Source organism: Alligator mississippiensis, chromosome 4 (assembly GCF_030867095.1).
Source record: "Alligator mississippiensis isolate rAllMis1 chromosome 4, rAllMis1, whole genome shotgun sequence".
Classification (NCBI taxonomy): Eukaryota; Metazoa; Chordata; order Crocodylia; family Alligatoridae; genus Alligator; species Alligator mississippiensis.
In genome coordinates this window covers 55,067,950-55,140,038 of record NC_081827.1, presented here as the reverse complement: position 1 = coordinate 55,140,038, position 72,089 = coordinate 55,067,950, and positions in this window count along the sequence as shown.

The following is a 72,089-nucleotide window of genomic DNA, read 5'->3' as shown; positions in this document are numbered from 1 at the left end:
ATATATGTTACTCATGGGGTATGATGCCTTATATTGTATTTTTATGTTTATATGTTTATTATTTTAAAAAACCAGAATGGTTAGAGAAATATATCTTTGGAAGCTTTGGGGTTGAAAAACATTTTGTCAGGTTGAGGAAGCACCTGTAATTGATGTGTCTGCTGGTCCTGGATGGAAGGAATAGTAAAGAAGCCAGACACTGGCCTGGCATGCAATGCAGGCAAGAAAGCCAGTCAGTGAAAATGGAAATGGAGGCATCAGGGGGTGAGGAACAGGCTGGGGTGAGAGGGGAGGGGGATGTAGCAAAAAAGGTAAAAGTGGAGAGGTACCTGGGGAGTCAGATGTCCAGCAGGTTGCAGAGTGTTAGAATTCCATTGTCTATACTGAGTCCATGAGTTTCTGTACCTACTACCTAGGAGGCTGATGAAGTGAAGTTCATAAGCCTGGCTCTGAAAAGTGGTTTGTAAATTCAAACAAGCACCTAACTTCATCACCAGAACTCAAGCCAACTTCCTACAGCTCAAAACACAAAACCTGCCAACTATCTCCAGTACCCCCACAAATTGCACAGCAGAATCTATCAAAGACAACAATACCCAACTACCTGTGGTGGCACATTCCTCACCAAAAAAACACTCTGCCTCCAGTCTCTCAGGCCTGATCCTGAGAGGGAACAATTTATAAACCACTTTTCATAGCCAGGCCTATGGACTGCACTTAATCAACCTCCTAGGTACAGAAACTCATGGACTCAATATAAACAATGGAATTCTGACACACTGCAACCTGCCAGACATCTGACTCCCCAGGTACCTCTGCATTTTTACCTGCACTACTACATCCCCCTTCTCCTCTACCCCAGCCTGTCTCTCACCCCCTGATGCTGCCTTTTCCATTTTCATTGACTGGCTTTCTTGCCTGCATTGCATGCCAGCCTCTGGCTTCTTCACTATTCCTTCCATCCAGGAACAGCAGACATCAACTGCAGGTGCTTCCTCAGACTAAAAAAAGGTTTTTCAACCTGAAACCTGGCATTCTAGGCAGCTAATCTGACCTCACCTGGAGCCTCACAACTCCACTGCAACCAGCAAATCTCAGGCTTGTCAAAGACATGACAGGTCTAGGCTTTCCCAAGAGTGCAGTTTTAGTGGTCATGCACAGGACCTGGGGCCTTCTCCTTTCCCATAGCCCTAGCCCATACCTCCAAATTCATCCTGACACAGAAGCTCAGCAGGGACATATTCTTTCCCTGCTAGCTGATGATGCAATGAGTGCCCCCTCCAGCTCTGAGAGTGGGGAATTAACTGGTTTTTAAAAAATGAAAAATAGAAATAGGTGCAGATGGAGAGAGGAGGATGGCATTCAGTCTGTTTGCAGCTGGAGCTTGGGGAACCCCAGCAGTGGGAGGTTCACCTTCAGGAACACCAGCTCCTCCACCAAACCAGGATCCAAGGAGGTGCACTGGGGTGTCACAACATCACCAGCAATGCTGAACACCCTCTCACTTGGAACACTGGTCGGTGGACAGGACAGGTGCTCATGGGTAACCGTGGCCAGATCCGACCACATCTGGCTGCAGCTTGCCTAGTAGGCCAAGGGGTCACAAAGCAGTGGCTCCATGTCCTCAGAAAGATAGGCAGCCACCAAGGCGTGATCACTACCTGCCAGATGGTGGGGTCTGGTGGCTCTGGACCCCACCATAGAAGCCATGCCCACATTGGCAGCACCTGTTGTGGAGGAGGAGACTGGCTGGTGGATGGCCTGGTAGCATGGAACAGTGGATCCCCCTGTTCCATGTGCTCCCAACTCCACCGTTCTGCCTCCCTGACTTCCTTTACCAGCACCTCGGTTCACTGATTCAGGGTTTGGCTGCTGTATAAGGTGCCCTTCATCCTCAGGTCACACATAGCAGCCAGCACATGGACCGTACTGGACTGCAAAGGATCAAGCCATTTCCTGATGCCCTCCTTCAGCCACCTCAGCAGTTCCTGCATGTCTGGTAACAGCAGCTTGCCCCAGCCAGGAACATTGATCCCTGGAAGCTCTCCATTTGGCTCAGAAGTTTCCTCACTATGGGGACCACCTGGATAAGGAGGGCACTGGCAGTGCTGAGGCTCTTGGTGGCTTTGAGGAAGGGCTTGAAGACCACCAGGATCTGGGAGATGGTTTCCCACTCAGCTCTGTTCATGGGACCGATGATCCAGATCTCCCTAAGCAAGGCTATTTCATGGATGGCCTTCTGTTGCTCTACCAGCCTCTCAAGAATCAGGTATGTGGAATTCTACTGAATCTTCACATCCTGCATGATTTTGTGCTGTGGGATTTTCAGCTCTGCCTATTTCTCCTGCAGCATTTTTCCTCCCGTGATGCTCCAGAGGAAGTAGTCTGTCACTTTCCTGAATTTGGAAATGAGCTTGCTGGTGGTGCTGGTACTGTCACTGGCAGCCCTGCCCCACTCCAAGGTGTCCCTGACAATGAGGTGGAAGTTGTGTGCCAAACAGCAGATGCAATCAAAGTTGGCATCATGGACTGCCTCCACCATATTGGCCCCGCTGCCAGTGACCATGAACCCATGGATGAGCCACCCCTGCACCAAGTGGCTCATAGCCCCATTATCTCTGTTGCCATTTGGGACTCATTGATCACCTTGGCTTGATGGAGAGCCCACCGATGGCCTAACTGGTCACACCAGTGCCCTGTGAGGGACAGGTAGGTGTGATCGCCACCCCAGCTCCTCCAAATATCTGAGGTGAAGTGTAAGGCCACCTACAGACCTGCCTTGTGCAACTCCTCCCTCAAGAACTCCCTGCATGCCTCATACAGGGCGGGCACCACTGTCCTACTGAAGGTGCTGTGTGTGGGCCCTTGGTATGATGAGGCCACGAGCACCATGAGCTGCTTGAACCCTGGCTGCTCAACTAGGGAGAATGGCTGGCCATTGACATCAAGCATCTCCCCAGTGCTCTGGATGATTTTGCTTGCCCTTGCAACATGCCCTGCTTTCTGTCCACCTTCCCCCCACTGTTCCAGAGTGGCCTGCCTCTGCTTCAGGGGGAGGGGGACTTTGGAGTGAGATGGGGACTTCCCTTTAGGCATACTCCCACTAGTGCTATGCTGAGGAGGAGCAACGGCAAGGGGGTGGATTCTGCGGAGATGCATCAGCATCCCTGTGGTGCTCATGTGTTTTGTTCCCTTTCCCCAGCTAGTTTTGGCTTGGCAGTGCAGGCAGAAAGTGTACATAGGATCATCTGCCAACTTAAAATGATCCCAGACCACACTTCCCACTCACTTCTGGGGTGCAGGTGCACATGTGGATGCTGCAGTTTCCCCCTTCTCAGCAGGCAGAGGCACAGCAAGAGGAAGAGGACTCAGCTGAGCTGTTTGTGTCCACCCCTACATCAACCTCCTCCAAGGTTCCTTCTGGGGAAGGAGACCTGGATCTGGAGGAAACTCGAGGGTTGTAGAGTGCTAACAGCTGATTCCCCCTCCTTTCCCAGAATTTCCCTTGCTAGGGCACTGAGATCCAGATCCAGTGCCAGCTCTTCCTTTGGCACTGGAAGGCTCAGCATAGGAAGTGAAGTGGGGGTGTAGTAGGCTGTCATGCTGGTGCTGCTGCTGATGCTTGTGGTTATTGTAATGCTGGTGGTGGGGGAGGGGTTATGGCTGGTGCTCATGGGGGAGATGCAGTCTCGGGCACAGGCAGTGGCACTGGCACTGCTCCCCTTTCCTTGCTGTTTGTAGCAGCCTTATCCCTTTTAGCTGGAGCAAAGAGGCTGTGTCTCAGTTTGGTCGGTGCAGGGGAATTTAGAGCTCTCCCCCTACCCCCTCTTCCTCTCCTCCCTGAAGGCTGGCCAGTGTGGCCACCGGCCTTTCCACCATGCTTTATGCTATGTTTCATGTCTTCCTTTTCTGCAAATATATACATGTATTCGCATTCCTCTATAAATTAAAAAATGTAGGTGTGTGGTGCAATGAAGAAATGTATAAAAGCAAATACAAATATGGCTTTGTCTCTGTATAAATTCAAGACCATAGGTGCAAGAGCGTAGGTGTTTTCCCTATATAAAGTCAAGACCATAGGTGCAAACTGTAGGTGTTTGGTGCAAATATGAAATGTATAAAAACAAATAGAAATATGGCTTTGTCCCTATATAATGTCTATAATGTATGATGCATGCTGCAAACCTTTAAATGTATAGAAATAAATATAAATGTATTTCCCTTCCTATACAAATTAAATTCTATAGTAATCCTATCCAATAAAATTACAGAATTCAAAAGAATAAATCAATGAATATAATAATATAATGAAAGAGCCTAGAAAAAAAGGATATTCTGAATCTGAAATCCCTCTTGCTAGCAAGTAGGGAATCCTTTAGAAAATCAGTACTGCTAGCTGTAGTTGTCTAACACTGAACTGCTGGAACACACAGCTCAGTGACACCAAGACAGAAAGCAATTTGGGGCAGTTCAAAAAATGCTGCCTGTTATGCTGTTTTTGCATCTCCCCCTCCCCACAGAGCACTGGGATTGGAAGGGACTTCAAGGAAGGATGACAGTCACTGGCCAGCTACACGGTTCCTCTCATTCCTTCTCCCCTCTTCCCCTCTCTTCCCCCTCCCTCTCCTTACTTTCTGTTTCTCTGCAGGCAAGTTCAGCTTCAGGTTCGAAACTCAAAATGTTTAGAAAGTTTCAAAACATTTCGACTAGCCTCATTTCATTTTGAGGCTGTTTCAAAGCCCTCTGTTTAATTTCGATTTTGCTGTTTCAAGCTCAAAACGAGTTGAAACAGCATTGAAATGAAACTGCTGACAAAATTTCACACAGCCCTCATAAAGACCCAGCAGTACAACACAGCATTGATGCATGAACAGAAACACGGTTCCTGCTTTCAAGAGTTAACAATCAGAGGGCACCTACATGAAACATTACTGTAGTTGACTAACTGTGCAGTAAATGTCTCGGCATCTACACATGTGCCTGTGTTAGGTCACACCAAACTAATAAATTCCAACTGCTGCAGAATTTTATCACTGAGCCAGCTGACTGTGGAACAAGGGTGCTTCAGTGCAGGGGCTGCCTGCTGGCTAGTCCTACACTGAAGCACCCCTGTGCCCCAGCCAGCCCCTCTGGGGAGAGCATCAGGGGCTAGGCAAACAATTATTCACCAAAGTGCCCCAGGGGAAAGCCAGGAGCAATGACCATAAACTCCTAGAAGGAGGTTTCAGACTGGATATAAGGAAAAACTTCTTTATGGTTCGTGTGACCAGACTCTGGAATAGACTCCCAGTGGGGGTGGTGCAGGCACCTACCCTGGAGTTCTTCAAAAGGAGTTGGGATGTATGCCTTGCTGGTGACATTTGACCCCAGCAGTCCTTCCTGCCTAGAGCAGGGGGGCTGCATCCAATGATTTTGCAAGGTCCCTTCCAGCCCTAAACTTCTGTTAATCTGTGAATCTGCAGCACATTGAGCTGAACTGGAGTAGCCCAGGCTGGAAGGCTGACCCCTGGTCCCCCTGCTAGCTGGGGCTGCTGCAACTTGGCTTAGTGTGCTGCAATCCAGGCGCATATGTAAACCATGTGCCTGGGAGCTTCCTGGGAGCAATAAACTGGGGAGCAATAAGCTCTGCAGTTTATTGATGTACCCAGAATGTAGCAAACCTTTACTCAAAAGTGATAATTCAAGCTGCTTTTTGGTGTTTTTCAACAGTCACCATAAAGATTTTAACTGGGAATTATAAATATAATTTTCAAGTTTGCCTTGTTTACTTTTTTCTGAGTTCTTCAGTATATTAGAAAAAATGGTGGTGTATTAGGGTATGAACAAACATACATTTACATTGCTTTAAAAGGTGGAGGAACTGCTGCTTGGGAGCATGAAACAGCTATTAAGACTGGCATTACATATGCATGATGTGGTGGTGATAAAAGTTAGCAAACTCCTAGCCTTGACCTCAAAGCTGGATTAATGTTGAAGCAGTTTTGTTACATTTGCATCACTAGAGAAACATGCAGATGTAGCAGCTGGAAAGTAACATATTATATCACTGCCCTTTGGTATCACTATGATTGTTATATTTGTCTCCACCCTCAGAAAGCCGACTTGTTTGATAACTTGACTTTCTAATGTGTTACACTAAAAAGTATGAAGCAGATGTTACATTCCAGTAACAATTTATTTGGCATTCTGGAAAAAAACAGTCTAAGGAATTTTCTTATAGAATTTGTAAAAGTATGTGTGGTATCAGGCTAAGAAAAGAGAGTTAATGTTCTTGCAGATGTGTTACTTAACTTCCTATAATTTATGAGAGGCGTGCTTTTCTGTGATAGCTTTTATTAAGTCAACGCTTTAGTTGGGAGAGCTGTTGCACAAGCTTTTGGGCATCAAATGGAGGGATCCATTTTTGGTGTAGAAATTTTTGGTGTGAAAGCTGATGTATATACTTCATATATAAAAATGATATTATGTTAGGATGCTAAAAATAAATATTTACGCAAAAATTGCCCAGGGTCAAATTATGTTCTATCATATATGCAAAGTTTGGGCCTTTAGATGCTGTCACACATACACACAAACACAAAAGTATATTCCATAGAAAATTAGTTCGGTTCTTTGTGTTTGTTACTTTGGCTTTCTTATATTGTTAGTACATTAAAAAACACACATTTATTTTAATTGGGTAGGTGAGGGGTCATTTTGAATTTTGCTTGGACTGGAACATCAGAGTCAACAACAAAAGCAGGTTGCATCTAGGTTCTGATACAAATAATGAATTCTGTCATGCTTGACAGCATTTCTACCTTTTAACCTTGTTCTAGTCTTATTATAAAATGTGTAATACTTTGTGAATATATTTTCTAACAAAAGCCATTGCAAAGTAGAAGTGTCTGTTTGATAGATAAGATTTTACCATTTTGGACAAACAGATGGAACCTGCTGATTAAAATGGAGTAACTTTTTCAATGTTAATTGGATTGAGATCACACTGTATAATAGGCTTCAGCTTTGAAAAAGCTTCATAGTGAAGTGGTTTTTGGACACTGCATTTTTCATTAGTGTATAATTAAATCTATAAATTCCTGCCTCAAAATGCACAACAGCTTCCAAAATAACATCATAAAGTGACTTATTTTCAAAACTTTGGAAGGTAAAGGAGGCTTTTACAGCTGCTTATCACCTTTTTCTAAAACTTTGTTGGAATTTTCTTTTTACATCTTCCCATGCTTCATATGGACTTCCGGGAAAGGATATTCAGTTAATAAGAATTTCTCTACTCCCCACTGTGTCTGAGTTTATCCTTCATTTTTACTCCCATCTCCCTCAAAACTTGCTTCTGAACCACTTTTGCTGCAAATATTGATTGCAGGAATACTGAACCATGAAACCAAGGTTATGGAAAGCTGTATGTACATTGCCATAATTTAAAATGTCAAAGGCCTGTGGAGCTGAGAACAGGAATTTTCAAAGCCCAGTGGGAGCTACAGAATTCTAGCTGCTGCCTTGGCTTTGTTTCTTATGAGAATGGAATCCTCAATTCTGACTCTGTAATTTCTAAAAGTTTATTTATTTACTTTTAGAAGAAGTAATGCATATGGGAATTTGAAGGATCTGAGTTGATTTCCTGATTTTGCATCAAACCTCTAAGGTGTGAATCTTCTGTGCAATCGGTAGCCAAGTCCATATAAAATAGAGTAGTCATTATACTGTCCTTCTTCTCTAGCAATCCTTTGTGAATGAAGATGTGACTCCAGCAGAAGGCCCAATAGTAGATTCAGGGTTACTAAAAAGTACTACCTACTACAAACTTAAGAGCCTTTTTTTTGTCTTCATTCTATCTTTTCTGCCTCCATTAATACCAAGAAGAAAGAGGCCATAATATCTACCCTCTACATGACCAACCTTGGACACCGATGAAAATACATGTGCATCTACCTGTAAAGTTTGTAATCTAAGAAGCACTCCCAAATATAGATATTAATCTATAAAAAACTCACTGAGCTCTCTTATATGGGTGCAAGGGATGTATATCAAGAGAATGCTAGAAAAATAAAGCAGAGATTTTTTGTTTTTTTGTTTTTTGGCAACATTATATGAGCCAGATCCTCATATTCTTCCATAAACTCATTGAAGCTATGCCTATTTATTCTGGCTGAAAGAACAAAGTCAGGTTTAGTCAGCTAACCAAGGCCTAAGCCTGGATAAGTTAGATAAAAACACTCAGCAACATCTAAAATATGCCAAATACTGGAAAGGAAAATGCCATGAAATGGGAATGTTTCAAAGAAGTTACAGCCCTAAAGCTCTCAAAATTTTTCTTAAAAGAAACCCTATATTAACCAGTTTTTAACAGTATTCTGAAAGTCAATCTGTGAATCCTGAGTAGCTCAGCAAAAATAAAATCCTTTCACTTTACTGCATGGGGTGTCTCAACATCCTAATTACTATCAAATTGTAATCAGTTATCTTAATGAATCAATATGAATTATCGATATGAATGTTTTCTCTCTTTAGGCTTAATTGCAAACAACTGGCAATAGCAATTAAAAAAAAAAAAGATTTAAAATGACATTTCCATTACCTGCAATACTGAGTTTCATATATTGAAAGATTTTAAACTATATTTCACTAAAGGGATTATGAGAAATGAAAAAAAAAAAAATAGGAAGGGAATTACCATAGTAATCTTGAATAATTTTAAACAGAGAACTTTAGTGCATCTTATCTGAAAAAAGAATATCATCTAGTGAGCAACTTAGCCAGGAGAACTGCAGAGCTGAATGGTTCCCATGCCTGAACTGAAAATGAGATGAGGTCCTTATCAGATAAGTGGCACCTGAATGTCTGCTTGCAAATGGATTACACATCATTTCAAGTTCAAGTTTATAAAATGCTCTGATCCTGAAACATACTGAGAGCCTCTTTATACACATTCTAGACCCAGCAGGAATAAGCCTGAATTTATTTATTTATATATTTATGACAACAGCTATAGTTTCCCCACTGTGACAGCTCCCAACATTTCTCAAACAAAAACCTTTGTTTTTTTTCTAGTGGATGGGGGGACTTCAGAGAGAAATACTCATCATGGCATAGTCTCTCAGGTGCATTCATCTGGGATGCGAAAGAAACATAATTAAATCCCTGATCCAATGGAAGTTTGCTTGCACCAAGAAGAAAAGTTCCAAATGGTGAAAGTCCCAGAAAAGAGTAGTTAATGTCCTGGTGATTAAGCCTGATGGGCACCAGACCAGGAGACAGCTGCCCCTCCAGCAGGCAGAGCTCTCCTGACCCCATGCCTAATGGGATACACAGCTGCCGGCTTGCCTTCTGCTGCATGTGGTTCTGCCCAGGAGGGGTTTTCCTGGGAGCTGTCCTGGGCGTGGGGCAGCTGCTGGCAAGCCGCCTGCTGGGTGGTTGTGGGAGTATGGAGCTCACCAGGAGGTGCCCTGCTTGCTGTCACAACCCAAAGTTGTGGTTTTTGTTTGTGTGCGCTTCGGCACCGCTAAATTATTGTTCCCGCCTAAATTGTAGCTTTCTTTGCACGATAGAGTTCTCTGCTGCGGGAGAGAACTCTGGTGCAATGGGGGATTTCCTGCCAATTTGCAGCTTCTTTGCATGGTACATTTCTTTTGCATCTCAGAGATGTACGGTGCAAAGGAGTTCCCGCCATTTGTATTCAGATTCGCGCCACATTATTAGCCGGTTCTGAATGTAGGCACACATGGCGGTTAGCTATTGGCTTGCTAGCCATACAAAAGGCTTGAGTGGTTTCCGCCCAAGTTGGAGGACTCCACAAACACCAGGAGGAGGAGACTTCACCCAGTGTGAAGATCTCTAAGCGCTGCGGATCCCCACGGACCCAACGCGTCTCAAGCAGGCAATAGAGGCTTAATAATCGAACCCACAGAGCTCTAACTACTCCGGAGGGAAAAAGGAAAAAGAACGAACCGCCTCTAGCCTCTCCCCATCACCGATCGCAATCCCAGATGTATCCCTTTCCTGTAAACCCAATTTTCGAACCCACGGAGCCTTAACAACTCCGGGGGACCAGGGAACCGAACCGAGCCCATGGAGCTTCAACAACTCCGTGGGAAAGAATTGCCGAACCTGCGAAGCCTAAACAACTCTGTGGGAAGGAATTTGTTGTAGTCCTCCAGCGAGGATTTAAGCAGAGCTGCACCTGGAAAGCTGTCCAGCCTACACCACTACCATCTTTGGGTGTAAGTAAATAACCTTTTCAATCAACCACTACGCGTTTGTGACTGATTCTAGCTCGCCACCGGTTTTCTCCGACCCCACGTGCCCGGGCTGCTGGCCACAGCCCGCGTGCGCAAAAGCCGGGCCACGGATCGCCCATCCCGACTTGCACTTGGCGGTGGGATCGGGGCCTGGCCCGCACACTTGCCACAGAGCTGGCTGCTCCAGGGACTGGAGAACTTAGGCCCCTCCTACCCCATGAAGCAGCACTTCACAGCATGGAGCTGGCTGCTCCTGGGGGAGCTCTGTGTAGACCCACTTGCAGGAGCAGCCAACTCCACACCATGCAGAGCTGCTCTGGGGGGCAGGTGGGGGCTGGGTTCCCAGCCCCACTTGTCCTCCACAGCTGCCAGCTCTGCACTGGGAGCCAGGGGCTAGGACAGGGGACAGAATGCTCCCCAGTCCTAGCACTGATCAGGTCCCGGCTCCCAGAGGGAGCCAGGAGCTGAGCAATGCCAGGACCAGGGACAGAGACCTAATTTACTGCACAGTAAATGCACTGCATGTGTGGACAGTGATGCTTTACTACACAGTAGATTAATGCAGTGCACAGTAAAGCATCTTGTGTAGATATACCCACTGCATCATCACTGGTTTTACATGTAGGAGCAAATTTAAGTTATTGTTATGTAGAAAAAAGAGAGTAGACTGGCCTACACAAGGAAATTACTTTAGATACTTTACTGATGTATGGGCATAGGAGATACTTTTTAAAAGTAATTATAGTCTGTCATCATCATTCCTTTAAGATGTATCTGCTAATCTTCTTTTTTTCTTTTATACGGCTTTAGAAGCAAGAGCTATCATCACAATTTTAATTCCAAATTCCCCAGTCAGACTAATCCCCTGCTGGAAAGCAAACGTAACTCCAGAATGTTGCCCTCAAATTTATATCTGGGGCAGGATGTTGTTATGTGCTCCATGGTTTGGTCAGGGTTTACAAAGTCACAGCCAGGTGACTTTTTAAAGCACCACTTGTATTCAGGTGGCTGCACTGGCCATGTCCAGTGCATAACCTATTAAGGGTTGTCCACTTGCTCTGTAGAAGGTTGAAGCCTGGTTGTTGCATTGTTGGGTTGAAGAGAAGGTGTTAATTTGGGAAAGTGTTTTCTGCCCAAGCTTTCCTCCAAAATTCTTCAGTGTTGTGGTATAAGAAGTGTTTGGTCCGTGTCCTAAAAGGTTTTAGTTAAATCATGTGATGAGTTGGGAGATCTTGAAGGTCTCTGTGGATGGGAAGGTCTGGATTACTATTGATATGAATTATTTCTCTATATGTTGCTGCATCCTATCGAATAGAGGAAGGAGTAATGTTTGAAAGTACCAGTAGCCACTGCACTGCAGTTGATATCAAAGTTCAAGAGACAGCTTTCATTACCCAGTAGAGTTGTGTGTCAATGAATTTGGTATGTTGACTTGAGGCCTGGACAGGTGAACACTACTCAGCTGTTGAGAAGATCAGGGCTGTGGCAGAAGTGTGGAGTATGGAAGCTTTTACACCCCAGCTTGTGTTGGCAAACTTTTGGGTGATGTTCAGTCATGCCTTTCTTTTCATGGCAGTCTTTCAGAGGTGATAATGGTAGGTTAGAGAGCAATCAACGGTCACTCCAAGGTAGGTAGAAGTTGAGTTATGACACACTTTTTCTCCACAAAAGGTGATGTTGAGTGTGTTATGTGCCTTGCAATTGTCAAGATGGAATGTGGAGATGATGTACTTAGTTGGATTTGGTCGTAGTCTCCACTTACGGAAATATTCAGCCACTATTGATAAATCAGAGTTCAGTGTGGCTTCAATATCCTGAAAAGATTTGGCTTGTTTGGTCAAAGTGATCTCATTGTCATAGATAAATTTCTGCGATGATGTGTAAGGTATATTACATATGTAAATGCTAAAAAGTGTCGGTGCCAGAGCACTACCTTGTGAGAGTCTGTTGATTATTCTTGGAGTTCTGACCTTGTCTTATAAGTAGACCTTCATCCTTCTGTTGCTCATCAAAGTCCACAGCAGCTGGAGTAGTTTGGCACATGGCAGCAACAGAGACAGTTAAAGCATCAGTCTGTGTTTCCACATAGTAGGCTGAGGGAAGATTTATGAAGGCTCCCCTGGTGTTTAGCTTGCAGTGAAAACCAGTCTTGATGTTTGTAGTGATGGCAAGGACTTGTGCTCAGCAGCTATGATGGGGTCTAAAGCCAGCCTTTTCTTGGGAGAGTAATAGGTTGATGATAGGGCTGATTCTGAGCCCTATCTGCCAATTATTTTTGTGAAATAGTATGTTCAAAGTGCTGTTGAATTTTTCTCTAAAGAATTATGCTGTATCTTGCTTACATCTATTGTCTAGCAAATATTTTAAATTGTAAACTCTTCAAGGCAGGAAAATTGAAATTGATGCTGAAATAAAACGAAAAGAGAACATAGGTTACTATGAAGCCAGACTTAAAGAAAAGCATGATATGGATGAAATCTTTGAGTAAAATGTGGTGCTAAATGCAGTGCTTGCTGGATGCAGCAGCCAGGCAATGAGAAGCCCTAGTCTGCACTTATTTGCTTGTCATTTCACATTTCTGCTTATCTTCTCACACCTCACAGCACCCTTCACAGGATCTTGCAGCACCCTGGTTAAGAATCACTGGATTCAAGTCTCTATACATTTCCCTCAATTATTTGAATAAAGTATTCACAAAATATTTATCATTTACGGTGGTTATATATCATTTCTGTAAAGTTTTAGAATAAAGTATTTGTGAATAATTTTTCCATTATTCATATAGCTTTATTGGTATAGCTTGGAGTTTATCATACTGACTGCATAAAGTACTTCTGAATAACTCATCTGACTTCAAGCTTTAGTAATTGAATGATTTGTAGCTCTTGGGAAAGAAAGAATACTGGCATATACTGGATTCTGTGCTTCTAAAAGGAGAAAAATTAAATGGTATAGTATTTTTCATGAATGAAAATGACAACCATTGGGAAACTAATATTTTACAAAAGAACGACATTGAAGAGTCAAATTGCGTCTGTTTTCAAAGAAAAATTATATAGAAAAAACTTCCAAACTTAGACATAACATCATTTTAATATATTAAGATGTGGGTAGGCCATTGCTATTATATCTAAATTATAGGCCAGTATCCAGTAATAGCTTTCTTTCGTAGAAACTGGATTTGGTTCTGTTAAATTATAGGAAGTAAAATCTTGAACGTGAACAGCTGTTTGTAAATGCTGCACATGATAATAAACTGACTAGTGAAGTAGGAATTTGGTTCACTACAAAGTATTTTTCATCATTACTTCAAAGTTGTTTAGCACATTTCATAGTTTGCAGTTTAAGGCTAATGTAGCAGAAAAGCTAAAATGACTGAGAAGTTAGGATCATAGAAAAATCAGCAGCAACAAGTGTAGTATGCCATAAAACAGATCCATTAGTTAAAGTGCAGATTACATAGGCTGGAAACAGACATCACCTGACATCTCATTTTTCCGCTGTAAAATTTTATATGGCAACACAAATGCTGAGCAAATAGATGTCCATACTCTTTGTTATGCCACATGAAAGGAAAATCAGTGGCATAACAAAAGGTGGTAATAGACTTTGCTGCTTTATTACTATTTTAGTGCCTATTACCTTTGTGGCACTTCCCCACTCAGCCAGACCTAGGGCACAGGTCAGGCCAGGCAGGGAAATCCCCATTTTTCCATGACACATTGAGGCACAGTTGATCCACTTCATTTGACAACATCTATTTCTAGATGTTCACTGTAGACCAGGATAATGAATTGTTTCAGTAACCTAAACACAAACCAGAAATGGTGTTCACATCACTAGAAACAGAACAGTGGCCATGTCTACACAAGATGCTGACTGTGTAGTTGTTACTGCACAGTCATTTAGTACTTGTGTATGCATCACCGAACAGTTTTTAGGTGATACTGACTGCACAGTAGCTCATTACTGCTGCGAGCAGCATCACACCATGTTTCATGCCACATAACACTATTGAGCAGTAGTAATGAGCTACTGCACAATCAGCATCTTGTGTATATGTAGCCAGTGTTCCAGAAGTTAGTAATAGATTTTTTTTTAAATCAAGTAACAAGATCATGCAATATTCACTTAGGTCAGGTCTGTCCAGCTGTGGGATAGTTGGGGGAGTTCATGCCCTGCAGGCTGCAGACTCCCAGACTGCATGTAGCAGGAGCCACATACACTGAGGGCAGCCCTCCTGGAGTACCCTCACTGTCCAATCAGTTGGTCCTCCCTTTCACCACTCACACATCCTGAACAACCCAGCTCCTCCCTCTTCTGGCCATGCATGCAGTGCAGGCAGCCCGTCTCCTCTTCTGGTTGTGCACGCAGCCCTGTTTCCCCCTTTTCTGACTACACACAGGCTAAATACAGAGGTTCAAAAAGCCTGAGGGTGAAGTGCTCTAAATTTTGCAGTTTACTGTAAGTGCCCTAGGTTAGATTGGGAAGAAACAAAACAGACATTTGTCCTTCCTTACAGAGTGGAAGCAGGGTGCCTGCACTGGTTGAGGACAGCAGGATGAGGGCACTGGAGCACACCTTCCAGGAGTTGGACCACCCCTGATTGGCAAGCCCAGCCCCCTCCTGACCCCACTCAACCAGCAGCCACCTATTAACTGCATCTGTGTAGGGGACAAGCCCCCCTAGTTGTGCTGGGTGGCTCATAGGTGGTGGGGGGGGGCTTGAGGCTCCCTCAAGGTGGGGCCCGTGTGGTGGGGGCATCTGCTCCTCCACCAGTGCACCATGCCAATGAGAACTCCCAAGCCCTAGGAATCATGGTTTCCCTAATCTGTAGGACTCAGGGATACATGAAACCCCCAGACCCTGGGGATCATGACTGCAGCAATCCCCAGGGCTCAGGGGTGTGGGAAACCCCTAGGCCATTCCACCACTCTGGGGGGAAGGGGAGGGGTGCTGCAGCCACAATCCCCGGGTCTGGGGGTTTCATAAATTCCTGAGCCTTGGGGATTGCTGCAGCTATGATCCCCAGGGTCCATTAGATTTCAAGCATCCCTGAGCCCTGGGAATAGTGGCAGACCCCAGTTCATGTGGGCAGGGCTTGAGGGGGGGGGTATGATTCCCCCCTCCCCTTGCATCACAGGCAGCAACTTACAGTGGACAGGGCTGGGCAGCCTGGCCTGGCTGGGTGGGGAGAAATCCTTGCAGCATGCCCACCCCCAGCTGGGGGGAGCCAGGGCAGGGAGCTCTGCTCCCAACCCCTCCCCCCCTGCCCTGCTGGGCTGACAGGTGCAGGAAGGATGCAGGCTAGGTAGCACAGGTTTTCCTGCCTGAGCTGTATGACAGTCCAGAGCTTGGAAGGAACAGACAGAATGGCTAAGGCTAACCTGCTCACCCTGCAATGGGAAGCTAGCAGGGGGGCACAAAACATCCTGGGATACTGGGGGACTCCAAGGTAACTTAATTTAGGAGGGGATCTGTGACAGAAGTTCAATAGACTAGTCTAACCTAAACTGATTAAGTCTGACTACACTTCTTTTCAACTCTGGTTTCTCATATTGGGTGAATACCCTTCGTGGTTTTGTCTCTGCCTTAGTTTTGTGCCAACGGGAAAAGAAATCCACAACCACATGCCTCTTCCCTGGTTGATGCTCTACTGCAAAACAAAAGGGTTCCAAGGCTAATGACCATAGCATGATTTGGGGATGGCCTTCTTAGCCTTTTGCAATTACTTTAAAGGGGCACGATCTGTCACTAATGTAAACTGTCAGCCCAGCAGATAGTACCAGAAAAGTTCGATGCCCTACTTTATAGCTAGCCATTCTCTTTCTATGGTGGAATATTTCCTTTCAGCTTCCTTAAGTTTCATAGAATGTTAGGGTTGGAAGGGACCTCAGGAGGTCATCTAGTCCAACCGCCTGCTGAAAGCCACCATCCCCAACTAGATTATCTCAGCCAAAGCTTTGTCTAGCCAGATTTTTAAGACCTCCAGTGATGGAGCTTCCACCACCTTCCTGGGTAACCTGTTCTATGTTTTATTACCCTCCTAGTGATAAAATTCTTCCTAATAGTTAACCTAAGCTTCTCTTGCTGCAACTCATTGCTCCTTGTTCTGTCATCTGCCATTACTGAGGACAGTCTAGCTACATCTGCTTTCAAACCCCAATTCAGGTAGTTGAAAGCTGCTATCAAGTCCCCTCTGTCTCCTCTACTCTAGACTAAATACGCCCAGTTCCCTTAGTCTTTTCTCATAAGTGATGTCCCCCAGCTCCCTCACCATTTTTGTTGCCATCTGCTGGACTCTCCCCAATTTGTCCACATACTTGCTCTAGCAGGGGGCCCAAAGCTGAAAACAGTATTCCAGATGTGGCCTCACCAGTGCTGAATAGAGGGGAATTATCACTTCCCTTTACCTACTGGCAACACGGCTATGAATGTAGCCCAGTATGCCGTTAGCCTTCTTTGGAACAAGGGCACACTGCTGGCTTGTATTAAGCTAATTGTCCACTGTATGCAATTGGAACTTTTTCTCCACCCTGGTTTTGGGTGACTACTGACACAAGAGTTATCTCTAAGGCAGCAATTCATAATGTAAAAGGGATCTCAAAATCTGGGGTGAACAATATTGGTTTGTGACACAATGCTTCTTTTACCTCCTCAAAGGCTTACATAGCGACCTTGGTCCATTGGACTGATCCCAATGACCTGCCTTTTCCTCTGGATTGTTTTGTCTTACAGCCTGCAGCAGCATCCCCTCCTCGCTCCCCAGTCACCCCCTCCAAGTAAGTTCCTGTCCTTCTACAATTCCTATCACAATGATGTGGTAGGGCACAGTTGGTGCCTGCCACTTTAAGATCAGAGCCAAGCAGCCAGCAGGTGCTTGATTGCGGCAGCCATTTTAGATCCCTGGTTGCCTATATAAATAAATCAGTTCCCTGCTGGCAGGCCAGGCAGCAACATTGCGTGGCTGCAAGGCTGCTAGTATCATCCTGGAGGTAAGGGAGGAGCTGTAGAGGATGGCTAGGAGGCTCCTGATCCTGGGCATGACATAAAACTGCACCCTGCCAGGAGTGGGTGGCCTGGTGGGGCTCTCAGTCACACAGGAGCCCCCAGGAAATGCCAGGCCAGTTACAACCCCAGTGAAAGGTGGGTTGGGGTGCCTTAACCCCAGATCCCACAACTGGGTGGGTCATCTGCTAGTAGGGCCCAGAGGGCAGACCCCAGGAGACAGAGTGGGGCTAGAGACTCAGAGACCTGGGGTTTCTGACTGGCCTTAGCAGTCAGGCCAGGGCCTGTATGGCCAAAGGTCTTGGGGGACCATACCTGAGAGGGGAAAATAGTTTCAGGGAGCTAGATAGCCTGAATGAAGGTAGGGTAGGCCACCAGAATGGAGGGATCTTAGAGGGGTCCTGATCAGAGAAGTCTGGGGCCCAGCGTGGGGCCAGTGACTGTAAGAACTATGGATGCCATAAGGCATGGGCTGCAGTGTAGGGAAGCCATGGATAGCACCCCCTGGCATCGGAGCAAGAAAATAGGCCTCCTGCCTATTTAAGATCATTCATTAATTAATAACAAGGCATGGCAGGCGGGAAGGCAGGCAGTTGACCTAGAAACAGGTGGGTAGGCCAAAGGCAAATCGGCCCCAAGAAGGCCCCCTGTTACAAATGACTTCAAACTGCAGCAGAGAAAATTTAGGTTGGAGATTAAGAAACATTTTCTGATCATGAGAGTAGTTATGTTGTGGCATCTCCTTTCCTAGGTATTTTCAAGAGGTGATTAGGAAGACGTGTGACTGGAATGACTTAGGCAGGGATAATCCACACATGCAAGCATTGCAGCAGCTCAAATAGAAGTGGTGCAAATTTGAGCCAGGGCTTTTTGCCACAGTGCACATGCTCAGACATGCACTTTGGTGTGGAGCAAATTGTTCCAAAATCCATGTTCTTCCACATTCAAAACAAAGAAAAACAGTCTCCACACACACACACACACACACACACACACACACACACACACACACATATCTAGAGAGAGAGAGAGAGAAAGACAGTGATAAGTTGGGTAATGCTTTGTTGGTATTTTTACAATGTTAAAGCAATTTGGAAGCCTACCAGTATCTCTACCATCATGAAAAAATAAATTCTAAATACCTATATGTATTGATCTGTGCTTTTGGTTTTCTTCACACGTGATGGGTGTGTGATGGAGGGATGTGGTGTTTGTAGAAAGCGGGTGATAAGGGGTGTGGGGGAAGGTGGGTGGGTGGATGTGGAGGGATGTGGGTTGGTCTGTGGGTAGGAGTGTGGCAATTGCTGGGGGCACTGTGGGTGTGGGGGACCTTGTGTGGGGGCTGCTCAGGAGGGGTGGGTCCCCTGGCCTAACGAGCCACATGCGACTGGGCCAGGTCCTCAGCTCCCTGCAGGCACAGGTGGCAGATGCAGGAGCCAGCCCTGGGGCCCGACCCATGCTGACAGGAGCTGGTGCAGCATGCGGTTCCCACGTGGAGCCAAGCCAGGTCCTCTGACCCTGAGGCTGCTTGTGCCACCTGGCTGCACGGTCCCTGGGGACCATGTGGAGCCGAGCTGCATCCCGCTGGCCCCGGAAGCTCTTGTTCCCTGGCCTGGTCCACCGTGCGGAGCCAAGCCGGGTCCTGCTGGCCTTGGGGCTGCTTGTGCTGCCCGGCTGCTAGGTGGCATGAGCAGCCCCAGGGCCAGCAGGACCCAGCTCAGCTCTGCGTGGGCCCTGTGTGCCAGGCCAGGTCCTGCAGCTATAGGAAGGGCCTGGCCATGGCAGGACCCGGTGCGGCACGCAGGAACCACATGCCGTGCCGGCTACTGTCAGCATGGGCTGGGCCCCAGAGCCGGCTCCCACCTCTGCCCCCTGTGCCTGCGGGGGGGTGAGGACCTGACCCAGCCCCACATGGCTCGCTAGTCCAGCCTTGCACCGGAGTGGGTCACAGGGCTCCGGGAGGCGCAGCTCCTGTTTGTGCCTCCTGGAGCTGTGTGACCCGCTCTGGTGCAAAGCCAGACTAGCGAGCCTCAGGGATCTGGTCCAGGTCCCCACCCACCCATAGCCCCAGTGACATCTCCACCCTGCCACTCTCCAACCCCCCCCCATATCCGCCTGCCACCTCTCACCCCCAGACAACCATGAACCCCCCCCCCCCACCTACCTTGCACAGTGCTGGGGGCAGCAGGAACACAAAAGATATGCTCTGGCTAAAACCAGAGCATGTCTTTTGGAGGACTGGCTCCAGGCATAGTCTTGAACCATGCCTTGCTCCGCTGTATTGCAGAGCAGTTTTTTTAGACCCCTGGATATCAAGTTTGCAGCACGGGGAACACTTTTTCATTTCCACACATGCCTGTTGCCCTTCCTCAAAGGGGTTTGAGGTGGAGCAACAGGCATGTGCACACTCATCTGGACACGCCCACAAGGTCTCTTCTAGCCCTACTTTCCTATGAGCCTATTTATGCTGAGGAATCTCCAGGATGAATAACCATACTGTTCTTAAGAATGAAAGCATAACATAGGAAGAGAGGCAATTTTTCAGACAAGCAAATTCCTATTATCCTACAAGATAGGATTTCTGTGAATTTTGCCCTTGGACTTACAAATCTAAATTCATTTGTGATCTTCTCCTTAGTCTTCCTGGGCACATGTACATGAGATGCTAAATGTACAGCACACTAATTTTACTGCACATTACTGCATCATGGCAAAAGCCATGCTAATGTGCTAATATGCAATAGAATTACTCCACTGAACATTAGTGTCACTAAAAGACCATGTGCTGGCACTAATGCACAGTAGTACCAGTTATTGTGTATTGAGTTAGTTTGTTTTTACAGGTACTAAATTTAATGCACAGTAACAACACACATTAGTGCACATATAGACATGCCCCCTGTGCTTCAGATCCTATCCATAAACCAGAGGTAATAGCATTTCTGTACTTGCAGACATGTGGGGACAGTACATGCATTTTTAGAAAAAGATTGTGAGATGTTCATATCCTGTGGTAACACAGAAGGGCTTATGTTAGGTAGGGTAGCATACTCCCACTACAAATTATGCCAAAAAAAATGTTTGAGGTAGGTGTGGTGTCACAAGACCAGAAATATTTTATGTTGAGTGAGGTATGTGTGTGTATGCAGCTTCATCATTTAATTCTAGATGATTAGTTGATCAGCTTGTTAGGCAGTGTGATGAAGTTATTTAATTGGGTTTCTTTTTTATGAATGAATTTTAATGGGTACATTTTAATTGCATGCAGACACCTTGAGAATATTTTCCAGAATATTTTCTATTTTCTTAGGCCAAAAAAAAAAGGTGTTTATTGGCATTTTTTGGTTGAGATACAAATATGACCATGGATAGAATGTGCATAAAGAATGAACTCACTTCTCTTTCAAGGCTTTGACTATACTCAGAATGTTTGAAAAATGTCACACCATTCCACTGGGTGCCAAGAATGTGAGATTGCTGGCATATACTGTCTGCCAGCTTTGTTTCACCGTGTTATTCTAAGATATCTTTTGAACAGGGTTGGATGACAAAGAGGCAAGGATGGTAGCAGCTAGCCCTCACAAACATCAATAGAAGAGAATAACTATAGAGAAATATTCAATATTCAAATATTATTTTGCATCTGTAGGGTTAGTTAACATTGAGGTATACTTATGGAACACTGAGGAGAGACACATACTTCTATTGATTTATGTGTGTGTGTATATATATATATATATATATATATATATATATATATATAAACTAAAATATAATCCTATATTTCTCTACCCATAGTATGGAGAAATATAGGATTATATTTTAGATTGTTTTCATATTTTATAGTATATAATGTTTACATAAGTATTAAAGTCACTGTAAGAGTAAGTTTTCAGAATCATGAGTAGAAGGATATATTTTAAAACTTCAATATATACTACATCTTCCATTATTTTCCATCTGTTTGCTGAAAACTTTGGTGCAAAATGATTTATCTCCCAGTGTGCAGCATACCTATTTGAAAAACAGGATCATTGGTTTGAGGAATAATTTATTACACATGTGTAATGTCTTTTGTGGGTTAACAGCAAAATGAGAATATAAGTTAGAGCCATACTGAAGTACTAGAATATAATTATATCCCATAATTTCTAGAAAGAGCTGTATTTTGAAAAATCTTGAACTGAATTTTTCCTCTTCTATAAAATCAGAAGGGAAAGTCATGCATAGCCCAGTCTGGTACTATGTCAGATTACTACTATATTTCTACTCTGAAACCTCAAGGCAAATAAACTGCTAGCTAAAAAGCTTAGCATTATTCAAAGAGACACTTAGGGCATGGTTACTCAAAATGTTAAAGCCTCTGTCAGGAAAGGCACCATCAGTTGCCACCTGATCTAATTATTTCTGACAACAGATGTGAGCTACCTACAAAAAACTCAACGTTTTTAATAGGCCAATCAAATTTCATTAAACAAAGCATGAATACTAACAAGATTATAAAATATAGTTCAGTTTAATGCTTTAGTCTATAAGTGAAAGTGTGGTTACATTTAATAGGTGAAAGGGCATATTAATTAAAGTTTAAAGAGGATTGTTGCTCATCAATGTATTTAAAGGTTAATTGCAATGAGTACGCTACATGACCAAATTATTAACAGTTCGTATTAAAATACTAAGCACTACAGTAATGTTACAAAAATAAAGCATTTATTGTGAGTATAAGCCAAATCCACCAGCCTTTTATTTCTGCACGTTTGGGTTCAAATTTAAATTAATAGAAGTAAAATGGGCTTTACTATATACTCCTTCAGAATATTTATCCATGGTATAAAACCAGTCTGGCTAAATTGGCAGTCCCTACTCGGCTACCAAGGGCAATAATAACAGGGAAGAGATGCACTGACATTACTATGCAGGAATGTTTATACAGTACCTATTCAAATATGCCTGGCTCCACTCTGTTCCATCAATCCTTCACTTTTGCAAGCACTAAAATACATTACATTCTCTTCAATTTAAAAAATAAATAAATAAGGCACCTTTCCTTGTAAATCCTTAAAATTACAACCCTGAGAAAGTGTTTCTGCTGTACAGATATTTGATATATAGTCAAGGCAAAATATTTATTGACTTCACCAGCAATGTGATAAAATCTAAAATATGTTCCTAGTTCTAGGCAAAATTCTAATAGAAATCTAACATTATACACATCCTCCCAAATAAATGTTGAGGATTAGGCAAGGCAACTTTATTTTCAAAGTGTTTGACTGTATAATTTCCAGTGCTAAAGGATAAAGAACTCCTTAAGCTTCTGAGAAATGTCCAATACTTTAGAACACTTACAGTGGCAGAACTTTTACTGCATCCTTTGCATGCAATTAAAAGATAAAATAAAGATTCAATATATTGGTAGATAATTCATGCCTTTCTACAATATATGCATTCCTTATATATTTACTTTTGAGTTTAATTATATTTGTAAGCATCTATACACATACGTTTTTATTTGCATGCTGCATAACTATTAGCACCATAATAAGAACGTAAAATTGATGTTCATAGGTTAACTGGGAAGGGTTATGTGTCAACATCTGCTAGTTTCTCAAAATTATATCAACTGTTTATGTCATGAAACTGGCCTAAACTTGATAGATGTACTAGATCAATGAATTCAGAAAAAATAACTCACTGAGAATGTACTAGAGCTGGATGAAGTTCTGAACCAAAACTCATCAAAGCAAATTAGATTATTTTCATTATGCTTTTGGATCAGACCCTAACACAGGTTTCCTCTTATAGTAACAGAGATGTTATTACACCTACGGTTTTGGCATAGACCAAGTGACTAGTTCCTCAGTTTTTAAAAACAAACAAACCTTAAGAAATATATTTTCAGAAAGTGTTGAGTGTCCATATTATGGAAATCTAGATTTAAAGAATCTTAAATTGATTAGCCAAAAGCACTAGTTATTCTTGAAAATATTGGCTGTAAGTCTTCTAGTATTAAAATGAAATTGTCAGGATTTATACCCTGATGAATGAGTAGTAGGGTGTGATTAGCCAATTTTCCTGTGAGTGTGCATTTAGTATTTTGGGATAAAAAATGCTACAGTATTAAAAGCAAGATCATGCAAATACTAATCCATAATGCATTAGTGAAAATTAGTTATTTTTGTATACATACATGGCTAGTCAGGCACCCTGATGTGAGTTATGCAGGTAGAGTAGGTAATTGCATACGTAAATTGGGTCAAGCAAATTCATGTGTAAAATTGTGCATATATAACATTAAAAAATCTGACCCTAAATTTTCTTTAGCATTAGTGCAGATTCCTTATAACTTTCTAGTAAGTGAAGTAAAAGCAGGCAAGTTGCAACAAAATGTAAAGACTTTTGACAGCTGCAGAAACGTGTTCTGTATCAGTACTGCCTCTGGCAAACTTCCAGTTAAATTCAAAATATTTTATCACTGTTTTGGTTGAACTGATTTAGAGGAGTAATTTTTTTTTAATTCTGTGACATCACTGATGAATACAGTGATAATTTGTTTCTGAGAAATATCAGTTAAAAGTGATAATTTAAATCTCTTGGATTTTGTGAAATCATAACAAACAACAGATGACTCGTAACATTTCCAAATAAAGCTGGAAGGATAGGATAAAAAAGTAAATTACAATGCACTTCTAAATGAGTTGTAAGTGAAGGGCAAACAATATGGGTGTTTTTACATGTGGTCTGGGGGTGGGCAGGGGTGCTTTAATTAGAGTGGCTCCGAGAGCTGCTCTAATTAAAGTGCCCGCAGCATCCTGTGTATCAGCATTACTACTCTTTAAAATGGTGGCAGGGGCACTTTAACTAAAGCTTACTGAATGAGCTTCAGTGAAAGTGCCCCCACCACCATTTTGAAGCATGGGGATGCTAATACATGACACATGAGGGCTGCTGGAGGTGCATTAATTATTATGAATTGAGTCTGCTCCAATGTGCTGTAATTACAGTGCATCAGAGCAGCCTCCCAGCACATGTACAGGCACCCTGTGTCTAAGTGGCTCATTCCAACAGCAGTGCAGGTTCAGCTGATTGCTTTTGGAAAAAGACTTTCCTAGCCTTGGTAAGTGATGTACTACAACTGGTAGACAATTACTGCCTTTAAAGTCGGGTTTTCCACAGGTATATTTTTCAGCCAAGGTATTACATTGTTTATTGACAATGTGAATTATTAGTAAATGAGGTTTCTATACTACTGAACTTTAATATATTTGGAAGCTACAAGAAAACAGTCTTCTCTTAGGATATCCTTTGAAAGTGGAATATTGATACCAAGGAGGACAATCCCAGTCTCATTCAGCCAAATACTGTTGGTATTGGATGCTAACACTATTTAAGGTTCATCCTTAGAACTTACTCTAAGTGGGCGCATCTACGTGAGAGTTTTACTGCAATTGCCTAATTAGCTATGCAGGAAAGTCTCAGCATCTACACATGTGGCCCTATTATGCAGCATGGAACTAATGTCACCATAGGTTAGTACTTGAGTAAACATAAGTACTATCCTGTGGCAGCATTATTTAGTGCACCACATTCAATGTGTAAACCCTGACAAGGCTGGCTGGGACATGAGGGTGCTTCAATGCAAGTGCTGCCTGCCAGCTAGCCCCATACTTGAGCACTGTCGTGCCCCAGCCAGCACCTGTAAAGCATGTTGAGCTGAGATGGAGCAGCCCTGGGCTGGCAGGCTGACCCCAGGGGCCCCCTGCTACTGGGGCTGCTCCGACCTGGCTCACTGCGCTGTGGTCCCAGTCACATGTGAAGATGCCATGCCCAGGAGCAATAAGCTGCAGCATGAACTGTGCCAGACTAATTTCACATATAGATGCACCCAGTATGCATCAGTCAAAGTCCATAAGCCATTTTTCCAATAGAAATGGAGTTTTAACATGACATCCATAGAAAACCCCTATAGGTTAGAACATGTAATCTGATTTGTTTTATTTTAACTTTCATGGTACTGGAGATAAGCAGTTTTTCTTTCTATTACTATTGTAATTTACTGAGTGCAATTAATTTCTATTTCCTGTATGTTGACTTTCTTACTTGTTTTAAACTTACTGGGTACATCAATACATACACTTTACTGTAGAGTAGACTAATTAGCTCAGCAGTAAAGTGTCACAGTCTACACGTGTGCCTGTATTAGTGTGCAGTAAATTAATTAACTCTGCCATAAGATAGTACTATTGGAAGTACTTAACTGCACTTGTGTTGCATTAATTGTACGTATAGATGCACCCACTATTTCCTGTTCTGTGTGCTCTCCTTCTAGTCCTGCAATACCTTGCCTGGTATAAACATAGAACCCACTTCTCCTGCCCCAGACCACTAACTGTCTCAGCCAATCTCGCTTCTCTCAGCCTCCCTTACCTATCCCATTTCACCTCCATTTATATTCATACCAAACCTTTTCCACCCTCAGAAATGTCATGCTTGCCAACTCATCTCTTTCAGTTGATTTCGACTTGATGGAGCGAGAAACTGTAGTGAGAAACAGAGCTAGGGCAGAGAATACTCCAGGCTCGATATCAGTGAGAATTTCAACAAGGAAGAAGCATAGAAGGAATTGCTGTTTCCTTCTTTCTATTTACTGACTTATAAGGCCTTCATTATCATCTTGAGAGCAGTTATGAATTCTTCATAGCCACCCAAACTGGGGCCTATTGCATGATATATTAAAACCCTAGAAAAAGGCTATAATCTATGTGTTATCTTCCTGGAAAATAAATTGCTGAGGATTGACAAGAATTTGACTAGTACCAGAAGATTTTCTGGAAATGCTTCTCCAACAGCATATCATTCTTCAGATAATTTTAAATAGATACTAAAAATGGTTCAGTAGCAAACAACGTACAGACTGAAATTCAACTCACTTCAAATTGTAGACAGTGGTAATGTAAGCCAAAGGCCAGTGACTGCAGGCAGTCAAATACCAGTCAAATAAAAGAGGAAATGCCCTTTTTTTTTCAAATTAAAATATAAAATTCAGTTTGCTATGATTTGTGATGCCATATTTGTACTTTGAAAAAATGTAGATAAATGGTAGGTAGTGATGAAAGTGTTCACAATCTAAAATGTGTTTTAGCATGACATGACTGAGAATTTTTTTGTTGGAAATGGTGCTGTGTGAGAGCTGGAAATTATTATTAATTTATATCACAACCTCATGGACTGCTGTCACTCTCTGTCGGCAATTTTTCTCCAGAACTTTAGTAATCTATTTTGAGTCTGGAAGCTAGGGTCCACTTCTGCCAGTCTTCTAGAAAATTCTTGAAATAATCTCCTTGGCATTGAAGAGTGTTTTGTCTCTTAATTTTGCTATCATAATTTATTTTTTGTAAAATAGCAATGTTATCCTGTCTTATTTTATCCATGACTAAGTTTTCTGTATTGCTTACATTTCTTGAACATTTCCTCCTTTTTTCTGACATTATTTTCCTCATTAATAACCTTACAATGAGATGTGGCAAGATTAAAAAAATGGACTTCAGTGTGGACTACTGATCACTATGTGCCAAGATCCCAAAGTGGGAGTCACAAACCTAAATTCTTTATATTTAGAATAGTAGATTTGGGTGCCTAGGACTGGATGAACAACATTCAGCATGCTGAGTGACAAGATGCTTAGCCAGCCACCATGAAATGTTAGAGAGAGGGTGTGTCTAGTATCCTGCATTTCTTTCAGACTCACAATGCAGTTTGGTGTCTGGGGCCTTGCATTACATGTCTGTGTGAAACGGGTTTACAGCCTGAAACCCCTGCCTATGCTTAATCCATGTCAACTTCATGTCACTTAGAGGTGTGCAATAGGATACACCCTGAGGGGTACCAAGACATCCACTTTTAACCACCCTACTCCTGCCCCTATTCCCAGTTCTCTGTATAACCCCGCTTTCTTTCTCACCTGTGATACCTTGATGTTCCCTTTTTATGGAGTCAGAGGCTGCCCCTGCATCCTGGAGTGGGGTCCTTGGTGCCTAGCAGACCTACTCATTCTTTTCTTTATGGGCCCCTTGTCCACCAGCAGAAGCTTGTTTGCTTTTCTGCAGGTGGCTCACATACCCGGTCAAAACTATTCATGCCCAGAAGACACAACTCAACCTCAGCAGCCATACCTTCTGGCCAAAGGCTACTTGCAAACATTAAAAAAACAGAACAAAATGATACTTTAAACATGGCGTACTCTTGTACCAAACCCAGTACATGTACAGAAGAGGCATCATGATAGTTGGACCCAGCTCATCCAATGTCTGTATAGGTTGTGATGTCATACTAAGACTTGCTTACCTACATCTTGCTATTGGGAATACATTAAATATAATAGCTGACTTTCAGAGAATAGATTTCTGAAATATGATAGGGCTATTGATGATAATTACTGAATATCAGGGATGTCATTGATATATATTTGGAGTAGAGGTATATTAAATTCCATAGGTTTTTTGTGGTGGTGATTTTTACTTTTTTATTTGTTGGACACTGTTATTTTGGTTAAAATATCAAGAATGACCAAGACTGCGCCACATAATATGACAAACATCAAACTACTGAAGATAAGTGTTTAGGTTAAGTTGAGTAACCCGAATTATAAAAGATTCTTTTAAGGTATTTAGCAAATAATTCTAATTAATAAATGCGTATGCAGTCAGTCAATCCTCACATGAAGGAAGAAGGCCATATTATAGACAGAACGAGACATGCCAGAACTAAGAAATCAACATGGGTAAGAGGGAAAATCCCTCACCTTACTGGAGCTCATTATTGGGAAGCTTTTCATGACACTCATACTAAATTTTTGCTTTCTTGAATTCATCCAATTTCCCTTAGTTATACCAGCCTGTGCTAGCTTGAATAATTCATCCTGTGCATAGTATTTACAGCCTCCATATACCAGATTCTCAAGGCACAAAACATCCATAAAACTGGCATAAAGATGAATACCCCTTCCTAGGATCAATGAATTTTCAGATGGCAAAGGGCCTTTGAAGAAATTCCAACATAAAACCTCTAATAGACAGTGAGAGTGGGAAATGTAGGTTAGGTGGCCTTATACTATAGCAATCCCCAACTATTAAAATGGTCTGTATAGGATATTTGTGATCAGTGTAGTGAGGCCCAAGTTTCAATGGTCTTTAAGTCATATTTTCATGCATGTATGTGCACATGCAGATACTCATGGGGTGCATTCACACAAGCACGCATGTGCCTCTTGCAGCATCTCAAAGCAGTTTGAGATGCTGCAAGAGGTATACTGGGAACAAAAAAAATGTTCTCCATGCTGCATATCTAAATTTGAAACAAAGAAATCCAGGTATCAAAAAAACAAACAAACCCCAAAAACCATGGAAAAAAGTGGGGCAAAGCATGCTTCTGTAGCATGCCCTGAAGTAACTGGAGGCTGGGGTCCTCCAAAGAGATGCTCTGGTAGCTGGCCAAAGTGTCTCTATGGCTGTTCCTTGCCCTGGTGTTTCAGCACGCTGCCTCCCCATGCAGGGCAAAAAGCAGTGCAGGCTGCAGTGCCCTGGACTCGGGCTCCGTGCCAGGTAAGTAGGGACGGGGGGTAGGAGGGTTTGGAGAAGGGGGCTGTGTGGGTGTGGGGGATGGGGGAGGGCTGCTTGGGAGGGTTGGGTCCCCACCTGCCTTCTGCACAGCCTATAGCTCCTTCACAGCAGCAGCCACCATTAGGGCACTCAGGGCCCTCCTGGCGCAGCCCCCCACACAGCGCAGGGCAGCATGGTGTGGCCCCAGCCACCTGGCACCCAGCGCCACCTGTGCCACATCATGCAGGACCAACCTGGCTGTTACCAGATTTGCCCATCACTTTGGGGTATGCTCATTTATTAGGGATACATTTCTATGATCTTTGTAATTCTATCAATGTGCTGCTTGTGTTACTTGTATTTCTATACGGAGCTGTATCTTTCCCTTCTGCAAGTCCTCACCCCCAATGGAGCTTTCTTGCAGGACTCAGTTTCAATGGGGCTGGGTTCCTTCAGCCACCAAATGAGTCAAATACACACACACAGATTAATGTGGCATGCCTGACCCGGCTGGGTTGATCAGCATGGACAGACTGACAACCTCTTATGCCAGGAATTAGTTCATTAAGGTAACAATAAGATGCAGTTAGACACAAGTGCACAGATAAACAGAATACCTCTGAATCCAGCTGGGTGTCTAGCTGACACCCTCATGGGCCAGCATTCAGTTCATTAGTGCATGGCTGAGCCAAACTGGGTCAATCAGCCTGTACAAGCTGATCCCCTTATGTTTCTCAAACTCAGCACATCCCAATCTTTTGCCTTAGCTGTCCTACCAGTGGTAGCCTCTTGATGAGTGGACCCCTCAGTATTTCTGGGCTTCACAAGGATTTTTGGCGTAGGTAAAACAAGTGTTGCTGCAGACCAACTGGGGAAGGAGAAGTAGAGAAGGAAAAGTATACCCGGTTACCACCAGTTTGACTGTAAAAGTTATTTATTGCTAAGTATATGAAATATATATAATAGTACTAGTAATAATAGACATGCAAGGAAAAACAAACAAAACAATTACAATATTACCCTGGTTTCATTGAGTATTTGGGGAAACCTAGCTCAAGCTTAACTAATACAATTCAGGTCCAGAAAGCTATGCCTAGAGAGAAAAAGAAAAAGAGAGAAAGAGAGTGAGAGCTGGGATTTCAGTGTTCCAAGGCACTCGGGTGATTTGTTGACAAGCAAAGTTCTCAGCATGATCCTTGAAGGGAGACTATCTGTTTCTTCCAGCTTCTTGAGAACAACAGTGGATGGTGTCAGAGAGATTTCTCTCTCTTGAAGCACACTGTTTGCTGCTTTTACCACTTTTTTAATACCCTTAGTCTAGCCTCTTTAAAGCATTCTTTTAATTGTGTAAGTCAAGAGGGTCCCAAGCCATAACTGACAGGGAAAATCCTTTTATATAAAGTTTAAATTTAAATGAATTACCTTTTTCAGTGACAAGGGGTTATCTGGTTTGGAACATCTCAAGAAACTGATTAACAACCAGGAAAAACATCAAGTTTGAAGGAGTAGCCAGACACCTAGGAGCCAGCTTGAAATTATTATGAGTAGAAGATATACTGGATGAGATACTACATTGTTTCTTCTCAGATGCTTTAGCTATGCTTGCAGCATCAGTGTTTTGTATTTTACCTGTTGTGAATAAGCCTCAGTTTAGCATGACTGTCAGATTTTACTGTAGTCTTTTAACAGACTTAAGGGGATTATTGGAGTGTTCATAAACTTTGTGGGGAGGTCTTCTACCAGTCAGCCTGAGAAAAGTATGACAGCATTTATGGTCAGGGCTCCAATGGGCTGGATGCTGTAATGAACCCTTAACCATTGTTCAAATGTTGCCCATACTCCCTCTGTCTCAGTTTCTTGCTTCAGCATTCCCTAACCCGGCAACCAAGTTTTAGTCAATCAAGTTTAAATAGGTCTCCTATAGTGGGACCAGGGAATGTATGGTTCGAGATGCCTAGTAAACTTTTCTGCTTAGTTCTGGTTAGATGAGGTATGTGTGTGTGTGTGGAGTGGGGGGAAATAGAAAAAGTCCTTTGTAAGTCCAGCAAGCTGGCTGCCAGGCCTCCCTCAGGAAGACAGGGCAGACATGTAACATGGCCCAGCACAGGGCCATGCACCTTTGGGCAGCCTTGGGCCTCTTGGACTGTCACCCAGGGGCCTGGCATCACTCGAAGGGCCACACATTGAACTGGGCCAGGGCCATCTTCATGGAAGCAGGACCTGGCCTGGCACGATGTGTTGCCCCTGCAAGTGGTGACAGGCCTCCAGGTGACATCCCAAGTGGCCCTGTGCTGCCTGAAGGCACACAGCCTTGCACTGGGCTGGGCTGAGCCTGCAACAAATGGCACAGGCAGCAGTGGGTCTGAGGCAGCTGGGCCATGCTGCACCACAGGGGGGCTTTGGTAGCAGTGGGCCCTGATTTTCTGATGGCTGCTACTGCTGTGGGGGAGGGGGGACCGTGGCCCTGCAGAAGGGAGCTGTGGCCGCGTGGGGGGGAGCTGTGGACCCTGCAGGGGGGGTGCAATCTGTGTTCCATGCAGGGGGCTGTGGTCTGTGGGGAGGGACAAGGGACCCACCCCTCCTGAGCAGCCCCCCCACACCCACAATCCCCCCAACATCCAGCCACAAACCCCACACCCCAAGCCACCCTCACAAACCCCATACCCACATACCCAGCCACAACCCTCAACCCCTCCTATAACCCCCAAACCTCAACCCCACAAATCCTACACCCACCCACAAACTTCCACAACCCCCCACAAACACCCCACCCACCCCCACTCTCCTTCCCCCACAAACCCCATATGCCCCCCACAAATCTCACATCCTGTGTGCCCAGCCAGCCACATAGGATGGGCTGGGACTCACTAGCAGAAGCTGCAGCTGCAGGGGCAACTGCCGCACTGCCGCCCTGCCCTGTATCCACACCAGTTCTGGGACATGTGGAGCCCCTTGGGACATGTGGGAGCTGGGGGGAGTGGGGGAGGTGGCAGCAAGGGTTTGTGTGAGAGAGAGATGGGGGTTGGGGGTGGGGGACTGGTCTAGGTAGGAGAGGCCACCAGAGCCAGGCTTAGAACCCCCCTGCACCCCTAGAGCAGCCTGGGGGGGGGGGACATCCTAAGAGGAGAGGGCCCAGCTCAGTTCAGTCCCAGTTGAGGGCTTCCCAGGATGGGGCCGGGAGCAGAACAGGAAGGGCTGGTACTGCTCAGAGCCACAGAGCAGTAGGTGGGACAGCTGCAGCTGGACTCATGTTCTGGTGCTGGGATAGAGCTGCAGCTGGGAGGGAGCTAGTGGGGGCAGGCAGGAGCTGTGGGTCAGGAGTGAGGGGACTGGGGGGCAGCTGTGGGTTAAGAGTAAGGAGCAAGGACAGGGGCAGGGCACTGGCATATCAGTGCTGCTCAGCATAGCACATCCTGGTGAGCAAAAAGGGTAGAAGCAGCTTTGATTTTTCTATGACAAGAAAACCAAAAGTAAATGCTAAAGTGTATAGATACTTAGAATCCCTTTTATTATGATGATAGGGGCTGGTAAGCTTCCAAACTGCTTTATACTTGTAAATATATAAAAAAAAAAACATTGCCCAAATGATCTCTCTCTATATACTGGCATTTCATTCTAATAGCAAAAGAACACTATTTGGGGTATTTTAATGAGAGAATTTGGGTTTCTTATCAAAGATTTCACAATTTTTAAACAGGGAACACTGGGATCTCTGCTGCTGAAACAAGTGGCAAGATCCGGGCAGAGAAGCCTGTCCAGGGTTAACACTGGGGACCCATCTGGAGGGCAGATGAGGTGTATGACCTCTTGGCCATTGCAGGCCAAGAGGACATGCTTTAACAGTTTAAAGTGGGCCATTGCAAGGAGCATATATTCTGGGAAATAGCTTCCCAGATGGCAGAGTGAAGTCAGCCCATCCAAGTCTGGCAGGTGCACAGCCATGGGGCCTTAGGTCTAAGTGGAAGGATGCTGTCGCAGGTGGCAGCAGGTCACAGCCAGGCAGCAGCCCCCACTGCCAGACTGCTGCAGTGGGTAGAGGGTGCAGGGGGAACTCCAAGTTAGGGCTGCTTCAGCAGTCCAGCTGGCGCGAAGGTTAGTGTTCCCAGATACCAACTGGATGGGCCTCAGAAGCTCCTCACTGCTCACCAGGGAAGGTTTTTATACAGCTGGAGCCAGCACAGTTGATCCAGGAGGAGCTGGGCAGGGTCAGTTTGCCGCAAGTGGCACAACATGCCCCACACCAAAGTGCGTGTTCAGGCACATGCACTAAGGCAAAAATCTCTAGCACAAATTTGTTTTTATTTGAGCTGCTGTAAGTGCATGCGCCTGCTGTTTGCCTTTGGTTTTCTTATCATAGAGTAGTTAAAACTCTCCCTGACTCCTTCACTAACCAGGGTTTGGGGACAGATGCCCCTGAAGCCACAGCTGCTGTCAGCAGGTCTCATCTTGTCTGGCAGCTGGGCACACAGGGTGTGTGCTGGGGGGATGTGGGGTTTGCAGGAGCAGGGTGGAAAAGGGGGTGGGGGGATGTGGGTGGCAATGGAGGGATGTGGGGGACCATGGGGTGTGTGGGTGGATTGTGGGAGGACTGGGAAGGCTCCTCAGGCAGGGTGGGTCCCCTACCCTCCACAGGGTGCACAGCTCATGGACTGCCTCCCACAGAGCTACAGGCCCCCAACAGGGACTACAGCCTCCCAAAGAGTCTATAGTCCCCCTAACAGGGGCCACATGGCCCCTGCAGGGGCTACTGCCCCCCCACAGGACCCACATGCCCCTGCCAGACCCACCCCTCACTTGCTCTTCCAGACCCCCAGATTGCTGCCCCACCTAGCCCCAGGCCCCACTGGAGAGCTGACAGAGCACCCCCCATGCACAGCCCAACTGTCCCCAAGTTGGCAGACAGCCAAGCCATATCCAGGGGTCTAATTTTGCCTTCACATTGCAAATTTGCAGCACAGGGAACATTTTTTAGTTCCTGCATGTGCCTCTTGCAGCATCTCAAAGGGCTTTGAGATGCTACAAGAAGTAAATGCACACTCTTCTGGTGGCACCTATACAATCCAGTCTGGACATTGATCAGACTCTACCCTATCATGCTTTATGCAAAATGCATTTTAATATCTTTTTCTTTACTTTATTACTCACAAAAGTTCATATTTTGCATGTTTGTATATTCAAAAGATACTGATTTCAGTGAGAGTTTTGCATGCATAAGGAATGCACAACTACCTTTTAAATTGCACCTGAATAGGTAAATATCATAGAAATGGAAAACATTTGAACAACAATGGTAACAGAAGATTTACAAATTAATTATTCACATGGACAGAATATATGTAACCTATGAAGGACATAGAATTATAACAGAAAGTCCAGTGCAAGAACTATCCATGAAAAAGCACCATCTGTCAGAGTCTTTTATGTGGATTTTCCATAAGGCAATTTTATTTCCTTAGTAAATCTAGTTTTAATTGCCTGTTAGGGGTGACTAATTTCTTGTAAAACCACAGCTTTCCTCCATGAAGTTCCATATACTTTACAAAATAGCCAGAAGTTTCTATAAGGTTCTAGAAACTAATATAATTAGTTTTTTCTCAACCCTGTTTATAACTCGGTATTCTTATTAACTGCTTAATTCTATTTTCAATACACTACTGTATTTTGCTTTATGCAAAGAATACAGAGTTGAAAATAGCAGAGTATAGCTTCCAAGGTATTTTTAGTCTCAGCAGAAAAGTTAAAAGGCACAAGATATGGCAGCCAAGCCATTGCCAGATTAGCAGTCTTTTTCAGAGATCAGAATTATCATAATCATCTTTAAGCATCTGATCTTAAGCCCTGCTGTCAAGAGAAGTAATGGTATTGTAACATCATGCAAAGGAAGAATGACAGTGGGTTGAGCTACCAAACAGTCATGAAAATCAATGAATTATAGAAAGCAGTCAAAATTGATTGTCTTCCATGATTTTCTTATCTGTGTGTCCAAAGATGGCTGATGAGGCCTATCCAGAATCAACAGGCTCGACTGCAGCTCGTACATGTGTTTCTGTGTGGGGTGGGTGGTGCTGGATTTTTTTCTTTAGTCTGCAACATGCTGTTTCTCCTGCTGTTACTTTTCCATCTCCTATTGTTGTGATGAGTTTTCAAAGTACTGAGATCCCTGCAGTAGACTCTTCTTCCATTTGGGGGGCTCCTGCGTGATAGTCTCCCATGAGTTGATATTTATGTTGCATTATTTTAAAGTTGTCTTTGAAGATGTCCCTGAAGTGCTTTCTCTGCCCTCCTCTTGAGTGTACAGCTTGGCTGAGCTGGAAGAACAAAACTTGCTTTAGGACTCTGGAGTCAGATATCTGGATGGCATGGCCAGTAAGGCTGTATGAAATAGATTCATAGTTTCATAGAAGTAGGGTCGGAAGGGACCTGAGCAGATCATCAAGTCTGACCCCGTCATGGCAGGAAAGAGTACTGGGGTCAAACAACCCCGGTGAGGTGTTCATCCAGCCTCCTCTTAAAGACCCCCAGGGTAGGAGCCATCACCACTTCCCTTTGAAGTTGGTTCCAGATCCTAGCCACCCTGACTGTGAAGTAGTGCCTTCAGATGTCTAGTCTAAACCTACTCCATAACAATTTGTGGCCATTATTCCTTGTTACCCTGGGAGGTGCTAGGGGGAACAGGGTCTCCCCCAAACCCTGCTGGTCCCCCCTGGTGAGTTTATAGATGGCCACCAGGTCCCCCCTCAGCCTTCTCTTGTGAAGGCTGAATAGGTTCAGGTCCCATAGCCTCTCATTGTAGGGTCTGCCCTGCTGTCCCCGGATCATGTGTGTCGCCCTCCTCTGGACCCTCTCAATGCTGTCCACTTCCCTCCTGAAGTGCAGCGCCCAGAACTGAACACAGTACTCCAGCTGCGGCCTGACAAGTGTTGCATAGAGAGGGAGGATCACCTCCTTGGCCCTGCTTGAGTTGCATCTGGGGATGCACAACAAGGTACGGTTAGCCCTACTGATCGTGACCTCGCATTGTCGGCCCGTGTTCATCTTGGAGTCAATAATGACTCCAAGATCTCTTTCTGCCACCGTGCTCTCGAGAAGGGAGTTTCCCAGCTTATACATGTGCTGCTGGTTCCCACTGCCCAAGTGCAGCACCCTGCACTTGTCAGTATTGAAACCCATCCTATTTTCATTAGCCCACCCCTGTACCCTGTCCAGGCCCTGCTGTAATCTGTCCTTCCGTACTAGAGTGCCCACCTCACCCCAAATCTTGGTATCATCAGGAAATTTAAACAGGCTGGTTTTTACCCCATCGTCCAAGTCACTAATAAAGAAATTGAACAGTGCAGGCCCAAGGACCGAGCCCTGGGGGACTCCGCTGCCCACTTCCCTCCAGGTTGAAAAAGACCCATCCACCACTACCCTCTGAGTACAACCCTTCAGCCAATTTGCAATCCATCTGACTGTGTAGGCATCAATGCCACAGTCACCTAGTTTTTTTGATGAAAATGGGGTGGGAGAAAGTGTCAAAGGCCTTGCTGAAGTCCAGAAAGACTACATCCACCACGACACCTGCACCCAATGCTTTTGTGACCTGATCATAGAAGGCAATCAGGTTGGTCTGACAGGACCTGCCCCTAATGAAACTGTGCTAGATGCCACTGAGCATCATCCCTGCTGCTGGCCCATCACAGATGTGCTCCTTAATGATCTTCTCAAAGAGTTTCCCCAGGATTGAAGACTAATGGGCCTCTAGTTGCCCGGGTCTTCCCTCTTCCCTTTTTTGAAGATGGGGACCACGCTGGCTTTCTCCTAGTCATCTGGCATCTGGCCAGAGCACCATGAGTGCTCCTAAAGCCATGCCAGGGTCCCCACAATAACCCCAGCCAATTCCCTCAACACCCTGGGGTGAAGAGCATCTGGACCTGCTGATTTGAATATGTCCAGCCCCTCCAGAAGCTCTCTAACCCGGTCCTTCATGACTTTAGGCCTGGCGGCATTTCTCCCAAGTCCATCTGGAATCCTGGTCAGGGAGTCCTAGTCCCTGCATGAGAATATGGAGGCAAAGAATTTGTTAAAGAGGTCTGTTAAAAATTTCGATGGGTGTTTCATTTCAAAGCTGTTTTGACATGTTTTGAACTGGAAACAGTGAAATCTAAATGAAACAAGAGGCTTCAAAAAAGCTTTGAAACAAAACAAGGGCACTCAAAATGTTTTCAAAGTTTTGAAACATTTTGAGTTTTGAAGCCAGGCTTGCTTGCAGCTAAACAGAAACTAAAGAGAGGGAGGGGGAAGAAGGAGGAAGGACTACTCTGATATTGACATCTAGCTCCCAGTTCAATTCCCCAGCTCTCTGATCACTTTCCCCAGCTTTCTGATCATTTTCCCAGCTCTTACCAGGGAGTGCGGGCTCCCTATCTATGCATAGAGTGAAGCCTGCTGAAACCCAGTGCACAGATCCGGGGACCCATGCCCCCCATAAAGAGCTGGGGAATCAAACAGGGGGTTGGGGAATTGAACCAGAAGCTGGGGGAATGTTCAGGTCCCCCAGTTCAATTCCCCAGCTCCCTGACCTTTTCCTCAGCAATTTGATCATGGGATGACACCAGGCTGCCACTGAGGCATGGTGCTAGTTCACCAGCCAGCAGCAACAGCAGCCTGCTGAAATCCCGCATGGAGATCTGGGGACTGTGCCCCTTGGAAAGAGCTGAGGGAATGATCAGGGAGCTGAGAATTAGACTGGGAGCTCTGGCTGACAGATGGATCTGCCCCAGGTCTGGGACAGCCTGTGGTACCCTGCCAAGGCATGTTGCACCTGTGCAATAGGGCAGGTGCGACACAAGTGCCAGGTGCGGGGGGCAATCCCTGCTGCCCTGCGCTGCATGGGGAGTCTCTGCCATGAGCACCCAGAGGCCCCAGTCACCACTGACAGAGCTGGTGACTGCGGAGCTTTTTTTTTTTTTTTAAAGCTCCACACTCACCAGCGGTGGAGCATGTGGATGACAGCATGCTGCCACTGCCAGCAGGACCCAGAGCCAGCACCTGAGTCTGCTTGGTGCAGCCTGCACTAAACACTGGGAAGAACCCAGTGCTGGCACTGGCCCCAGCCAGCAACAGCAGCCTGCTGTCATCCTGCGCTCAGATCCAGGGCCCATGTCCCCTGGGAGGGTTCTGGAGCTGTGCCAGACTCCTCCCAGAGGGAGCTGGCTCCTGGATCTGCATGCAGGATGACAGCAAGCTGCCACTGCTGGCAAGTGGTACTAGTTTTGCTGTGAACGGTGTCAGGTGCAGTTTCACAAACACCCCTGCACCTGTCTCCTTGAAACTTGACAGTTTCATGCCCTCACAAGGGGCTACCATCTCTTCAATTTCCATCTGAATAAGGCAGGAAATGACAAAGGTATATGCATTTTTGTGATTCCCTATTATAACCTATGGGTGAAATGTTGAAATGCTTCGAAACAGCATTGAAACAGCGAAACAGTTTTGATGAAATGAAATGGAATAGTGCTTAAAAAAAGTTAAATGGAACGTTGTTCCTTCAAAATGGTGAAATGGAAGTTGAAACAAAACAGTGCTGTTTTGCACAGCCCTAATGGCCAGCCCAATTAAGTTGATGCCAGATAATCATTGCCTCAATAGTCATTGTGTTTGCTTGCAAGAGGACACTAACATTGGTGCATCTCTCTTCCTACTGGGTTTGGAGGCTTTTCCTCAGGCAGCATTGATCATACCTCTCCAACACATTTAGATGCCTCCTGTACATTGTCCACAACTCAGTTCCATACAAAAAAGTGGGGATCATGACTGCTTGATAAACCATGAGCTTGATTTCAGATCTGATATTGTGATTTTCAAACACCCATTTCTGTCCGCTGTCGGACGTAGAGCATGCCCGACAGCGGACAGCCCTGGCGAATGCCCCTGCGCGCGGGGAACGGAGCGCAAAGCACCCCGTTCACCTTGAGCAGGCTGGAAATGTCCCGGTACAAGACCCGGAGGGCCCCGGTGAAGAGGGGCCCAAAGCCAAAGGCCTCCAGCGTGCGGAAGAGGTAGGCGTGGCCCACGCGGTCAAAGGCCTTCTCCTGGTCGAGAGAGAGGAGGCCGACGTCGAGGCCAAAGAGCTCGCTAGCCATGAGCAGGTCCCGCAGCAGGAACAGGTTGTCTTGTATGGTCCTGCCCGGCACGCAGTAGCTCTGCTCGGGCCCGGTGAGAGAGGCCATGACCGCGCGGAGGCGGGTGGCCAGCGCTTTGGCCAGAATCTTGTAGTCCGCGCACAGCAGGGAGACCGGCCGCCAGTTCTTCATGTAGCCCAGGTCTCCCTTCTTGGGCAGCAGGGTCAGCACCGCTCGGCGGCAGCTGATTGGCAAGACCTTGTCGGCGAGGCTCTCCTGGAAAACGCGCAGGAGGCTGGGGCCGAGGAGAGGCCAGAAGGTCTTGTAGAACTCGGCAGGCAGCCCGTCGAGGCCCGGGGCTTTGCCGGAGGCGAGGCCGGCCGTGGCGGCCGCCAGCTCTTCCAGGGACAAGTCCCGCTCCAGCTCGCCGGCCTCCAGGGCATCGAGACGCGGTAGGCCCTCGTGGAGTTCCCGCGTGGCCTCGGGGCACGACGGCTCGGCCGCGAACAGGTCGCGATAGAAGGCGACGGCACGTTCGCGGACTTCGCCCGGCTCTGTAATGACCCGGCCCTCAGGAGTCTTGAGATGGTCCAAGACTTTGCTCACTGCCCGCCGCCGCTCCAGGTCGAAAAAGAAGCGGGTCGGGGTGTCGGTTTCCACCAGCTTCTGGCAGCGGGCGCGGATCCTCGCACCGCGGGCCGCGCTCTCCGCCAAGTAGCGCAGGCATTTCCTGCGGAGCCGGAGGCTCTCGCTCAGTGTCGCGTCGCTGCCAGCGGCCAGCAGAGCAGCCTCGAGCTCCGCCACGTCCTCCTCCAACTCCCGGATACGGCGGCGCGTGTCGTTCGCGGCCAGCTGGGTGTACTGCTGGCAGAAGGCTCGGGTCTGGACCTTGCCCACGTCCCACCACAGCTTCCAGGAGGAGTGGCTCGGTCTCGCAGCCTCCCACCTCTGCCAAAAGTGGGCAAAGCAGTCCCGGAAATAAGAGTCCTGTAGCAGACTAACGTTCAAACACCAATACGGTGCCCGTGCACAGGCTCTCCCCGGCAGGCTCAGTTCGCTGAAGGCCAGGCCATGATCTGATAGACCCGAGGGAGCGATGCGGCTGCCGCGCAGGAGTGGCAGGTGGTGCCTGGTGATATAAAGGCGGTCGAGGCGAGCCATGGTGAGACCGCCGGCACTCATCTTGGCCCAGGTGTACTGGCGCGCATCGGGATGCAGGGCTCGCCAGACATCCACGAGGTCTGCCCCCTCCAGGGCAGCTTGCAGCTTGCGAGCGGAGGGCAGGTGGGGCTCAGGCCCTGTGCGGTCGAGGCGCGGGGCAGTGGTGCAATTGAAATCGCCCCCGAGGAGGAGCAGGTCATCATCCTCGCTAGCGTCGCGCAGGAGGGCAGCCAAGCTCTCAAAGAAAGCGACCCTCTCTTGGCCATCGGAGGGCGCGTAGATGTTGATGAGCAGCAGACGGTGTTGCGCGAGGGTGATGCGGACGGTCAGCAGGCGGCCGGGGACGACCTCCCGTGGCACTGCCGTGTCAAGCTGCAGCTGCGGCGATAAGAGTGTCGCGACCCCCGCGCGGAGGTTGGTGCCGTGGCTCAGGAACACCTGTCCTCGCCAGGCAGCCCGCCAGGCCGCCTGTTTGAACCTGTCAGAGTGGGTCTCTTGTAGGAAGGCGACAGCCAGCCTCTTCTGTCGCAGGAGCTCCAGGACGGCCTCGCGCTTCACCGCGTTTCAACAGCCGTTGACGTTGAAGGTGCCAATGGTTGTGGCTGCCATGGGGGTGGGTGTGGCAGAGGAGGAGCAAAGCAGAGTGTGGGTGGAAGAGCGAGCACCCAAGAGCAGAGCAAGGCAATACAGGCAGGTCAGGGAAGGCCTACCATGCCCTACTCTAGTCGAGGGACCCGCCCAGGCCCCACTCCACTCTCACCCTCTGGGCAAGCTTGTCCAGACGGTAGGCCATCTGACGTGTGCCCCGATCTTGCTGCATGAGCTTGACTGCCGCCCTGGCAGCCTTGACAAACACTTTGGGGTCCGCACACCACTGGGTGATGCGCCCCGCTACATTTTTCTGCCCCTTGGTTAGCTTCAGCAAGGACAGGAGTCCCCCATAGTCAGGAGGGACCCAGGGGGGCTCCGCCAGCTTGGGGTGGATGTTGCCTACGGAAGAGCGGCGAGGCCGCACCCCCGGCGGGAGCTCGCCCGCAACTGCAGCGTCGACCCCCTCGATGTCCAGGCACATCAGCCGCCTCTCATCGTCCGAGTCAAGGACCGGCTCCACGAGGACATTCCCTGTCTTCTTGGGGGGGAGGGGCCATCCTGCTCACGACGTCTCTTGCGAGACTCCGAGAGCTGGATCTCCATCTCGCTAACTTCCCCATCTGCTCCGGTAGGCTGGGGCGTGACCAAAGGGGCAGCGGGCTCTCCCGCCACCCCCGGGGCTAGGCCACCGGAAGAGAGACATTCGCCACTATCCCTGCTGCCGCCCGACTCCGGAGGCTGGGGGACAGGAGAGGGGAGGGGGACCCCTGAAGGCCCCTCCCCCCCACCTGCTAAGTCTGCCTCGTCGGCTGCTACATCCGACGGGGCGGGTGGTGTGGCAGCCGGGGTGGGGTCCAGCTCTGTAGTGGGGGGGCCCTTGGCACTGGCCGAGGAGGGGTCTGTCAGGGATGGGGTGTCCTGAGAGGCCCCCCTCATCTCCCTCTCTTTGTCGGGTGGTTGGGAGGATGCCCGAGCCCCATCATCCGATGAGGCTCCAGCACCGCAGTCCCCGGCCGCCCCAGCCACTTCGGCCGGGGCAGGCAGGGGGCAAGGGGGAGCGTCCGCCCCTCCACCCAGTGGGGCTGCCGCACCGAGGGCAGGGGGCGCCACAGACGGGGGAGGGGGCGGTGGGGCCGTGGTAGTAGCACCAGCCCCTCGGCTGGACGATGGCTTCCCACTGGAGACCCCAGTCCCCTGAGATGGAATGGGGGGGGAAGGAGGTCGGGAGGAAGAGCTCCCAGCCTCCCTGGGCCTGCCGTGTGCCCCAGAGGTCGACGCGCCGTCTCTCGGCGCTGCCGCAGGCGGCGATGGTCCGGCCGCCTTGCCCCGAGGGCACTGCGCGGCCAGGTGGGAGGAGCCCCCGCACTTGAAGCACGTGGTCTCTCCCACAGATAGATAGATAATAAACCGCCGCCCCTCGAGCGTGAGGCTCAGGGAGCGAGGCAGTGACTGGGGGCCCTCCTTGAGGAGCATGAAGACCTGCCTCCGAAAGGACAGGACGTGCTTCCCCTGAGGGTTCTTGTTTCCCATCGGCAGGCGGCGAAAAGGACTCGCAGGAACCCCATAGGCCTCGAGTCCCCTGGCCAGCTCCCGATCGGAAACGTGCGGTGGGACGTTGGAAATCAGCACCCTCACTGCCTGAGTCTCTAGGGGCGTGACAGGGTAGTGGATGCCCGCAATGTCCAGGCCCTCCGCACACACCCTGTCAACCAAGGCGGGCTTGCTCAAATAGATCATCGGGACCGTGTTCACGCGCCCCGTGTAGCGGATGGTACGCCATCCCAGGAGGGCGGCCAGAGCCTCCACGCAAGCCTCGAGCCCCACACGGAGAGGGGCATGAACCCTCAGGCCATGAGACAGTGGGAGGTCCCGAGAGACATCCTCATGCCAGCTGCCAGGCGTAGAAGCCGCCATTCCTCGCCAGGACAGGGTTAAACTGCGAAGCGCAGCAAAAAAAAAAAAAAAAAAAGCCTCAGGCTGACCCGGGGACTGGGACTGGGAGGGGGCTGAAAACGCCCCAAAATCGGCCTGAGGGGGGGCAGAGCAACCCCGCAGGGGCTCAGGGCAAGCCCCAAGGCAGGGGCAGATGGCAGGGACCAAGGGAAGGGGCCCTGGGGGAGGGAGGCAGCAGAAATCAAAGGGAGAACTCAGGTGGGGGAGGGGCAGAGGCAAACGAGGCTGCCAGAGCCCAGGGGAAAAAGGCTCAGAAAGTGGGGGGAAGGGGCAGGGAGGGTGTCCCCAGGGACAGGGTGGGGAGAGGCAAGGGTTTTTTTTGGGGGGGGACAGGAAAAGGGGGGCAGGGAGTGCGAGGCAACGAGCTGAAGGCACCTGAGCTGGAGGAGCTTAGAAGGGCTTCAGCTGTCGGCGGCCATCTTGAAAGAAAGAAAGAAAAGGGTGATTTAAAAATGTTATACTTCCATTTATTAAACAAGGTAGAACTATTTCATATCACCTGCGGTATTCATTAAAAATATAAACAGTAATAGATTTGCCATCTAATTTAGTACATTTATGTTATACTTATATGCTGTTATTCAGTGGCAATTCCATGTTTACCATTCAAGGTTGGTGATCACAAGCATAATCAATTTGATATTCAGTAGTAAACAGTAGAGGAAACTCTGCCTGTCGCTGCAAAGAAAAGAGGTAGTTCTATTAGTACAGGACTTATGAAGTATTGAAGAACAGGAGCCATGAAATATCCAAATGAAGGTTAAGGGAAAGACACTACCAGAATGCTTAATACAAGCCCATTCTGGTTTGCTTATTCACAAAACCAGAAGTTCAATCCTGTGCAGTGCTAGCATAAGACTATATGCCACTAACTGACTTAAAATAGAACTTATAATAGCAGCAATTTTATTGATGTAGTATACAGAAATGAATTACACTCTCTGCTATTAAAAAGTCTATCTTAAATTATTAACATTCAGGTCTCTCAGATTAATACCCATCCATGCTTCCATGATGTATTGTTTACTGTTACTGTTGGAGGTATACATTCAGACTCTGTGGGCACATCTACATGCATGCTTTTCTGCAGAATGACTAATTAGCTCCACAGTAGAGCATCACCTTCTACATGTGTGCCAACATTAGGCCAGAGAAAACTAATTAACTCCACTGTGGGATAGTACTGCCCAACACAAGTACTATTCTATGGTGGAATTATTTACTCCATCACAAAATATGTAGACAATGAACGGGACTGGCTGTGGCACAAGGGTGCTATAGTTGGAGTACTACCTGATGGGTAGACCCACATTGTAGTACCCTCATGACCCAACCAGCCCCTCTGCAGGCTGTTGAGCCAGGGTGGAGCAGGTCCAGGCTGTCAGGCTGAAAGCCTCCAGAATCCCTGTCAGCCAGGGCTGTGCTGCAATGGCTCAACATGTGGTCCTGTGGTCCTAACTGCAGTGATAACTGCCAGGGTTTATTCAGGCACACTAATTGCACACATAGATGTGCCCAGTGGACACATCCACACACGCATGCATGTGCACTTGCAGCAGCTCGAACAGAAGTGGTGCAAATTTGAGCCAGGGCTTTTCGTCTCAACGCATGTGCTCAGACATGCACTTTGTTGTGAAGCAAATTGTGCCACTTGGGGCAAAATAACCCTGCCTGGCTCCTCCCGGATCTGCAGCCAGGGGAACTAGAGCCCAGAGCCAGCACCTGTGCTGTCCCCAGCAATATAAAAAGCTGTCCTGTCCTGGCCCCAGAAGTATAAAAAGCTTCCCTGGCAAGTAGCTCAGGGCTACTAGCTCTCAGGAGCTTCTGGGGCCCAGGCAATTGGTACCTGGGGACACTACCCCTTGTGCCAGCTAGACTGCTGAAGCAGCCCTGAGAGTTCCCTGCACTCTCTACTCACTGCAGCAGTCTGGCAGTGGGGGCTGCTGCCTGGCTGTGACCTGGTGTGCACCTGCCAGACCTTGATGGGGACTGCACAGCCAGTAGAGGCATCTGCCCCTCTGGGCCAGCTGCCAGTGGGCTGTGGTTGCAGGGTTGGCCTCTGTGCGGCACTACAGCCACGTGTGCCCCCTGCCCTGCCATCTGGGCAGCTATCACCCGAAAGATGTTCTGACTGTGGTGGTCTGCTTTGAACTGTCAAAGCATGTCCTCCTGGCCCCATTTGGCCTTCCTAGCAAGCCGCTGCCTTCCTAGCAGAAATTCTGGTGTTCCCTATCGGAAAACTGAAAAATCCCTGATAAAAAAAAAAATCCCAAAGTCACTCTGTAAAATACCCCCAAATCCTTGTTCCTCCAAAAGTAAAACAGAAGACCACTATAAAGAGAGAAAGAGAGAGAGAGAGAGAGAGATGGAGACAGAGACAGCGATCAGTTGGACAATGTTTTATTGATATATCTACAGTGTTAAAGCAAGTCTCTTAACATAATAGTTAAGTGAACTCTAAATACATGTTTCATGAATTCATGAATACATGAATATATCTTTTGCTGCCCTTCCACAGGGGTTTCAGTCCCCACACAAAGGCTATGGCCCTCCAAATGGCCCCTGCAGGGGCTATCATCCCCCCCCCACCTACAAGGCCCACATGCCCCACCCCAGCCCCCTGATTCCTGCCCCACCTGCCCCTTCCCCCACCAGCTGCTGGAGCCCCCTGATGGCTGCCCCACCCAGCCCCACCCCTTGCTCCCCCAGACCCCTCAATAGCTGTCCCACCCAGCCCCCCCCTGCACTTGCACCACCAGGCCCCCATGGCTGCCCCCACAACCCCAGGCACCTTCGCTTTAAAGAAGAAAAAAAAGAAAAAAGAAACTGAAAAAAAAGCCTCTACTTACCCTAGAAGCAGAGGTGGGGGGGGCACTCCAGGACCTCCTGGCAGAGCACCCTCTGGGCAGCACAGGACAGTGAGGGGCAGCAGGGCCTGGACTGGAGCTGTCCCTCTGCCCCACACTATGTGAGCAGGGCCCCAGTCAGCCAGACGGCAGTTGGAGCTGCCAGTAAGTGCCAGAGTTTTGTTGTTGTTGTTTGTTTTAAAACAGGGATTGGCGGGGCTTGGAAGGAAGTGGGGATGGGACCAGGCAGGGCCAGATTTGGGGAGGTTGGGGAGGCTGATGGGGGAGAGGCTGGGCAGAAAATTGATTGGGGGGCTAGGGGGCTGTCAGGGGGAGGGGCCGGGCAGGGAAGTGATCGGGGGGGTCAGCAGGGGGGGGGTCAGGCAGGGCAGGGGTCAGGGGGTTGGCGGAGCAGGTGGGGCCATCTGGGATCTTCCCCATGGTCCCCTCCCCCCTCTTCCAGCTCCACTACCCCTTACTCATGGGCACTGGAGCCCTGGTGCTAAACACATGGCCTGGCTGGCCTAATGTTGCAGCCAGAACATCTCTGTGGAGGACCCAGCCTCTGGTTAACTCAGGTCATGGTCCAGGTCTGTGCTCTGCCCTGCTTTTTTAAACTTCAATTTTTTTTAGACCCCTGGATATTCAGGGGTCTGAATTTTCTCTCTGTGCTGCAAATTTGCAGCAAGGGGAACATTTTTTCATTCCTGCACGTGCCTGTTGCCCCATCTCAAAGAGGTTTGAGACAGGGCAAGAGGCACATGTGCACTCGTCTGGATGCGCCCTGTGAGTTCAACTAAATTAACATCATAGATTCCCAACAAATTCCATTTAAGATTCCCAGTTAATGGACTAGTTTATGCTTTGTGCCATGGAAAGTGCATGAACTCCATTTTAATTGGTAGAATGCTTAAATTTCCTAGGAAACCCTAAGATTGCCAAAATTACAGCAATCTTAATGCTAGTATAAATTATTTGATTTGTAACATTAATTAATTACTTAATTGTCAAATATTTTTTGTTCATTTATATCTGACCGGTTTTTGTGATGATTTGGGACCAATAAAGTTATTCATCAAATAAAATTATCAATTATACATAGCAACCATTGCTGAATAATATATTAATCAAATAGAATATGACCAAGAAATACAATTAAAGATTGATGTTTAAAAACGATAATGCATGTCTAAATAGAGCCTGCTAATATTTTTATTTCAGAGTCACAGGAAGATTTAGGCCTACATTGATTACCTAGTCACAGACTCTCTACACAACTTTCCATTTTTAATCACTTCATTTTACTTCTGCAAGCTGCACAGTTCAGGAACATTGGCTTTTTCATGGCCTTGTTTGTAAGTCCAATTTTTTAAAGGGAATTTTAGAAAAAGTGATTTTACTACATCTAAAAAATGTTTTGAAAAATGTCTTTTTGTAATGTGATTTTCAGGTTTTTTTCACTTGCTAATTTTACCAGGTTTCTGAACACCACTGTCCAGTAGCACAACTAAGGAAGGGGCCCTCAGGAGGCCAGTTAACACTCTCAAGGACTTGGAACCTGTCCTGTCTCCCCACCTCAGCTCTTTGGCATCCTTCTCTGCCCATGGTTAAAAAATTGCTATTTACACCTTTCACTGTCATATACTACATTGACATCATACTTCTTAACTGTCACTTCATTTTGTGTCAGATAATCTGATTTTCTATCTATAATTCAATACATTTAACAGTAAATAAACTATCCACCATTCATAGGCCTGCTTTGCTCTTGAGATTATTTACTTTAAAGATATTTAATCTCAGATTATTTAATCACTTAGACTTCCAATTTGGAATGGGGAATATTTTGTGTTTATGGAACACCTCCTTGTACTACTAAAACCATTAGCCAAATTCTTGGTGGCTTCAATGGAATCAAGAATTGTCCTTTTTTTATAGAGTTTTTCTTATTGACTGGACCTCTAGGGTTTTGCACTCTCCAAAAACAATGTTAGTGACGTGTGACTATAGGTTGTACTGTTTAATACATTGCTTGGCCTTTTATAATGTTTTAAATTCCATTAATATCCTTTGCTGCTTTTGTTTCATGAATGAGAAATAAATATTATAAACAATATTTTTTTAAAGATTTTTTCACTATTTATACACTGATTTTACAATTCGTACATAAACAGAAAAGGGAAATGTGATGATAGCATTAAAAGAAATTATCATTCAAAGTAGTATTGTGAAATGATTTCTTGAGAACAGAAATAATATCTTGTATTAGCATTGTACCTATTTTGTTTTCACTGGTTATTTTTATAGAATATGATTTTGGGAGAGTATAAGGAAGACCTAGAACTGAAGATCATCTTATTTTTTCAGATTATTCTATTTGATTCCTTTCTAATTCTACACAGACAATACCTCATTTAAATATGATTTACATCTTTCTCACTATTTTTAAAGGTCCTCTAACCCATATCACTTGTTTTGCTTTATTTCTTTTGTTTTTCAGTGAATATTACTTTTTGTTCTCTACTTGGAAATGGCTGTGTCAATATCTTTGTTTTCTTGTAGTTTCCCCATAGAGAAATAGATCCAATAATATTTTACATTTCAAATTTACATGTATAAGGAGATTAGTTGTCTTGGTGATGAATTTGATTTGCATCTTAGAGACAAGGGTGTGTATTTTACTGATATATTGGCATGGATTATAAATTGTAGCTAACATTCCATACTTCAGCCATTTTATTATCTCAAAGGGCCAACACTAGCTACAGTGAAGATAGTATAAAGTGCAATTATATTACACATGAAAAGTTTTTTCTTCCACACAATTCCAGTAGAAACTGGTCTACAATTTAGATGTTTTTAGATGTATAGATACATTTATATATTTTTCATCAAGTTCAAATTTTCCCCCAGTGTGTTCCTTCTAAAACTTACTCTGAACATCCAGGCACACATATACTTTTAACAACCAGAGATAAACTAAAAGGTTTACAACAGGCTGCATGGAATCCAAAAAAAAGTGTGTTAAGAAGCTAAAAATGTTTTAAATATGTAATATTAGATGTGCAGCACTAAATGAAGGCCACATTTTGGAGGGGAAAAAGGTTTCTCTCTGTTTGTGTTCCTTTGCATGCATGGTCACTTTTATACACAATATATGTGTATACAGATTGGTAGCAAATAGCGTACACATGCATTTATGTAAATTCCATAGTTTTTTTGTGCAATAGTTATACTGTGCCAAAAATACAAGTGCAAATTATTTGCAGCATAGCTCTGCACACCTGAACAAGCAGGTTGTATTGATACTAGTTGGAAAATGGTGTCCAACAAAAGATTTTAGTAGATTTCTAAATGTGCCTGCTCATTTCTTCTTGACTCTGATTCTCAGATGTGCAAACTGATAGGCCATGATGTGCCTCAGAATGTGTCAAACCAGTGAGACAAAACTGAGGCTTTCTTCAAAGAGCTCACAGAAGTTTCCCAATCACAGGCCCTGGTTCTCATGGGGCACTTCAATCACCATGACATCTGCTGGGAGGGCAACACAGTAGTGTGCAGGCAACCCAGGAACTTTCTGGAGAGTGTTGGGGACAACTTCTTGGTGCAAGTGCTGGAGTGGCCAGCTAGGGGCTGTGCTCTTCTTGCCCTGCTACTCACAAACAGGGAAGAATTGTTGGGGGTTGAGTTCAGGATCCTGAGGAAAGGCAAGATGGAGAGCAGCAGAGTAAGGACCCTGAACTTCAGAAAAGCAGACTTTGACTTGCTTAGAGAACTCATGGGCAGGATCCCCTGGGAAGCCAGTCTGAGGGGGAAGGAGTCCAGGAGAGTTGGCTGTATTTTAAATAAACCTTACTGAGAGTTCAGGAACAAACCATCCTGATGTGTAGGAAGACTAGCACGTATGGCAGAAGACCAGCTTGGTTTAGTAGGAAACTCTTCAATAAACTAAATCACAAAAAGGAAGCTTATAAGAAGTGGAAACTTGGCCTAATAATTATGGAAGGAGTATAAGAGTATTGCTTGGGCATGCAGGGATGAAGTCAGGAAGGTCAAAGCGCAACTGAAGTTGCAGATAGCAAGGGATGTAAAGGGTAACAAGAAGGGCTTCTACATGTATATCAACATTAAGAGGAAGATTGGGGAAAGTGTGGATCCCTTACTAATTTAGGGAGGTAATCTAGCTACACCGGGTGCAGAAAAGGCTGAAGTACTCAATGCCATTTTCACCGTAGTATTCACAGGCAAGATCAGCTCAGACTACTCCACTTGGCAGCACAGCCTGGAGAGGACGTAAGCAGCCAACAGTGGCAAAAGAACAGGTTAGGGACTATTTAGAAAAGCTGAATGTATACAAGTCCATGGGGCCAGTTAGGATGCACCTGAGGGAGTTAGCTGAAGGGAGCTGGCTGAAGTAATTGCAGAGCCACTGGCCCTCATCTTTGAAAACTCATGGTAATTGGGAGAGGTTCTGGATGATTGGAACAAGGCAAACATAGTGCCCATATTTAAGAAAGGAAAAAAGGAAGATCCAGGGAACTACAGACTGGTCAGCCTGATGAACCTGATTGCCTTCTATGTTGAAATGACTGGCTCTGTGGATGTACGAATATCAGTGGATGTGATGTATACCTTGAGTTTAGCAAGGCTTTTGATACAGTCTCCCACAACATTCTTGCAGGGAGACTAAGGAAGTATAGGCTGGATGAATGGACTGTAAGGTGGATAGAAATCTAGCTGGAGCATCAGGCTTAGAGGGTAGTAATCAATGGCTCAATGTCTACCAGTTGGCAGCTGGTACCAAGTAAAATGTCCCAGTGGACATTGGGACACTGTCCCATCAGTGACCATAGAGTGCACTCTCAGCAAATTTGCAGATGACACCAAGCTGGGGGGAGTAGTAGATACACTGGAGGGGGTAGGGTTAGGTTTCAGAGTGACCTAGACAAATTGGATGATTGGACCAAAAGAAATCTTATGAGGTTCAATAAAGAAAAGTCCTAAGTCCTGCATTAGGACGGAACAATCCCATGCACTGGTACAGGCTGGGGACTGACTGTCTGGGTAGGAACTCTTCAGAAAAGGACGTGGGAGTTACAGTTGACAATAAGCTGAATATGTGCCAACAGTGTGTGCTTGTTAACAAGAAAGTTTATGGCATACTGGTCTGCACTGGTAGGAGTGTTGCCAGCAGGTCAAGGGAAGTGATTATTCCCCTCTATTCAGCACTGGTGAGGCCACATCTGGAATACTGTACTGTGTGCAGTTTTGGGGGCCCCTGCTACAGAAAGGATGTAGATACATTGGAGAGAGTCCAGAAGAGGGCAACAAAAATGATGAGGTGGTTGGGGCACTTGACTTATGAGAAGAGGCTGAGGGAACTGAGCTTATTTAGTCTAGAGAAGAGAAGGCTGAGAAGGAATTTAATAGCAGCCTTCAAGTACCCGAAGGGTGGTTCCAAAGAGGATGGAGCTAGATTATTCCCAGTGGTGGGAGAGGACAGAACATGGAGAAATGGTCTCAAGTTACAGCAAGGGAAGTTTAGGTTAGATATTAAGAAAAATTCTCTCACTAGAAGGGTAGTAAAACACTAGAACAGGTTACCCAGAGAGGTGGTGGACTCTCCATCCTTGGAGGTTTTTAAGACCTGGCTAGACAAAGCTTTGGCTGAGATGATCTAGTTGGGGATGGTCTTGCTTTGAGCAGGGGGTTGTAGCAGATGATCTCCTGAGGTCCCTTCCAACTCTGATTTTCTATGATTCTATGAGACTCTACAAAACATGGAGAGTAAGGGCCTGCTCTGATTCCACTTGGACATTCTATGTGGACATAGGCACCTGCTCAATTCTCTGAAATAATATTAATAGAAAAGGTGGGTGGGTTCTCTTATTACTTTCTGCGACTTAGTCTTAAGGCTAAGATAATAGTGCTCCCAAAAGTAGATGCATTAATGTGTCTTTTCATAGGTTTGAAAAGGGTGTTATAGGATCTCACTTAAGCACCTAAGTTTAATTACGTGGCTAATAATTAGAATAGTTTCTGGCCCCATAAGTATGTACAAGTCAGGGCACACATTCTTTCATAAATTTTAAAACATAGCCTAAAATGATTCTTCAGATAGTATTACAGAAATGGAACAATTGCCATGTGGAAAAAGTACTATTCATTAAGGGCCAGACTGGCCTCCATGCACAAGCAGTTCCCATGCAATTATTTAGCCACAACCTGGTTCTTAAAAGAACAAAATATTTAAGTTTTTCTGCACTCCTTAATGAAAATTCAGTTTAACTTCCTTATTAAGGGAATTTTTTGTAAGATTTTTCCTTTATTATAAAAACTTTTTCTTAGGAACTTTAGTCTTCTGAACTCCTTTCTCGTCTGGGGATGTCTTGCATGATTGCCCAAGAGTGTTTTAATGGTATGGCACATGTAGTGTTTATGTAAAGGTGCTGTCATCTTTAACTATTAATTTTATGTTTATAAGCATTGTGATATTGGCTATGAAATGTATTTCTTATATGCAATAATAGGGCCTGGATTTCACAATATAATAAGGAATTTCAAGTAGTAAACAGTTTCTTAGGGTGGTAGATTTTATTGACTAACTATGTAGCTGGGATGTAGTTGGTACAGGACTTGTCCTCAAAGGCATGCCTAACTATATTCTAATGTACATAGTTGGTCCAATAAAAGATATAATCATAAAAGATCCTTGCCAATAGCCAGATAGTAAACTGTGTTTAAGCCTGCTTTGAAAGCAAGGTAATATCTTAAATTTTCCCTTGGTGTAGGGAAATGCTGAGGCCTCCCTGCTGATGAACTAAGGGGGAAGACTGTATTCTTGGATTTAAGATACAGGGTGAGAACAGGTTATTGTTCTGGTATCACCATTTGTTTTTTTATTCTCATTTCTCTGCCTGTACTTCAACATATGGCTACTGATTTCTTATGCTTTTCCTTGTGTTTTATAGTAAAACCTTTTTGTTATTTTTTGACCCACAGTGCTAATTGTAATTCCAGACCATTTGACCATGCAGGTTTGCTCATTCTCTGGAAAGAGGGATCCATCTTTTCTGAGTACATGACTGGACAAGAGTGTTATTCTTCTATCTGGCAAAAATCACCTCTGTCAAAAGCTGGCAAGGTCTGGGTTAGACCTTAAAAGCTGAGGTGTCACAGGCCAGGTCTTGTTTGGTTCTCAGTGGTCATGCAGCAGATAGTAGGAAGGGGTTTGGGGCAGCAGGACACCTCAAAGATCAGGAAACACCCTGGAAGTGTCTCTCAAGGTGCACCCAGGCCACATCCAGGTCCTGGATGTATCACATTTATAATACTAAATACCGTTAAATTGCATTAAAGATAATAAACATAAGTTTAGTCACTGAATGAGAAACAAGTAATATGCTGGAAGGTAATGTGAAGAACTGCTGTCTTACAGGGTAACTAACATGTGAAAAAAGATTCACAAACTTAGAATGTCCACAGAATAGAGTGCTCTTTTGAGTTCAGTTCCAGAAAGAATTCTATTTATACCTTCTAAATAGGTCTACATCTCATATAAGGACAAGTATACTTAGCACAGGTTACCCAGAGAGGTTGTGTAGTCTCCATCCTTGGAGATTTTTAAGACCTAGCTAGACAAAGCTTCGGTTGGGATGATCTAGCTGGGGATATTCCTACTTTGAGAAAGGGGTTGGACTAGATGACCTCCTGAGGTCCCTTCCAACCCTAATGTTTTATGATTCTATGACGGCATATATTTTTCTTTAATCCTTGAAATCTTTACCAGTGGGAACTAGGTATCCATTCAATTTTTTCAATCTCCTTTATATTTAAGAAAATTTCTGCTGTATTATATGTCTTCTATTTCCACTGAAAATAAATCCTCTTTTTTCCCCCTGTACCTTAGATCTTGGTTTAGCAGTTCTTATTCTAGCTCATAAAAAACCATGATATTTGTAAACCTCAGGCAATTCATTACAGCAAACTTAAGGCTTAGCATGTGCCAAAAATATGAAACAGAGAAACAGAAGTCTTTTCTCTCAATCTTGTGAATTATCAAATGGACTATATTATAATAGCCTGTCACACTGCAATACTATTTGTGCAGTCATTTGAACCAATTTAGGCGATATTTCCATAATACAGTAATGCTTTATGTTTCTAAATTATTTTGCCACTTCTAAATGATCTTTTTTTATTTCCTTGTCTGACAAAATCTTTTCTTTGCATCTTAAAGAAATAAAAAGTAATATTGAATATTAGTTTACTCAGACTATTTCAGCAGCCTCTGAATAAATTAAATGTTAATACTCTTCATTAATCAACTAATGAGTACTGAGGGACCACTGCTTTCCTCCTAAGAAATTCAGGATATTCTACTGTTAAGCATGTGAGTGTAATCTTCATAAAGAGTTATGAGTTGTTGCATATACTTGGTCAAATTAATTCCTAAATTAATTCGTCTGAAGTAAATGGAATTACTCTAGGGATTAATCTGATCAATTGTGTATGATTTAGATTATTTTTCCAGTTAGTTAAAAGACTGTTTTTACTTAAGTTGACCAAACTTCATTGAACAGGCATGACTGAATAAATGGAGGACAAAGCCAGAAAGACAAGAGCCATCTCTGCCTCGGGATATGGGATTAATGCATGTGAATTCCTTGACAGGAATTTTTCGATGAATCTCTCCTGCCCCCCTCCCTGCCCACTGGAAAATGTTGACATGACAAAGCTGAACCTTTTAATGAATGCATGCCAATTTCAGAAAAAAACCCGACCCTTTTGTTTTGAAGGTTTCTTAGGTGCAGGATGGAGTTTGTGGTTAAAAAAAAAACAACAAAAAAACACATGCAGATACCAACAGCTTAGTGATTAAGGCACTCGCTTGAAATACAGGACAGACAGGTTCATAGAAATCATAGAAATGAAGGGACTGGAAGGGACCTCAAAAGATCATTGAGTTCAAAACCCCTGAACAAATGACCAAATGATCCCTGCAAGGTATCTGTCCAGGTTCAAGTCCCTTTTCTGACAAAGACAAAGCAAGGAGTTGAACCTCATACTCCTGTATCCTGGGAGATGGCCCTACCTATTGGCTGTTATGGACTATGGCACTCTCACTCTTACATGTAGGATAACTGTCACTATACATAAATTATTAAAAAATCATAGGCTCAGAGGACTATACTGTCTGGTGACTAGGAGGCCAGAATGGGCAGAGCAGAGACTTCATTTTAGATCTGCCGCAACCTCAAGAATGCTTAAGCTACTGGATTATAAACCAGTTTTGCTGAGGTTCTTCTGTTGGAGCTGTTCAGGTTTGGATAAGTAACTGAAGGAAGAAAGATTGATTCTATGTTTTGGTGGTTAGAGTTCTTATTTGGCATGTGGGAGACCTTTGCTCAACACCATGTTCTGCCTGAATCAGTTTTCTAATCAGCTTATTCTAGCGTCTACCTCAGGCATTTGTGATCAGGAGAGTGTATACTATACCTAACATTACATACTCAACTGAAATACAAGATGATATGTTATAGTACAGTACATGTTATCCCAAGCCTTAAGAGTTAATAAACTACAGGAGAGTCAGAATGGAAGAGTTTTGCTACCTCCTTATTCCAAGAGGCATTGAATCTGCCTAAGGGGAAAATAGCTGTTAAAGGGGTATGCAAGTTTGCCCTGACACTACTGTAGACTGTATGAGCCCTTAGTGTATTCTTGCAGATTTGGTATTAACTGTAGCATACAAGTGAATAATATACAAGGTTATGGAATTTTAGTTAACTGAAAAAAGTGATGGCATAGCAAACAGGGTAAATTGGTATAAATTCACCTTCACTGAAGAAGATGCACTAAAAATCACTAGAATTTTGCACATTGGGTTTATTTTATAGAACTTAAACTCATGTAATTCAAAGTGCTGCAGGAAGAATATTAGTACTTTCCTCTACGCTAACCAGTGTTCATTTTCCAGTCATGCAGTCTGTGGCAAAGTGGGGGGTCCCTGACTAGCCACAGAGCTAGTTTCCAACCTGTCTCTGGGCATGCAGCCCACCTGTCTCATCTGCCATGCCTTGTTGTAATTAATTAGGTTGTTAATTAAGGCGGGAGGCTGCCCATTTTACGTCCCAATATTGGCAGGGGGGGCAGGGCTATTCACAGCTCTGTTCCACTCCTACACCACAGCCCAAGCCTCACAGATGGCATCTCAGGCAGTTGGCTCAACTGTACCCTTCACCTATTAGCTGCGGCCCCAATCATTGGACCTTCAGCTTCCATACAAGCTGTGGCCCCATCTCAGGCCATTTGGGACCCTGAGCTTCTTTGCTCAGGTGGGCCCCTAGCCCTTTTGACCCTTCTGGTCCTGGTCCCAGCACTGACCAGTTGAGTCCCTTGGTTGGGTTTACACCTCCTGCCTGCACTTAAGGATTGGGGTCCCCCATTCCCATCTCAGGTGCTTCTGGAAGTATGCCTGGCCCTGTGGGGTCACTCCCCCAGCAGGCTCCAACACTTCCTGAAGCTTATCTGGTCTACCCTGCTCTGATGGTTAATGACCCACCCAAAGGTGAGGGCTGGGGTTAAGATGCCCCTACTTGCCTTTCACTGGGGTGATAACTGGCCTGGCATTTTCTGGGGGCTCCCGTGCCACCAGGCTACCCACTCCTGGCAGGGTGCAGTTTTAGGTCATGACCAGGAGCATCCACTCCAAACCATCCCGTACAGCTCCTACACTTACCTCCAAGATGTTGTATTCAGCCAGGCAATGTTACTGCCTGGCCCACCAGTAGTGAACTACCTTGTTTATATCAGCAGCCAGGGATCTAAAATGGCCACAACAATCAATCACCTGCTGGCTGCTTGGCTCAGCCCTTAAAGTGGCAGACACCAACAGTGCCCTGCCACACAATTATCTAATTGTTGTAAATATGGCAAGCTGACTACCACATTTTCATTATAGACAGACAATATAAATTAACAAACAAAGACATTTTTACATGTGCTCCAAGGGTGAGGGGGTGCTTTAATTTGAGCGGTTCCAAGAGCTGCTGTAATTAAAGCACTTGCAGCTTCTCCTGTATCAAAATCACTGAACTTCTAAATGGCAGTGAAAGCACGTTAACTAAAGCTCATTGAACAAGCTTTAGTTAAAGTATCCCCACTGCCATTTTGAAGTGCAAGGATGCTGATATACAAGATGGAGAGGCTGCTGGAGCAAGCTGATTAACACTCTCCAACAGACTTGATTTAATTGGGTCTGCTCCAATGCACTGTAATTACAGTGCATCAGAGCAGCATCCCACACATCTACAGTCACCCCATGAGCTTCCACTACATCAGTACACCTCTGAGAGCCAACTCACTTACTATATAAGTATAAGGAGAGAGGGAATGTGTTACCCCTTCCATAATGTAATTAATAACTAGGGTATATTAGTTATACAAGGTTTCTTATTTACAGTGTGAAACTACTTTATGTATTAATGACCTTGGTATAGGGCATTAATTTCTAGAGGTTTAATGAACTTCAGTTGGTTTATCACACACTTCTCAAAAAGTCATTAACTGTTAAAATATGCTTTTCGCTCATACTTAGTATTGATTTTTATCAGACACTTTCAATGCAAGAAAACTTAAAAAAAGAAAAAGAAAAAAGAAAAAATAGAAAAAAATATGTATCCATTAAGTTATAGCTTTAGGTGCTATGGATGGGATGGTTTAAACAGTTGTGCAGGAGTACGAAGCTTTGCTGAAGGAAAAAAAGAAGGGAAAGAAAACAAAATTTATTTTAGCAACATGAAAAAGGCCATTTGGGCCATAATAATTCCTATTTATTTATTTATTAATTTATTGTTCAATCTGAATCCTATGTTCCTATACTTTTATCACATTCCTACTGAAGGGAACAAGAGCCAAGCACATTTTTAAAGTCAGAGTTCAGCCTTAGTTCCTTATCTTTTGCCAGAAACAATTCTGCTTGAGATCTCTATTTACTCTTAGCTTTCTGATTTTTAGATTAGACTCTAGTTTCTTAACCCCTTGCCAGAAGAAACATGAATATCTATTTTTAACAGCTCACTTCTTCATTTGAAAATGTCTATAGTAAACCCTGTCTTAAGAAAGCACAAAAAGCACTGGAAAAATCAATTGCTTTGAGAGAAAGAGTTACAGTTAATGCACTAGACTGAGATTCAAGAGATATGAATCCAGTTCTTAATTCTCCTACAGGCACTCTGTGTGACCTCGGACAAGTCACTTAATTTTTTGTGCCCTACTTCCTCCCCCGCCCGTAAAACAGTGATAATATAATTTCTTTCTCCCTCTCTTGATCTGTCTTGTCTATTTAGAGTGAAAACCCTTCAGGGTAGGGCCTTTTGTTCTGTAAAAATGCAATGTTAATAGAATGGTACTCAGCTCTTCTTGCATTGTATAGGTCCTACTATAATATATATAGTATCTACTTGAAGATTATTTTTTGTTTAAAATTTGAACACAAGTGTATTGTTTGGGACTATTTTACTGTTAATTCAGACAAGTATTTTTCCCATGCAGAGGTTGCTTGGCAGGTCTCCTATGTCCATCAGAGCTCTTTTAATTTTTCTTTATAATATAGTTTTGAACACCATGTTGTTTACTACAGTAGAAACCACCCCAGATGTGAAATAGAGAGGACAATTAACCATGTTAGCTTGAAGTCAGGCAGAAGGAAGGGCAGGGTGAAGTAACATGTTACATTTAGACCATAGTAAAGCTGTAGAATGTTAAGCAGTGTTGAAGTCACAATGTGCTGTGACCAGTTGCATAATAAGAGTTAATACCATTTCTTGCCTGAAAATCTTTGACTTGCTACTTGCTGAAGGACTGCAATTTTTTATTTTATTTATTTCCCTGGAGCAGACTGAAGTTACCCTAATACGATTTAAGTAGAATGGCCCAGTGTTAATCATAGCCTGAAATAGTGTAACTTTGAGATGGTTAGAGAGGTTTAAGCACAAATTAATGAGCCTTAATGTGCATGCACTCACATTTCATGTGCCCTTAGTATGGTAATGTGTAATATATTATATGTAACTTTACCCTTAGTAACATATGTGAAGTGGAATGAGTATAATCCCTCTATTTGGCATTTGATCCTACTGCTGATTGATGGTCATGTTACATAATTTATTTACTTCTGTTTGTGGTACAGCAGCTTATCTAAAAATCTGTTCAAAACAGTAACTCAACACCCTGCCCATCACTCCCTCTTTCCTACTTCTTAGTCAGGTCTAGATCAGGAATCTCCAAATAATGGTCCTCTGGCTGTATGTAGCCTGCAAGGGATTAAGGTATAGCCTCCAGGCACCAAAATGGCTGCTGCTTCTATCACTCTAGGTAAAAAAATAATCAGAATCTCCAGACTTCCTTTCACTTCTCCAGCTTTCACTTCCTGCAGTGCCTCAAGGGGCAGGGCACTCTGAAATGGTATAGGGCAGTGGTCTCCAACCTTTTTAAGTAGGAAATCACCTTTTGCATTTAAAAGCAACCCACGATCTACCATGCACTGCCATCATCCCTCCCCCACCTGCCAGCAGGTAAGTCTGGGCGGAGGGAAGTGGGTGGAGGGGAGCACAGATCAAGGCAGAGAAAGAAAAAAGTATTCGGGGTTGCACCTCCCTGTCACAACCAAATTAAGTAGTCCCCATGTCACAAACAAGTAAAACCATTCAAAACAGTTTTTTTCTGCACTAGGTTAACTAAGGGTTAACAATAATGATAGTAACCGCTTTTTTTTTGCTGCGCATGTCAAAAAGAAATTTATAACTGCGACACTAACAGGAAATAGAACTTAGCCTTCTGTGCTGTACATAAATCATTATAATTGGTCAGAAAAAACAGGGAGTAACCCTGTGAGATAACACCCTAGCGAAGACCACTAGGTAATTGGCGATTCTATTTAAATTTATGACGTGGCGAAAAATAATTGGCTAGTACACAAATAAAACCCGTCTTCACTTCTGTGAAGAACGGGAGACCTCCGCGCACACACCTGAAAAAACCTCTGAATGTATGCGTGAGAATAACTGACAAATTGATCGCTTGTCAGTCTCCCCTGTCTCGACCTTATCAGACGTAAATCAACGACCTGCCGCCCTGATTTTTTCTCCTTTTATCTGCTTGACCAAAGAACTCTTATGCAGACTGACCTATGACCTACGAACCTTAAGCTGTAACTAACTGAGTATCTCTGACCTCCGCTATTCACCACCTTGACTGCGTGAGTAAATAATCTTGCTTTACAACCGATAAGCGTCCGCCTAATTAATTCCACTCCAAGCGTCACAAGTACCCACCTGACGGCCTTCTAAGGCCCCGGACCCTTATCTGCCCGGGTGGGAGTCAGGGAGAGCTGCTGGCCGGCTGCCCTAGGTCCCGACACTTCCCAGCAGGCAAGTCCCACTCGGCCAGGGCCCCACACCACTTACCCCTGCTCCTGCCTCTGCAGCACTGTCCCTGACTGCAGAGGCCTCAATCTAACCCCTGCCCCTACCCTCCCCCATGGAACGGCCTGCTGGACTGGTGTGCATGCGTGCATACACGCGGGCACTCAGCCCCTGAGTCCAGCCTTGGATCAAGTCCAAGAGGCTCCAAGATCTGCTGCAAGAGGCTCTGAGATCTACTGGTAAATCAAGGTCCACTGGTTGGTGGCTGGTATAGGGAGTTCAGGATGAGGTCAGGGCCCTGGATGCACATGGTGCAGTGTTTGAGGGGCCTAGGTGGCTTGTAACCTGGGAGGCTTGTGGCTCATCCTGGTGCTGCCCACAGAACATGCAGCCCTGCGGGTGCAGCCTGTGGGCAAGTGGCCCCTGTCCATTTAATCTAGACTAGGGCTTTACAGCTTCTGTTTCTGACTGTCTGTTTGCAACATTTTCATGTTATATCTGAAGCAGACATTTTAAAAAGCTGACAATGCAAGTTGTCACATAACAAATTTGGTCAACATTGAGGTATTAGTCCCTGAAGAATCACAATGGGATTTGCACTTTTGCAAACAGCATACACTAATTTATCAATAGTCATTGTTGTCAAGGTAGGTCAGGTAGGCAAAATATCCCTAAATTCTCCTTAATCCTTATTTCCAAAGATGCTTGGATTTTTCAAATGGGTATAGCCTTTAAATGTTTTTTTTTTTTACATTGACCTTTGAGACAGATGTTTTATTAAACAGCAAATGTTGTATCTATGTTATTTTAGAAAGAGAAGATTCATTACAAATTGAGAGAGGAATGCTATTTTTAACAGATCCCATAATTCTTCAGTTACATTCAGGTAATTTTTTTATTGGTATGAGTTTTGATTATGGAGGGATAATAACTTTTTAAAATTTCAAATGTTACTTTTCAAACAACCCATCCCACCCCTCAAAAAAACCCTAAACAAGAATGCTAGTAATCAATAAGAAAAAAACTGCAGAAAACCCCCACAAGAAATAAAGCTATCCTATTCTGACTAAGCATAATTTAAAAACCAATTATAAGAACCTGTATTGAATCAATAAATATTTATATGCAGACATAACAATTAGTTTGTTACCTTTCAAGTACTGCTAGCAAGTTAAAACTAAATGTGCTTGTGATGGATTTATTTAGAAAAGTGTATAATAATGAAGTGGGCAAATACTCAAAGCCCTTTTCAGTGTCTATACAAAGGCACTTTTCACACTGAAGTCAGGAGAAGCTATATACCAGCAAAATAATAACAAGGAGTGACTTATTGTACCGTGGAAAAAAAATCATTTTGAGAAATTAGGAATCAGTATGCAGGCTTGTCTCTTAAAAATCTGATGTTGTGTTTTGAGCATTAGTCTTTCTGTAAAATTGTCTTAGCTGCCTTTTCCGGGCACGTCCAGACAAGCATGCACATGCCTCTTGCAGTATCTCAAAGCCTTTTGAGATGCTGCAAGAGGCAAGTCACGTGCAGGAATAAAAACATGCTCAGCACAGGGGAAGAATTAGACTTCTGTATATCCAGGTGTAAAAAAATACCCTGGGGGGAAAAAAGCAGGGCAGGGGGTCAGTGGGGGATTGGGCCGGCAGAGGAAAAAAGTGGGGCATCCAGCCAGAGTGTGTCAATGGTTGGCCCTCCCCCCATGCAGGCCAAGCAGTATGCCAGCAGCAGGGAGCTGGACCTGGGCTCCGTGCCAGTAAGTAAGAGGTGAAGGGGTTTGAAGAGGGGGAAAGGGACCATGACCCCTGCCAGCCCCATCCCCCGTCTGCTCCCTGAGCCCTCTGGATTGCTACCCTGCCTGCCCCCTGAACCTCCTTGATCACTACACCACCCAGTCCCTGGCCACTCCCTGAGCCCCCCAGATGGCTGCCCCACCTGGCCTCATCCCCCCCCCACCTACTCCCCCAGCCCCCCCGATGGCTGCCCGACTCAGCCCCATCCCCTGCCTGCTCCCTGAATCCCCCAATCACAGCCCCACCCAGTCCCACCTGGCCCCATCCCCCATCCACTCCCTGAGCTCCCCAGATCTCTGCCCCGCCAAGCCCCATCCCCTGCCTAACCCCCAGTCACTGCCCCACCTGGCCCTATCCCCTGCCCACTCCCCCAGCCCCCTAATGAATGCCTCACCTGACCCCATCCCCCTCCTACCCTCTGAGCCCCCCCCCCAATCTCTGCACCACCCAGCCCCAGCTTCCTGGCAATTAAACAAAAAGAAAAGAAAAAGCCCTGCACTCACCAGCAGTAGCAGCTGCCATTGGGGACACTGGGGCCTCATGGCAGAGCCCCCCCACCCCCCCAGCACGAGGCAGAGGGGGGCAGCAGGGACTGATCCCAGATGCCTAGCACCCTCACTGCCACTGCCCCATTGCAGGGGTGCAGCCTGCATTGGCAGGGCACCACATGACTCCATGCACTGTTAGGCAGCTGGGGGTGCTCCGGCTGAGCAGTGTCAGACCCCAGGTGAGAGCTGCAGAGGTCTCAGCTGCCTGACAGTGAGCAGAGCCACACAGCACCCTGCTGGCCTGGGCTACATCTGCACAATGGGGCAGTAGCAGTGCAGGTGCCAGGCAGCTGGGGCTGGCCCCTGCTGTGACCCACTGCCCCATGATGTGTGTGTGGGGGGGGCTCTGCCACAAATCCCCAGTGACACCGATGGCAGCTGCCAGCTGTTACTACTGGTGACTGTGGGGCTTTTTTTGCTGGGATGCTGGGGCCGGACAGGGTACCAATGGAGGGGCTGGGGGGCAGGCAGGGGATGGATCTGGCAGAGGTCACCCCATGGTCCCCTCCCACCTCCTCCAGCCCCTCCCACCCCATACTTACCAGCCAGGAGGCCCCAGTGACCCCAGTGGCAGCTGCTACTGCTGGTGAGTGGGGTGGGGGTTGCTTCTTCTTTTTTTAAGTGCTGGGTGGCTGGCACCAGGTGGAGCAGCCATCAGGGGTCTGTGGGTACAAGTGGGGGATGGGGCCAGGTGGGGCAGTCATTGGGGTCTGGGGGTGCAAGCAGGGGGTAGAGTCAGGTGGGGCAGCCATTGGAGGGCTGCAGGAGCTGGCAGGGGATGGGCAGGGCAGCAATCTGGGGGCCTGGGAGACTAAACAGGGGTGTGGCATGTGGGCCCTGCAAGGGAGGGAATGGTAACCCATGAGAGGTCCATGTGGCCCCTGTTGGGGGGGGGAGCTTTAGCCCCTGTTGGGGGGCTATAGCTCTGTGGATGGGGCAGTCCATGAGCTTTGCAGTGGGGGGCTGCACCCTGGGGAGGCAGGGGGCCCACCCCTCCTGAGAAGCTCCCCCCTCACAATCTCCCCATTATCCACCCACACCTACCCACACACTCTACAGACACACACATCCCCTCACGCCTCTTCCCACCCCTTTCCTGAAAACTCCGCATCCTCACAGCACACACCCTGCATTCCCAGCTGCCAGACAGGATGACAACTGCTGGCAGGAGTTGTGACTGGAGGGGAAGCTGTCCCCACATCTGGGTTAGTGATCAGGGGGAGCTCTACCTGCTCTATGGTAAGAAAACCAAAGGCAAACAGCAAAACATATAGGTATTTAGAATTCATTTTATTATGATGACAGGCTGGTAGGCTTCCAAATTGCTTTAACACTAGATATGTCAATAAAACATTGCCCAACTGATCACTGTCTTTCTGTTTCTCTGTCTCGCTCTCTCACTCTCTCTCTCTATATAGTGGTCTTTTGTTTTGATTGTGAAGGAACATGCATTTTGAGGTATTTTACAGAGTGACTTTGGGATTTTTTTATCGGGGTTTTTTCAGTTTTCAAATAGGGAACACCATAATTCCTGCTAGGGGTGTTAGGCCCCAGCTCAAGTCTGGGTTCGTACCTGGTATGCAAAGGCCAATAAAGATACCAGGGGTGAAAGTATAAAAAAGATTTATTGCTAGCAATAAAAGGTGCAAGCGAAATAATCTCACTGATCAAGCACAGCAGATATGCAATACTAAGCCCCTTATATACAAGGGTTTGAATCTTCATAAGCATCCTTGTTTGCTAATTGGTTATAAAGGAGTGACGCAAGGAGTTCTTTACTGAGCATGTCTCTATACCTGTGTTTTAGCTATGTATCTCATTAACATACATATATGTTTCATTAGCATATATCTTCCCCACCTAGGGGTGTGATTTTTAGTATTTTAATGAGCTCTTTGTCCCAGTACCTCTGATTCTGTTTTTGTTTTCAAGATTCCTCTATCTAAGACTGTCTGCTCCTTATCATTGCAGATGGGCATTCGTCACATAACATTCACTTTTGCTTAAGCTTTGCATAGTAGTTTCTAGGTCGAACCTCACATTTCCCTCCTCTGGAGCATTCATAATTATTATTAATTATGATTGCTCCATTCAATTTGACTTAACACAAATCTAGTATTCTCAGCTTTCTTTGTTTGCAAAATAATTTGATTTACCTTAGGCCTGAAGATAGATGCGATACAAACAGGTATACATTGGATACAGAAACAAACCATAATCCCTATAAAACAAAACAGAACAACCATACAAAATAACTGTTTCAACATTCAAAATTGGGAAGCCAGGAAGTTAACCAGGAAAAGTCTAAACCAGATGATTCTTTCAACGTCTGTGTCAATCGTTGTGAGGCACCAATTTTGTCTTCAATTAGCACAGAATTATCAGTGAGGTTGAAGCAGCACATTCCTTTTAAAGTTTCACACCCCAGATTGTGTCGTAACAAGAGATAATCAATAGCGGCTCTATTCTCTAAGACAGCGTCCCTTAATTGTTTTTGTTCAGCATTCAAGGCTGAGAGTGCTCGAGATGTAGCATTTAGTCCTTTTGCTAAAACACAGGCCACTGCATTAAGATTTCTGCTATTACTTACAGCAAGACCCGGAACCCCCACCATAGATGCAGCTAATGCTATGTATTCTGCCTTAGATAATAGTCCAGGGGAATCATTCTCATCACAATCAGCAGTGGGAGTAGTGTATGCTCGTTTAAACCTCCCACCAAGAGGGGTTTGTTCAGTGTGCATTATCAGATTTCCTTGGAAGAGCTGCAGTTACCCGGGCAATGGTGCATGGTCCCCCAGTAGCATTCGCTGGAAGGTATGAATATATCATTCTCCAGCAGGCCAGAAACCATCCTCGAGGAAGGATGGTATGTGTGTATACATAGGATATTTGACTGGTCTTATTACAGAAGATTTTTCTACCTTGGTTCAATTCAAAGCAATTATTGGTACAATTAACTATTAAGAAACATTCAGAAGTATTAGCTGTTGCCTGAACCCGTACAGAAAACATGTCTCTGCTTTTCTCTGTTACAATAGTCCCCCATTTATATATATCCTGATATGTATTTTCCTTCTCTACATCTTTCAGCATAGTATAATTCTGTAAAATTTTCAAAGGGGTAGGTACTGCAATTAAGCATGAGGTAAAAACCAGATGAGCATTGATCCCTCCTGCCAAGCAGAAGTCCGTTCTATTTAATATTTCCTGGGCCAGATAAATCCAGACATTTTCCTGAGGGTCAAATTCTTGTGGTAAAAGATTTTCCCCTCCTATAAGTAGGAGTGGACAGATCAGGGTGCCCCACACTAAAACCTTGAACAATTTCATAATAAGGCTTGTAAAACTTGATCAAAGATTGACAAATTATTCAAAGTTCCTTTCTTTTGAATAGGAATTTTAAGTCCCTTATTGGCTCCACCTTCCACTGTTCTCTGCCTCCGGTCCCGGAAGTTGCAGGAGTTTCTTCTTGTTCTGGTTCAGCCACCGGCTTTAGGCGACTGGAATGTATCCAAGTCTTGATTCCTTCGAGCTTTGCTGCTGTGAGGTCGTTAAAAGTACTCTATATGGGCCCTTCCATCTGGCTCAAAGTAGTTCCTCGTTCCAATCTTTCACAAGAGTGTAACTCCCAGGTAATAATCAATTTTCCGGGGCAGGAGACTGGTTCTGTGTCTGCAGCACGTCCCGTACCTGCTGATGGATGGAAGACAAAACAGAAACCAAAGACCATACATATTCTCTAATCATTCCCTCTCCTAAAACATGTAACTGTTGTTCAGTACCCATGGGCAGACTCAGAGGGTAAGGCTTACCATACATTATCTCAAATGGGCTTAATCCCAATTTAGAATGTGGTGCGACCCTTACTCGTAACAGGGCCAAGGGTAGGGCCTCTGGCCATTTGAGTCGAGCTTCTTGGCAAATCTTTGCAAGGTGTCTTTTTAAGGTCTGATTCATACGTTCCACCTTTCCACTGGACTGGGGTCTCCAAGGGATGTGTAAATGCCAGCTGATTCCCAGGAACTCAGAAACCTTCTGAGTAATTTGTGCAATGAAATGTGGGCCATTGTCTGACCCTATTCCTTTTGGAAGTCCGAAGCGAGGTATGATTTCTCGTAGGAGTGCCTTGACCACCTCTCGGGCTTGGGCAGTCTGACATGGGAAGCACTCAACCCAATTAGAGAAAGTGTCCACAAAGACAAGGAGATAGCTCATCCCCTGTTGCCGGGGTAACTCAGTAAAATCCACCTGCCATTCTTCTCCTGGCCCATTGCCTATTCTCTGATGTCCTGAAGTTTCTTTTCTCCCTCCTTTTGGGTTATTTCTTTGGCAGACCTCACATGTCTCTGATACCTTCTTGGCAGCCTCTCTTAATTCCACTCCAGTAACATAGTGACTGATCCACCTTACCAGGGCCCTGGGTCCATAGTGGGTGCCATGATGAGCTCTCTTCACTACCACATGAACCCAGGCAGCTGGGATGATAATGCGGCCATCCTTTGCTACTAGCCACCCGTGCTCCCCCTTCTTTGCTTGAAACTCTCTTATCAATTGTTTGTCTCTTTCCCCGTACTGTGGTGTCACAGGCTGGTATAAGTCTGGGAGGAGAGGTAACAGATTACTTACTTCAGGCAGCAAGTCTGTCTGAGGTTTTTTAGCTGCTTTCTTTGCTGTAGCGTCAGCAAATCGATTACCTTTTGTGGAGGGATCATTTTTTTTTGATGTGCTTTGCAATGCATTACCGCTACCTCTTTTGGTTGCCAGACTGCCTTGAGGAGGGCTTTTATCTGCTTGCTATGCTTAATGCCTGTTCCTTTTGAATCAAGTAGACCTCGCTCTCTCCATAGCGCTCCGTGAGCATGTAAAACAAGGAAAACATATTTAGAGTCAGTATAAATATTGACAGTTTTGTTGGCCGCCAATTGCAAAGCCCGAGTCATAGCAATGAGTTCAGCCTTTTGAGCTGAAACAGATGGGTTTAAAGGTCCTGCTTCTATCACATTCTGTGTAGTCACGATAGCGTATCCAGATTTTTGAATTCCATTCTCTATACTCGAGCTGCCATCAGTGTAGAACTCCAGGTCAGCTTTTTCAAGAGGTCTGTCTGGCAAGTGGCAGGACCCAGACAGAGGATCCTGCTCAGAGCTGGCACCTTGGACCCAGCTGGAGGTGGCTGACTTCCTGGCCAGTTGAGGCCAGGAGGACATGCTTTGACAATTCAAAGCAGGCCACCACACTGTGAACATCTTCCAGGCAATAGTTGCCCAGATGGCCATGCAGGGGGCACGTGGCAGTAGTGCCACACAAAAGCCAACTCTGCAACCACATCCCACTGGCAGCTGGCCCAGAGGGGCAGATGCCTGTACTGGCTGTGCATTCCCCATCTGGGTCTGGCAGGTGCGCAGCAGGTCACAGCCAGGCAGCAGCCCCCACTGCCAGACTGCTGCAGTGTGTAGAGGGTGCAGGGAACTCTCAGGGCTGCTTCAGCAGTCCAGCTGGCACAAGGGGTAGTGTCCCCAGGTACCAATTGCCTGGGCCCCAGAAGCTCCTAAGAGTGAGTAGCCCTGAGCTACTTGCCAGGGAAGCTTTTTATACTGCTGGGGCCAGGACAGGGCACCTTTCTATACTGCTGGCTCCAGCACAGGTGCTGGCTCTGGGCTGTAGCTCCCCCTGGCTGCAGATCTGGGAGGAGCCAGGCAGGGTTATTTTGCATGTGAAATCATATGCGCACACACATACATTTGAGATATAGGATATATATCTCATATGTGTGTCTGATACATATATATATATATATATATGATATATATAGACCTATATTAATCTGCTGTGCTCGTTATAGTTTTGAAATATATTTTTGCTAATTTTTATAATCCCAAGTGCCATTTTCCTGTACAATTTTCATTTAAAAAGTTTTATGTAACTAAAATTGTTAAATGAGGTTTTCAGCCCAGAAGAAATGCTAACTGAGAAGTTAAACATTTTAAGTATACAAAATAGAGATAATACTGGGAGCACAAGCAGATTTATAATCTTATATATATGAATATATGCTATACATATGTATCTACTCCTCTTATAGAGTTGTATTCATATATGTTGCTCAATATACTGTAAGTCTTATTTTTAATTCCAAGTACTATTTAGATGAAGGTAAAACATTGCAGGAATGCATAATCAGATCCATTTTTCTTTTGATAAATAATGTAGCTAATGTTGCAAATATTAAAGGAATGGTAATCATTGCCTATCAGCACCTTTTGTGGCACCTACAGCTGGGAGATACATTTCACTGCAGAAAATATTACAATATTTATGATGGTTTGTACTGTCAATGTCCTTGGTGAGCAAAGTTGTACTAAAATTGCATATTCAAAATGACTGCAGAGCAAGAGATAATAAATCATTTTACATAAGCTAAATTACTTTTTATTTGATGTACCAGTACTATACTTAATTATCTTAAGATCTTTTTTAATGATTTGTTTTCAAGAGTTAGCTGCCTAGTTTTAATGGGCATTTGTGTGAAAATAAGAAACTGCTGTAATAATATAGTTCTGTTGGTAGAATGTTTGTGGTCCATTCTTCTTCTTCCAGAGAGAAAGTCCCATTCTGAGAAATTTACCCAGAAATCAAAATGACTTCAGCTGTCTCATTGACCATAAGTTTAAAGACAGAACAAAAATATATGTAAAGTACATTACTCTCTCATCTGACTACCACCTAGTCTTTGGGAGACCTGTCAGTATTTTCTGATATCTGCCTTCCTGTTGATACTACCAAACCTAACTGCTAGGGACCTGGACTCCTCCAAAGCCTGAGAAAATCTAGCGGCCTTGGCCACCCTACAGATAGCCCTTAAAATACCTCCGAAGTAGCCCCCTTTTCAGTATAGTCCTAATTACTCCTGACTCTCAGAACTCTCCAGAAATTTCTCACCCTGTAACCTTTGGCATTCATCTGACTGATGCGTCATTTCACTTAAATGGTGTTACAGTAACTTGGGTATGCATCCCAATAACGTTTCCCTCTGTCAGTGACTGCGAGCAGCTATTGGCCTAATAATACGGTGGCCAGAAATATTTAGCAGTTATGTCTACTTTCTTTTCCTTAGGTATGCATCCCTCACTTCCTTTGATTAGACCATGTCCAAAATCATATAGACATTTATAGAGAGAATAATATACTCTGTACAATGATAAAAACAACAAATGGATACAGCAAAACATTGGCTTTCCAATGACACCCCACCAGCCATATCAGTATGACAGAAACAAACACCAGAACATCTGCATTACACCCCATGAACCTCAAAGATTTGGTGAGGTTCATGAGATCTGTCATAAACCTATGATATTTTGAGGTGTTCATGAAATGTTATGCATATTTTCTTGAGTTTGTTTTACTGATATGGCACATGTAGTCTATGTATAGATAATGTCAAACTGTACTTAGCATTATTATTAGTATGTATGTATGTATGAATTATGGTATATGATATGAATGCAATTTTTATGTTTCATATTTTGGCCAAGACTGTTTAGTAAGGCAGTGACTAATTTAAGCATCCCTCACCTATTTGAAATGAAAAGTTCATAATTTTAAAAGAAGAAAGCATTTTACTAACAGAAATACTGACTTTTACAAGTAGGAAGCATCTTACCATCTGAATTGCTAACACCAGGCTCCTGCCAGGGTTCTGCCATTGTTTGAGTGAATTTGCATCTCACAGAGCACAGGAACACAGATACCTCACCACACAAGAAGCTCCTGCCCAGAAGAGATTTCCATCTTTCCACTCTTCTGTGAAATATGTAATGTCAGAACCTGAAAGAAATATGCCTCGACATCCAGCTTGCCACCAGACAACTTTGAGGTAAAATGACTGTTTCAACTTTTCTCTGTGACTAACCTGGACAAAATGAACTACTCCAAACAGGACCACACCTTCAACTCTCCTATGAAATATGAATTTTCATTTCTACCTAGGAGAACTTTTACAATCTCTGCTCTCTCCCATGCCTGATGAAGGGTAAGTGTGCCTGAAAGCTTGCAGATAAATACAATAATTTGTTTGCAAATATTGAGTTGGTCTAATAAAAGATATTGCTTCTTCCATGAGTTTTGATTTCTTTTCCCTCACCTATTCACACTTGAGGGAGGAAATTACTGAGAATTAGCATTTGATATGAGTAGGTGCAAGGGCCACTTAAATAGACCCTGAGACTCTTAAGCCAGATCCCTCCAAACAATGGTGAATTTACATTTTTAAAGATCCTTGTGGTGAGGATGACACTTGTCTATTCAGGGAAGGACATTTCTCACAGTGGGGAACTAAAATGAGAGACAGTAGCTTTAGGATATTGAATTAGTGATCTTTGCCTGAAAGGATGTAAACCATCTCCTCACAGAAGGCATGGTAGACTTGCACATTATAGACTAACTAAATATAGTATAAACCTTCTAGAGCCCAAGTACACTTCATCAGATGTTGTGAAAGGACATGCATAAAGGAGTATATGGAGAGATCAATTTGAATATAAAATGAAGAGAAGGAAGGAAGAGTGGAAGGGAGAACAGCGCTGGGAGAGGCAAACAAGCAAGCAATAAGCTCATAGGAGAAAAGGAATCACAAAAGCTAATTCAGGTAATGGGATAAGAATTCATAGCCCCTGTTTAAACCATACTTATCACAATTGAGTCTGTGAGTGATTTTTTTTTGATCTACCATTTCCCATTTAAACTGTTTTTTAGAGTTTTGCTGCCTAAGAACTGCCACCCTGAGATCAGCAGTGGACTCCCCAGAGAGATTAATAAGATCTGGAGCTTATTGCTCCAGAGTTTATTACTGCCAGGCTTAAGTCTGCACGTGCCCATGGACTGCAGCACATTGAGCCAGGTCAGAGCAGGCCCAGCTGGCAGGGGAGCCGGGGGTTCAGCCTGATTGTGGTGCATTAGAGCAGCCTTGATGCATGTGCATAGGTGCCAGTGTGCTGCAGAGGGGCTGTCTGGGGTATAAGGGTGCTTTAGTGTGGGGCTAGCCAGCAAGCAGCCCCCCACTTATACACTTTCATACCCCAGCCAGCCAGAAGAGCATCTACACATGCACCGCTGTGCATGAAGAAACTCTGCAGCAGTACAAGTACTACACTGCTGTGGAGTTTATTAGTTTTGTGCACCCTAATAGGGACACATGTTTAGATGCTGGGACATTTGCTACACAGTTAATTAGTGAACTGCACAGTAAACGTATTGTGTAGATGCACCCATTCATTCTTACACGTAGGGATTGTCCTCCCTGTTCAATGGAGACAGCAGAGGGGCATTGTAAGCAGGTGATGGAGCATAAGATGTTGGTACAATCACAGGCAAATGAACCTCAGATGCTATATTCTATGTTATTCCGTATAGTGGTGATATGGTCTGTCTTTAAAGGTGAGCAGAGGCACAGCTGGCATCTGGGTCCTTTGCATGGCCTGGTGCCTTGATGAAGATGGGATTTCATTAGTCTATCTGTTTGAGAGATGTTGTTTGAGGTTAGGAGGCTGTCCATAATCCAGGAGAGGTTTGTCCCTATGGCTACCTTGAGACAGTTGTCTTTTTTCAGGAGGGATTGGAGGTCAGTAATGGTGTGCCTAAGGTGTTCAAACTGGGGGCTGTAAATGACAACTAGAAGGATTCTGTTGTCCTTGTCCTACTGTTATTACAGCAGGTCAGAGTGAGGTCCAAGTGCCTTTGTTGATATGAGTGGCCATAGTTTTAGGATTGTATTAGGATTGTAGAAATACCTGCTCCAGATCCTTAATGAGCGCGTTCTGATTG